Raw genomic sequence first — 72,089 nt, 5'->3', positions numbered from 1 at the left:
AACTACTGAAAGCATCTTAGCTGTTTCCAAATTAAGACATTTATGTATAACTGTATATATTTAAATATGTGACACACTAATTTTCCTCAGTTTTTAATATTTCCATCAATACTATGTTATGTTTTCTTTCTGGATTAACTATAGAATTAACACTTTTAGTATAAGTGGCATTTTTGTCTTAGGACCAAGTTTTGTCCTATCTTAGCAATAATACCCTTTACCATATCAAGACCTTTCTCCACAAACGGAATAACTTCCAAGTAAATGTGGTCTTAAAGAGACGTGTAGAGGTTTTTCTTATATATTTGGCTGCTTCTGTTTAAATTATAAGCTCATTCTTAAGGGTTTATTATTATTATTAAGGGTTTATTATTATTATATATTTTGTTTTTTTTATTTATATAAAGATTATTTATTTTTTCATCCTAATCTAGAAGTTTACTTTTTACACTTTATAAAACTTTACTCTATAAAACTTTACTATTAATTGCCACCCCTTTTCTAAAATGAATTTAGCATCTGATAGTACTTTATTATGACTTTCTTATAACTTTCCACCAAATCCAAATTCCTTTAGATTATAATCACTACATACTTCATAAGAAAAATACATAATTCTTAACCCTGTATCTGATAAGTGAGTTTGTATGCATTCAACTATATTCTTACAATAAATTGATTACAAATTTGGACACACATAATGACTGAGAAAATAGTAACCAGAGAATATCAAATTATACTTTAAATTTGTACCTTGTTTTTTGATGATCACATAGGAAATGATATATGCTTAAGTGAAGCCCTGATGTTTTATTTAAAATGACATATTTCTAATAATATACCTGTCCTGAAAGTGCAATTCTGTTAACATGCAATGCTCTGTTTATGCATGACGGGAGAAGGTGAAGATCACGTGACGACTTGAATACAAAGATGATTTCAGTAAGTGCTGTTTACACTTCTGCTCCTCTAACCTCCACCGTGTCTTTGAGCCTGAAAATAAAACTAGGCAGTATTCACATGTCCAATTAATCTCCATTAAACACACACATTACACGGCTCGTTTGTCAGGATGAGCTTTTCAAATTAATGTATTCACAGCTTTGGACCCGAGGAGATGAGCTAAAGGGTATGAAGTTTTTAGGTGAGATCATTATCTCATATGTGGAAGGCCATATTGCATCCCCTGCTAAACTGAAATGTAACGATTAAAGGATTTTTCTTGGCATGAATCTTCAGGACACATAAATTATTCCGGTTGCTCAGATTCTACATCACATGTTTTAGTACGAATGGGCCCTGAAAAAAACAAATCAATAAACATGTTATAAACCTGGAACACTGTCGCAAAACGAGGATTTGAAAATGACTTTGAACTTCTCATATGGAACACAGCCTTGAGGCTTGAAGGGCATTTCTTTTGTGGGGGGCAGGAAATCATTCTTCTATGCAGCACAGTAGGATACCTAAATTATTTCCAAGAAACTGGCCCAGTTTTTAAAAATTAGTTATATTGTTCTATTTTTGATATACAGAAGAGTATTTGTATACAGATCATGTGCTCTTTTCTATGCGTTCTGTCTATATCAAAGAGGATTGTTAGTTGATTTGTTAAAGGTGGCATGTGATGGCAATAACCACATTTCCCGAACATAAACTAAAACTTTGGAGAAAGGTGTACTGGAAGGAGGGTTGAGACAAATGGAAAAATGAGGAGCTTCAGAATAAACAAAGGAGTGATTCAGAGCCAGAATCTCAATGAGGCTATCTTCTTGCCTTTGTTATCTATAATGTTCATTTCCATATTATTCTGAAATAATGCTATTTTTCTGCTTATAAAATACAGAATCAATTTCCGTTGGAAAGTAATACAATGGGGTCAATATTAAATGTAGCATATTTTCTGCCACTTCAACTGGCCACAGTTTTATTCACTTCTCCAATAGATATTTTGGTGAAATACAAGTATTTTCCAAGCATTGTGTTCAATACTGGTGATACCACAGTGCACAAACAGTTTTTACTTTTAGCATATTCCCATGAGGCACACAAGCACTTATAACTAATTATGCCAGTGAATAAATTATTAGGAAATTAATACTTATGGTAACGTGACTATAGAAATACATTAATGCTTTATAAAGATGATATTAAATTTAGACTTGAATAATGATAGGAAATAATCAGGTAAAAGCAAAGATAATAGTATCTTAGGTGAAAAGAACTGCATGAGCAAAATAGTTGAAGAAAGAATGAGAGAGATACTTTTAATTTGTAAGCGGAGTGTACCGGGAAACCTAATGGCAAATGGAAACAGTAATATGAAATCCTGCTGGAAGTGCAGCTAAGTTATATTTTGCAGAATTTTAAAAAAATCAAATGAACTATTTTAATTTATGTATACATTAAACCTTTCTGGTAGTTTAACTGTAAAATAAGCTGTTTCCCTGAAACACAATGGAAGCATAAAGAGTCCTGATACGTGATTCTAGAAGGCATAGTGTAGAAGTATAGCTCAGCCTAGGTGGGAGATGACTTATAAGGGATAAGCACCAAAGAAGTCGTACCTTGCCTAGGTGGGTATGCGTGTTCAAGTACTTGCTGACCAAAAGCTCCTGGCAGACATATGTCAAGAGCAGAAATAGTGCTAGGCAGTTGGTGGGATGCTCTATAGTCGTGTGTCCTATTGCCATCCCTTAGACAATAGTATTCATATGGCTCAGCAGTTGAGTCAAACAACAAGCAATTTTGTTTCAGGAGTATTATAGGATAGAAACATGAGAATTCCCTGAACTCTGGGGAGAATGTAGAGCACTGATATTCAGCAAAGTTGGCATATACAGTGCAGAGATTGTTTCAAAAATTATAATTTAAGTCGTTTAATTCTTAGCTAGTAGATTTTTTGAGTGAGTAAAAAGAATCTATGAAGTTTTCTACACTGTTTTATTTTCCTAATTTTAAATTTCTAGGATAGTCAATTTTTACTTAAAATAACAACAATCAAGAAAATGTTTTGTGGTGAAACAAGATACAGTGGGAATGATGATTTATAAAATACACTTTAATTAATTCAATATACTGCAAACATTTCAAAATTTTAAAAATGTAAATATGCTTGGGAATAAATTTTTGCCCACATATTACAGTTAAAATAGCTAGGCTGTTCAGATGATACCATGAGATAATTATTAAAAGTCTTTAATTCCTATGAAGAATTTATAATCTATGATGTAGTAGACAGGAGAGTTATAAGAATTTAATATTGAGAATGTAGCCAATAATGACTAAAGTTATTTCGTAATTAATACATCAAAATTGAAGGACAGAGATCACTTCATTATGTTTGTTAATATATTTAATTTTTAATCAAGTATATTAAAGCGGTAGAGAAAAATTTGCAGTCATATAGTAAATGCAGTGAAAGAGTAATTTTTCTTCCCAATGACGTTTAGTCATCTCTATGTCAGTGAATAGGTTTTTTATTATCATTGAGATTTTAAATATGCATATATGGTGATCTAGAAATTAATGGAATCTAATATGAAAGATTTAATTTATAAATATTTATCTTTAAAATAATTATAACATCACATTTTCTATAAAATTGTTAATGTAAAGTTGTTTGTACATTTTAAAGCTATTTCTCTAAGGCAAACTATTGTTCTAAACTCTCTTCTCTCTATATATGTACCTATATAAATACATATAAGGTATAGAGATACTTAGAGATACTTATCTGATGTCATGACCTTATTTCTGAAATTTTACTGCATGCATGAATTCCGTACTCTCAAAGACACAACGTGGCTGCTCTAATCTACATAAGTAATTCCCACCCATCTACATAAGTAATTCGCACCCCCATAATAGCACACTAGCATAGGGGTACGTGCGAACCTTTTAGTCCTATCACAGTTGATAAATCACCTCTTCTTTCCCCTGCTCTGTGTTAGTTTTTGTTGTACTTCTCTTATAAATTTCTAAAATTTTTCAGATCAAAGAGCAGCCACTTTTTAACTTCTCCTATATTTCATTTATACATTCCTAGATATCTTTTCAACTAGTAGAGGTAAAGGAACTCAATTCTTTTTAATGGTAGATAACATACGATTTCTTTCTTTATCAGATTGTCCTGTAGAATATACTGTTTCCTGTCATCATTCAATTCCTCAAGGCTCTGTTTACCATGCTTCTCTTTCCTTCATCTTTTCTTGGCTTACAATGAATGGAGGAGTCAGAATGACAGGACAACATTTGGTAACAAGAGCTCACTGAATGAGAGATTTAGTCATTTTGCAGGTAGGAGCCCTCAGGTGTGAGTCTGTCAGCACATTGTTCTTATCATATGACTGCATTTTCCAGTCTGATCCTGTTGTAAGGGCTGCACAAATTCTCAGATCAATGGAAAGATTGAGATATGAATGATACATTGCATTTGAAATTTTGAGATGAAATTAACCTGAATCATATATCAACAGTGCAGAAATCCTACCACTGTTTTACCATGTAACTATGGTATAAGTTATACAAAGGGGAACACCCAGGACTGCCATAGTATCCCATTTACAGCAAAAGCCTATGTGTTCCTCTTGCCTTTTAAAAGCCTTACACAGTGATTTGCAAGTTCCATAACTGTTTGGGGCAAGCTCCATCCTTATCCAGTGAGGTAATTTTTCTAAAGCTTCACATTCACCTTGGTACTTAATATAGCTCTTTCTACTTTCCATAAATATAGCTGAGTATGTTCACTCAAACATTTTAAACAAAGGATTAAATAGTGAGTTTTACTTGATCCATCCTCATGAGCCACTCAAACACTTAACCTTGATTTGTGAACGAGTCTGCATTGAAGTTTTTAATGTGCTTGTGCTTTTATTCACACTCATTACATATTTATTAGAAATTTTCTTTAAATCCTTGATTAGGTATTCAAAGGCAGAAAGGCAGAGTGGCAGCTAAAGATGATTGATAGAATAAAACTCAGGGATGACTCTGTTTGGGGTCGTAAGTTCATCTTTTATCATAAAAAATACCTTTTCAAATTGCATATAGCAATCAGAGATGAAGAACATCGGTTTGAAAAGCAAATCAAATTCCCATAGGGAATGGTGGGAGAAAGGTGAAAGTGATTCAACAGAATATATGTACAAAGACTTCAGAATCATGGATGGACAATGAAACAGCAAATGATGGTGAACAATGTGGGAGACAAACCATTTTGAAAGTAATTTCCTAGAAAAAAGCTGCAGATATCATTGTTGTTAAATGAAAAAATCACTAATATATTTTCAGATATCCCTAAAATACGGTTAACTTTAATAATAACCAAGTCATGTAAGAGCATTAATTTTATTTTCTTATAAATAAAAATAAGGGAAACATCATGGATCTTTAAATTTTAAGGCAATCTCTTTTAATTTACTTATCTTTGTGTCCTCAAACAATGCTTAGTTTGTATTTGGAACAGCACCATTGCTAATTAATGCAAATACGTATGATAGGATGGTTTGTAACGTGAATTGATGAGAAATCTGCTAACTACCTACTTAAGACACTTTCACCAAAGGATTTTTCCTACCTGTATAGTGCCCATTTTTCTGTAGAATAAAAACATTTTTAATTGTTTTACACTTTTGTTTACTTTAGAGGAAAATATAACATCACTTGTACCTAAAAGCAGGCATAGATATGAGAGAATGCTTGAGTTGAGATTTGATAAGCAGAAATAAAACTAAAGAAATAAAGAAAACTTGACTTCACACTGTTAACAATATAGAAGATCTAAAATCAAGCATTCAGTGTTTTAAGTTTAGATGTAATGACTTTGTCAAAACTAAGACAAAATAACACAGAATATCAGAAAATGCAAATGATAGCAGGAGCTGGTTGTGTTAGCTTGTCCTGATCATAGATCATCTTATAATTCACACCAGCTGAATAATCTTTGTATCTGTGAGCTGGTGTAACATATGCTCACCAGGGTGTCTGGTGTACTTTTTATATTTTTATCTAGGCCCTACAATAATCATGTCAGTAAGAAAGTAAAAAAAAAAAAACAAACCTGAAAAATATTCATCCTGGAATACTGTTTCACATCTGTGGGATTAACAAATGTCAATGTACAAAGTGTTAGCATTATTTAAGCATTTACTCTACATTAAGAAATTAATATCAATTCTCTTGTGTTTTCATCATTCTTATAAATGCAAAAACAAAAACAAAAACAAAGAAACCAGCAAACAAATCTAAGGCTTTATTGGCTCTCCTGGGCAACAGTGGGGTTAGAATTTTTACCCAGAATTCTGACTCCAAAGACTTTGTGCTTAACCATTTCCTTGAGCATGTCTCCCCTGCAGGGTCAGAAAATGCATTCATAATCAGAAACTAATGCAGATCACAGTCCTCTACATCTCAAATTTTAGTCAAATTCTTTTAATTGGACTAAATCCGACTCTTTTAATTTGACTTTTAATCCAAAAGGAACTACTCAGTTCTCAATGACACCAGTATCTTTGACACTAGCAAATCTATCATCTTTCACACCTGAAAAACATACCAATATCTCTCTGAATTTATTTAAATTTTATCTTGATACTCATATTAAAGCATCCTGACTGTTGTTGGTAGCTTAGATAACTTTTAGGGTAACATGTTTCCAGTGATCTAAAACACTTAAGGATTTTAATGTCACAAGCTGAATTGTAACTAGATATCTTTCAAAATCCACAACCAAAGAATGAGTATCGACTCTGTTTATTTTATCTTCATTCACATCACGGTTTACTACTAAAGATACAAGAAAGCATTATAGGAACACATGATAGAGACGGGCCTTTTTGCAGCTCTATGTGAGCAAGTCACGCATCACTCTTGGCCCACTACAAAGACATCATCATGGATAAAATTATAAGATGACAAATACCTTTGATGATTTTAAAGAAGCATTGTTAAGGAAAAACTGTTTCTGGTGATTTCCTAAAATTTAGTATGTAAAGAGACTGAAAATGAGAAGTCATGGATTTATGAGATGCTGGGAACCTTTATAGGTGAATATGAAAAGAGTCAACTCAAGCACTGGTGAAAGGCATAACAGCCATTTGCTTAATTCAGTGAAAACTTTCTAGTCGTAGAGAAAAGAAGTAAATGTTCTGCCAAGATTTATGTCCTAGTTTAATAATGAAATATGCAGAGTCCTGCAAAATGACAGACTACATGTTATGGGTTAAGAACTGGTGGTCAACTTAACGCCAGCTGGATTACATCAGTGTGGCATTGAGCGAAGATGCTCCACCCGAGGAAAGCTGCCAGGATAAATAGGTGGAGAAGAAGGAAGGTGTGAGGGTTGAGGCATTAAGGAGGCATTGTGGGTTCTCCTATGAGTTGCTGTCTGAGCTGTTGGTTCCCCTGGAGAAGCTCTGGTCCTCACATCAAGCATTGCTTCCTGGCTCCAGAGGGGAAGACATGTGCTGCTTGGTCTCCAAGATGAACTCGTCACGCGGCTTCGTGGCACGTACCCGACTGTGCTTGTTGGAGGAGGAGCTCGAGCTCGGGGCCTGTGTGTTGCTGAGGATGGCTGTGGTGCCTTTCAGGATGGCCCTGGTCTTTGTTGTGAGTGTAACTTCTTGGCTCCAGTGTAGAACCCTCATCCCACTAGCACAGCTCCTTCATCCTGCTGGCATAGACTTTCTAGCTTCCACCGCTGACCCTTGGGTCTTCCCTGCATGGATCCATAAAAGAGACTGGCGTGAGTCCTTCTTGTGGGCTCTGGACTTCCAGTTGGACTCAATGGGAGGCATTGTCCTGAGTTCTGGATTTTTATCTGGACTCATGTGGGACATTGCTGTGAGGTTTAGGCTCTTGACTAAATAATCTATGTCTTTGGTGTTGTGGATAAATTTCCTGCATTTTCCTGTGCTAACTCCCAGTGACCCTTATAAAAGTAATATTGTAAACTCCATGTGTTAATCGTAATTGTTCTCTGTGTACAACCCCTGATACAACACTACATGAGTGGGTTTGTAGATTGATTTTCAAAAGAAATTCAATTTTTTACATTAATTTATGTCTATAATTCTTTTGTTGTTCAGATACAATAATAATCAGTGTCATAGCATGACAAAATAAGGTTATGCCATATTTAGGTATTTTCATAAATATACAACCTTAAGGGGGTTCCTTTAAAGAAAGATGCTTGACATATTATTGGAATATATGTTTAAGTATTTTCCCATATGGCTTTATTAAATCATATTCTCTTAGAGTTAAAGCACGTATTTTAACAATAAATTATTAGAATTAACTAAGTTTATATTGTAGCACTAATTACTCTCAGTGATTTTAAGAATGTATGTGCTTTTTTGCTTTCAAGTACCTTTTTTTTGGTACTGGGAATCAAACACAGGGTATCATGCTTGCTAGGCAGGCTCTGTGCCACTGAGATACATTCTCAGGCCCTTTGTTTGTTTGTTTGTTTTGAACTTTTATTGTTTACTTTTCACCTTTATCTACTTTGATGAACATGAGTTTTCTTATTTGTAAAAAAGAAATAATATGGTAAAGATTTTTAGAATTGAACTCTTTCTTTAATGGTATTATCAACAACTAATTTCCCATTTTTATGTAATATGTTTTTACTTAGACTATATAATGGTTATTGAACTCTAACTACAAGTTTTCTTTTCTATACACTTTTTGTATTTATATATTAACATGAATATATTTAGAAATTTCTTTATACTCATTGGTTATTAAATGTCAATCATTTTAATACAAATATCAAAGGAAAGGAATCAAAATTCACTGAAAACTTGAAATAGTTCTACTATCTATCTATAAAAAGTGCTTTATTTTGTTTTCTGTTAAAAAAGATGTTAGGAAAAGCAATCTAGTGTCTGTTTTTGAAATATGCTCATAAGACTTTTTTGCATTTTTGGACCATATGAATTTGTATGAAAATCTAATTATTTTTGGTAGAAATACAGTAAATCAGCATAATTTTATTCATTTATATTTAAGGTTATAGGAACAAATTATGTATGGTTAAGGAACTATTCATAAATTTCCTGAATTAGTGATATCTATAATAACAGACAAAAATATCTGCACTGGAAAATTTTTTAGACTGAGCATTTGACTTTACAGAATAATGTCAATAAAATATCTCTAAGCTCAGTTATAAAATTGGAACTGAGTTAAAAAGAATGACAAAAAGGGTTACATAGCTGTATGTTTATCATGTTATTGAGAAATCCACAAATCTAAAGAGCATGGAAGAAATTGGAACAATCTTAAAAGTAAATAGCAATTAATTACATTAAAATGTGATGCTAAATAATAGTTTGGATGTTTGGGGGAATTAATTACCCCCAAATGCAGTTATTTAAAATAAAAAAATGTTGAGGAGTCAACATTATTGACACCATCATTTAACATACACATTTTAAAAGATAAATAAAAATACTTAAAAAAAAGCCATCTTTGCTTCTGGAAACTTTCTAAAAACAATATTTTTAAAAACAACTCGTGCCAAGACATTTGGTATTTAAAATAGACTCTCATGGTCAGTGGATGCATTGTGTTTATTTCTAAAGTCTGGATTATTTCTTTCCCTTTTGTTTCCTTCTTCCAGATAAACAGGGGTGATTCACTTAATAAATTGGAGAAGAAAAAACACCACATTGTCAGGCCAACACCTGCTACTTCCTCTTGGCAACTGGCCTGCCAAAAGATCTCATGATTCTCACCTCTCTTGGCTATGTGAGAACTGGTGTTTGCACCTTGTGTATAGCGGGGTCCTCTTTAGTGACTGATTCCGTTTTCAACCTAGTCTTCAAAATCATCCTTATCAGCAACCAGAGTGGTAACTGCTTTTCATGTCTTCTTTTTTAATCTTTAAATTTCTTATGAACATGAAAAATTAATAGGAAATGAAATGTTACATTTTTTCTTCACATATTGATATCTGGTGCATGGAAAGAGAGCAGGAGTGAAGATTTGCACAGCAATGGGAGCGTGCAGAGGTGAAACTTCCGGCAGCCAGAATATCTGGCTTTAAACACCAAGAACAAGGTACTAGCAAAGGCCTTTTGATCCTGGCAGTTTGTCATTTTCCGTGTTGTGCAATGTGACTGCTTTACCAGGTGTGTTGTTGGATAGATTTAGGGCTTGGGTCACATAAAATTGTCTCCCAGTGTCACTGAAGCTTGTGGTAAGTGGTAAGTTAGAAGAACGAAGCTTGCATACACACCTTCTTACTAATCCTCGTCTTCATTTGTTTTTTTCTTTTCTTGTTTTCTACTCTTGCTTTCCTCCTCACTTTCTTTCTTTCTTTCTTTCTTTCTTTCTCTTTCTTTTTCTTCATTTCTCTTTCTGTCAACAAAGCACTCAGAAACATTTCTATATCCATGTTCTGTTTTGTTAGATTATACTTCTAGTTAAGAATGTTACCCAATGCTCCTACATTTTAATCTATTTTTAAACAAATTATTCTCTTTGCTGTGATATAAAAGCATCTGACCATGAAAGAGGGCTATGTCTTTTACTATCTCCTGAGACTCATTTTTACCTCATTATTTAACATATTTACCTCATTATTTACCTCATTATTTAACAAGTTTTAGCAAAAGAAGTGATAGTTTAGTCTCCCACTTATTAATTCATGTATTTAGTCTGTCAATTCATTTAAAACTCTTGGATGAATGAAAGTAGTGATAACTTTGAAGTCAAAAGTCCAGTGCATAAGCCAAGCTTGTGACATTAACAAAGAATAAGTTTGGAAGTGCATTGAAATAATTGGAATTGAAACTTCTTGCATGGCCAGGGTGGGGACGTCACACTTAGCTTGTACCTGAATAAAACTAGGACATGTAGAACTTTGATCCTGATAAGGCTCTGCAGTAGATGGTCGCTTTACTCCCAGCTGGACCTCTAGCATTCAATGAAGGCATCACCCTCATCAAAGTGCAGAGTATTTTCAGTGGCTGCTATAAATATGCTGCCCCAAATCCTTTTTTATTTCTTCTGCACTTTATCCAAAGTCATTTTGTTTTAAAGTTCAAATGTCACTTGCTACCATAAGTTATCAACTTGGTTTGGGGATTTGTTAATTATAAAAATTATGAGCATTTCAGAAATCCAACATATAGGTTTTCTTAGAAGCATAGATTTTGATCTATAAGTCAGAGCTAAAAGAATAAGATCTTTTATAATGAAGAAAGTATGCACTTTACTAATACCTTTGTATGATTTGAAACACTTCTGTTAAAAAAAATGGCGAGGCTTGTACATGAAATGCTTTGTGTCTAGGAATGAAATATACTCAGAAAATTAAGAGAAAACCAGGCTGGCTTTGGAAAACATGCTTAGCACCAGAAAAGGAGCCCTAAAAGTGTGAAAAGAAAATAAAGAAGAGCGAAAAGGGGGACTTATTTTATAAGTTTAAAAAAATAATATTGTGAAATAAAATCTTGAATAACAGAAAACTCCCACATAACAACAACAAAAAACCCCTACTGACACCCAACTTTAATTTTGCTTAATAAACTTTTAGTAAGATGGTAATGGTTATTAGTTCAGAAATGTTCTTTTGTGCCAAATGAAATTTGGATGATGAAAAAGTACAAATAGAATAATTTGATTAAAAAAGATTAAAGTATACAAACATTGTGTAACACTTGTAACTAGAAGCATAATCTTGCAAAAGATAAAAGACAAATGTAAAGGCTAAGCACTTTGCAACCTGAAAAAGACAGTGAATGTCAGCAGGACCACACATTAGCAGTGCTGGTTCTTAAGGCCTCTTGGGATCCTAGATTCAAAGCATCAGATGCTATTTTACTTCAGAAATGTGGTAAAAGTTATTATTGTGCTGAGACACAGAAATTAGAAAAAAAAATCTAATAGGAAAATTTGAAGAATTATCACCAACAGAAGAATACAAACATCTTTGTCACTAGTAAGATGACACAATCAAATCAGTAAAAGTGTGCTGGTGTCGGGACTTGTGCATACTAGGCATGTGCTGTGTCTTGTGTCTCTGAGTCACAACCTTGAAAATGTTTGATTAAGCAAGACCTGGTAACAGAAAATGCCAATAATATAAATTTCTAAATATCACTGAAGTAAGTACCAGTAATGTTTAAATTATTAGAGACATTATAAATGAAGTTTTTCCTATGGTTGAGTAAGTCACTTGTTACTTTTCTACTGAGTTTAGTATCTCAGGGAGTAGACTCTGGAAATCTACTGAAGCTGAATTCAGGCCAAATTCTTTCCTTAGATACCATTCAGGAACTCTTGAAACCTTCAGTAACACTGTCTTGGTTTCCGAGAATACAATTTTTGGGTTAACTGATTAAATACCTCATGCATATACAACATATACAGTGTAATGGAATACTATAGTGAATGTTTATTTTTCTCACATTGAAAGGGTAAGTGAATTTTATTCTGTATTTTAATGACATGAAAATTAATGGACTTTTAGGTTTTGACTGTAATTTTCTTGATTGGAGGAAACAGATATTCTTCAATTTTTTTTATAGAAAATGTCTTGCTAAGTTGTTCAAGCCGAACCTGAACTTGGGTTCTCCTCTTCAGCCTCCTGAGTATCTGTGACTTCAAGAAAGCCATTAAATACAGATTTGTATTTAGTTTTTAAGCCTTCTGGTGCTGGAACATTTTTACTATGTCTTTATATTATTTCTTGATTTCCTTGAGGAATCATAATTAGATACACTGAAAACCATGATAGTACTGAATTTGATTCAGCAATAAATTTGCAACTTTTGGTGTAGAATTTACTGTAACATAAATAATATTCTTATTTCAGCAACACACATTTTATACTTCTGAAACCATGCATTTAGAGACCTTACCTTAGTTTGGTGGTTAGCAAGCAAAATCATACAAAAATAACCATTATACATCAAACATCTGAAAATTACAATAAACATAATTGTTTTATTTGGCATTTATAAAACAATATATTTAACTACTGCCAAATTTATGATTTTTTAAGCTTTCATATAATATTAACCAAAATTACCATATGTTAGGCAATAAAATCAGCTTTCAATAAATAACAATGAATTGCAGTTATTTAATAAATATACTTTCACTGGTAGTAGAATTATTTTAAATGATGAAAGAAACTAGAAAATCTGCAATGGTTGAATATTAAACAAAACATTTCAAAATATTCTACAGTTCAGTGATAAAACCAAAATGAGAAATACAATAGATTTTAGCCTTATGAAATTGAAAAATGAACTAGCAGGAGACACACGAATATTAAAGAAATATCTGTTTAAGACAGTGAATACTTCTTACAATCAAAAACTTTATCAACAACTCTTTACCAATAAATTTTCATCCAATCAAAAAGTAAAAAAAAAAAAAAAAAAACTATTTTTCACAAACAGTTGTAGGGACCAGAGAGAAGAAAGAATACCTAATTATGTCTCTTTACAAGGCTGACATAACTTTAATTTCAAAAAAGAACAAGAATATCACAAGAAAAAAAATCATTCACACCCACATATATATGAATACATATACAAAATATTTTACTAAATTTATGTAGATATATAATTATAGAAAAACATTTCTCTATATATCCATATATCCTAAATAAACTTTAATACATAAAAATAAATTTAAAAGCTGTTTTATAGTTTTGTGACTTTAAAAAAGTAGAAATGATTCTCATAAAAAGTTAACTACATAAATTATGCATGTCAGTACCATAAAATCAAATTTACAAAATAAACCTTACATTTCAAAATGACTGTCTCAAAAGCATAACATTGATTCAGAAAAGTATTTTGTCTAATGTTTAAAATGAAATGTTATTTATACTAAAAACAGCATGTTTAATCATTTATACTTATAAGCTACATAAAAATATTGATGAGAATACATCCTTTCCTTGCTTGGCCAGAATCAGAGTAAAACATCATGCAAAGGTAAGTGGAACATGCAGAAAGGGAAGGTAGACAAAGACCATATTCAATGGATAGGAAACATTTCGATAGTTAATACAAGTATAGCAATGATAAGTTTATGCGAGTGCCGTGAATATAGTAAGTAAAATTCAGGTGCTATCAAATAGATGCAAAAAATAAGGGTCAATTTATGTTGTCTGTAGGAAAGTCACTTCTCTTTTAATGTACAGATCATTCAGGATGAATAAAACAATGTAACACACTGAAACTAAACAAAAGAAAACTGGAGTTGCTATATTCCAAGCAAATTTCAAAACAAAGGAATAAAGAAGTGTAGTACTTATGATAAAATGGCCAGTTTTCCAAGAAGATATAAAAATCTTCATTGAATATGCACCTAGATCAAAATACAGGAGACAAATTCTGATAGCACTCAAAGAATAAATACAATAAACATAAAGGGGTGTGTTGGAGTCCACAGAATGGGACCCTATTTGGAGACAGGCTTTTACAGTAAGCCAATCAAGAAGTCACCACTGAGGGCCCTAATCTTTTTTGATGGATGTCATTAACAGAGAAATTTAGGCACAAATATGTACGTGTGGAAAATATAATGTAAACATGAGAAACAAATCAGGAGTATGCATTTACAGTCCAAGGAATGCCTAAGTAGCCAGCAAAGATGCCAGCAAAGAATCAGGATCTAGGAGAAAAGCATGCATCAAATTCTACCTCGCTGTCCTCTAAACAAAGTAATCCTCCTGGTACCCTGAGTTTAGACTTTCCAGATTGGTGGGATTATATTTATTGTTTAGACCACCTAGTTTATTCATAAAAAAATCATTTCCCCAAACTGTGCATATCTGGGATATCCTTCACTGAGGAATGAATTCATTTAGGTTCAGACAAGTGAGTCTAATGTTTTTCTAAACTATTAAATAACTTCAACAAAGGAAACAGAGGAAAACTCCTAAGAGACTTTGGAAATGGGAGGAACCTGTAAGATCAAAGGGAAAATACACTATGCACTCTCCTCTGATGGGTAATGTTGTTCCACAGGGCCGTGTAGGCTTACAGTCCTGACACTTGGTATACTGGAAAAAGAAAAGTGGGAGCTGGGTGATGATGGGAGCAAGCTCTCTCACTGTTAGAGTAAACGGTTACAAACAAGGAATGAGAGGTTAGAATGACCCATCTAATAAAGGACTGGGCTTTAACATGTTAGCACACACTCATGTTTGGCTGCATACAGATAGAGATGTTTACCTATGACCCATAGAAAAGAGAATTTAGGTAAAAATAGAAAACATAAACTGTGACTTCATAATAATGTGTCAATATTTGTTCTTCTATTATAACAAATATACTAAACCAACAAAAGACAATAATGAGGGGGAAAACAGTATGAGTACAAAAAAATGCCTTGCCCTACTTAATGAACAATTTTATGCAAATATTAAACTGTCTAAAATACCAATCTATTTTTAAAAATTATGAGGGTAAGTTGAAAGGTCACAAAAGTCACTTTGAAGGGACTCTCAACTGCCAAAATGAGATTAATTAAAATGGCAACAGTGGTATTAATTTATTATTATAAAATAGAATGACTGTTCATGTGTATAGCCTCATGTAAATGAACATTTAGGTAAGTCCAAAAAGGAGTGACAACTCTTTCTTACAGTAAAATTCCAAATTATAAGGAGCAAGAATAAAAATTACAGGCAAGAATCACTGATGATGTTGAAACTAGTAAATAAAAGATTACGGAGAAACTTGTAGATAATTTCAAAATATCATCCCAAATGTTACAGTATCAAAACCTGACACACAGCAACTTAATCATACAAATCATATAAAGTGCTAAAGTTCCCCCCATATTCATAAATTGAGAATGTGACCTCCGTGTAATCACATTTGAAATAAGAAGATAACTGAAGGAAAAGTGATTTAAAAAAAAAAAGTAGGGTCTTGATTAGTAGGATTAGTAGGAAGAGATGTCGGGGATCCCCCTCTTTGCACATGCATAATGAGAGGGGATACAAGTGCCCAAAAGATGGCAGCCATCTAAATTCCAACTAGTGCCAGACACCGTCCTCACTCATGCCTTGACCTTGGAATTCCCAGGCCTATGGCTGTGATAAAATAAATGTCTGTTGTTTAAACCACTCATCCTGTGGTGTTTTTGCAGCAGCCTGAGCAGATCTATACAGGTAGTCTTCAAAAGTTGTCAAAGAATGTTATTCCCTGATTTGGTGATCACACTGTAAATGTATAACATCTTACATTTAGGGTAGATGGAAGAATATAAAGCTGCTCTATGCATTACATTCCCAGTATTCTCTGAGTTTTAAATTTATATTAAATAGAATGTTTTTTCAAGAGATCTAAAATCAAAATGAAGCAGTAACATTTAAGACTCAGCACTATTTTAGTGAATTTTTAAAGTTATTTTGTACTTTTATAAAAATCTATCCAATAAAACTGGTGGGAAATGTCCATGAAACTCTCTCAGATGCACTAACCAGAAATGATGATGCAAAAAATGAAAATCATGAGAATAATCACAAGTCTGTTCAGAAAAATATCATATCCCACTCTCAAAAAGTAATTATAGTTGTGGCTGTGATGCTGATAGGAAATGGTACAAACTCCCTTTAAAAAAAATAATTCTCCCAGAGTCTTTGTTACTTTCTTATTGCTGGAACACAATATCCAATACTAAAAATTTAAAGGACGACAAGTTTATTTTGGATCACAGTTTCAGTTATGGCAGCTGGATTCAAGGCAAAAACAGCTTGGGAGAGGCCACAGTAGACCAAAACCTGCCTATCCACAGCAGTCAGGAAGCAGAGAGTGGTGGTGGGCAGCCACAGACAGGGATAATCCTCTCCAGGCCTCTTCCTTAGGGGGGCCAGCTCCAGCCAGGGCCCGTCTCACACCAGCCTTTCAGCTAGTCAGCTCCTCAGTGTGTGAAGACAGCGACGAGAACAGGTGTCTTCTAAATCCGGTGATGTTTGAAACACATGAGGCTTTTGAGTGATACTTCAGATCTACAACAAAACATGCAGGAAAAAATCCTTAATGTAATCAGCACCCCCCACAATGACCTCATATTTACAATCATCACTTTCACTATGATCGTAGGAGTGTAAGAATTTGACTGGTACCAGGTTGTTGACTCACAGCTACACAGAAAACTATCAACAGAAAGATGCTGAGAACTGCCACAATAAGGAGAGGAGCAGCTTAAAAGTGTTGACTCATGTAAGTAACTACTATGTTTGCTAACCTAATTCAAACATTGTAAATATACATGGTAACATGAAGTAACAAGTGATAAAAATCATTCTCTCAATGTTTCATCTTTAAAATATTTATTTTTGGAGAAGGATGTTATTTTTATGCTTTAAAATGTACCTTATAAGGTGAAATTTTTCATTACTAACATAAACAATGAATAGTAGTAAAGAATTTTTTAAAATTTTTATTTAACGAGAAAAAAAGCAAAACAGAAAAAAGGGTAGCAACAATGCAGAAATCAAAAAAAAAATAAACATTAAGAAATCACCAGTTGATAAATTACATACTGTCATCTTAGAAATAGTTAAGTTAAAAAAATTAAAACATCCAAAGTGGACATTCAGACAGTGAGACTGAAACAGTTCTGCTCAACAACTCAACAAAAACTTGGTAATATGGTTATCTGTCTTACACACTTAAGCATACATGTAGTTATATCCTTTAGAGCACTTTCTTTTCCTCTCTTTTTTTACAATAGCAATTACACGAGGACTCTGGATATCTCCGCCCAGACTGTTGGAGTCCCCCCAGGCTTCCAGGTGCAGTGACGGGGAGAGGTGGGTTTGAGGCTTCCACATCAGCCTCCCCATTCCGGTTACACTTGGAGAACTGCTGAGCTCCCGACGGGTGGGCCGGCCCACACTATCAGCCTAGCCCAGCCTGCTTTGCAGCCTCGCCTAGCCATCAGTGTACAGAGGAGGAGCTGGGCGGATCTGGGGTGCCTGCATTGGCCTCTCTGTGTATCTGGAGGACTGTGGATATCTCTGCAAGCAGGGAGGGTCCACAGGTTCCTGAGGCAACGCAGCCTGTGGTGAGTACCCTAACCCGGCTGCGACTGAAGAACTGTGGAGCTTCCAAGGGGCAGGTGGGCACACAGTGTCCCTGAGGCCCAGCTTGTCTGGAACTGCGGAGTTCTGAGCAGAAGAGGAGGGCCACTGGTTCTGTAGGCCCAATGGCTTGGGGTAGCACGGTGCCAGAGTCCCAGTAGCTCCAAACATAGAAGGGGATTTTCAACAGATCCTGAGGAAGCTTTCAAATAACACTTGAAATACAGAAATATAGGAAGATGACAAAATGAAAGACCAAATCACAACCTCAAACCTCCAGCCCATCTCAAGAAACCCTAGGAGCGATGTATATAGAAGAAAATATATCCCATCCACCTCATATCGGACACAATAGCTACTAAAATTGACAAGCAACTCCAGGAAGCTTTAAAGAAATTCAAACTCGAAATAATCTCCCAGATAAAAGAAGAAATGATAAAAGAAATGAAAGAGATTCTAAATATATCTAAAAAAAAACACAGATAAAAAATTGGAGGAACTAAACAAAAAGATAGAATCCCTAGATGAGCAATATAAGAAACAAACAGAATACATAATGCAGATGCACAGAGATATACAGGAAATAAAAAACTCCACTGAAAGTTGTAAAAACCGCCTTAATGAAAGTGAAGATAGAATTTCAGACCTTGAAGACAGGATTGCAGCTAGTGAACAGGAAAGGAAAGATCTTTTGAAAATAATAAGGAATCAGGAAACAACAATTCAACAACTGCAAGACGATGCAAAGAAGAATAACATAAGAATGATAGGGATTAATGAAAGAGAGGGAGACAACATGAAGGATGCCAGGAGGATATTTAGAGAAGTAATAGCTGAAAATTTCCCAAGCATGAGATCAGAAACTGACATCAGGATCAGTGAAGCATATAGAACTCCAAATAGTCATAACGAAAATAAAACTACACCCAGACATATAATAATCACCATCCTAGAAATCCAACACAAGAATATATTATTAAAAGCTGTCATAGAGAAAAGACAGATCACTTATAAAGGAAAACCTATCACAATCACAGCAGACTTCTCAGCACAAACGATAAAGTCAAGAAGAGCATGGAGTGAAGTATTCCAGAACCTAAAGCAAAATGATTTCCAACCAAGACTGATATATCCTGCAAAACTATCATTCAAAATAGATGGAGAAATATGATACTTCCATGACAAAGAACAGCTGAAGAACTTCATGAACACCAAACCAACCCTGCAAAAATATTGAAAGACAGTTTAGATACACAAAGGAAAAAACCACTAAGCAAAGCAAATAATTAAACAGAACAGAAAGATAAAGATGCAACAGCAGAGAGATAACATTCCTACAATTAACCAGCATTTAACAGTAATAACCATTAATGTAAATGGTCTCAATGCACCAATCAAAAGAAACAGACTAGCAGAATGGATCAAGAAACAAAATCCAACCATATGCTGTTTACAGGAAACCCATCTAACCCAGAAGGATACTCACAGACTGAAAGTCAAAGGATGGAAAACAATTCTTCATGCAGCAGGAATCCAAAAAAAGGCAGGAGTAGCCATTCTGTTTGCAGACAACGTGAACTTTAAACCAACAATGACCATAAAGGACAAAGAAGGTCACTACATACTCGTAAGGGAAAAATTCCAAGAGGAAGAGATAACTATCTTAAATATATATGCACCAAACTCCAGAGCACACAGTTATATAAAACAATTATTAACAGAAATGAAAACTCAAATTATCAGTAACACAATTGGAACAGGAGACCTTAAATACAACACTGACACCAAGGGACAGATCAACCAGACAGAAAATGAGCAAAGAAATAACAGAACTGAATCACACCTGTGAACAAATGGGTTTGATAGACATATACAGAATGTTCCACCCAACAACATCAGAATACACATTCTTCTCAGCAGTACATGGATCATTTTCTAAAATAGACCATATATTAGCTCACAGAACATATTTAAGCAAATGCAAAAGAACTGAAATCATCCCTTGCATGTTATCGGATCATAGCGCTCTGAAATTAGAAATTAATGATAATGATGATTAAAATTAATGATTAATTAAAGATACTGCAAAAATTCCACAAACACATGGAAACTGAATAACACACTCTTGAGCAATCAGTGGGTCACAGAAGAAATTAAACAATACCTAAAAGAAAATGAAAATGCAGATACAACTTACCGGAATCTGTGGGATGCAATGAAAGCCGTCCTGAGAGGAAAATTTATTGCACTGAGTTCCCACATCAGGAAAACAGAAAGAATACAAATAAATAACTTGATGCTACACCTCAAACAGCTAGAAAAAGAAGAGAAAGTCAAGCCCAAAGCCAAAAGAAGAGAGTAAATTATAAAAATCAGAGCAGAAATCAATGCAATAGAGACTAAGACAACAATCCAAAGAATCAACGAATCAAAGAGTTGGTTCTTTGAAAGAATAAATAAAATCGATAAGCCCCTAGCCAACCTTATCTAAAAAAGGGAAGAAAAAGCTCAAATTCATGCAATAAGAAATGAAAAAGGAGAAATCACTACAGACCCAATAGAAATACAGAGGATCATCAACACTATTTCGAAAACCTCTACTCTCAAAAGTTTGATAACACAGAAGAAATAGACAGATTCTTAGAAGCATATGAAGTACCAAAGCTAGATCAAGAGGATGTAAAACTGTTGAATAACCCGATCTCTGCTAATGAAATTGAAAATGTAATTAAGTTCTTACCCACCAAGAAGAGCCCAGGCCCAGATGGATTCACTGCAGAATTCTACAAGAAATATAAAGAAGACCTAATGCTGACACTCCTCAAACTATTCAATGAAATTGAAAGGGAAGCAATCCTTCCTAAGTCATTCCTGGAAGCAAATATTACTCTAGTACCAAAACCTAAGAAAGACCCAACTATAAAAGAGAACTATAGACCGATCTCCCTAATGAATACAGATGCAAAAATCCTCAATAAAATATTGGCAAATAGGATCCAGCAAATCATCAAGAAGATTATACACCATGACCAAGTGGGATTCATCCCAGGAATGCAAGGATGGTTCAACATACGCAAATCAATAAATGTAATCCACCATATCAATAAAGCCAAAAATAAGAATCACATGATCATTTCTATAGATGCAGAAAAAGCCTTCGATAAGGTCCAACACATATTCATGATAAGAACTTTACAGAAAATTGGAATAAATGGTCTTTACCTCAATATAATAAAGGCCATTTATGATAAACCAACAGCCAGCATCAAACTAAATGGCCAAAAATTGAAAGCCTTTACTTTAAAATCGGGCACAAGACAAGATGTCCTTTATCACCACTCCTATTTAATATAGTACTGGAAGTACTAGCCAGAGCAATTAGGCAAGAAAGAGAAATAAAAGGGGTAAAGATAGGAAAAGAAGAAGTTAAATTATCATTGTTTGCAGATGACATGATACTCTACATAGAAGACCCCCTAAACTCCATTGAAAGACTCTTAGATACAATAAATAAATTCAGTAATGTGGCTGGATACAAAATCAATACTCAGAAATCAATAGCATTCCTATACACGAACAACAAAATTACAGAGAGGGAAATAAGAGAAACTGGACTATTCACATTAGCAAGCAAAAAAATGAAATATTTAGGAATTACTCTTACGAAAGAAGTGAAAGACTTATAGAGTGAAAATTATAATACACTGAAAAAGGAAATTGAAGATGATCTCAGAAAATGGAAAGACATCCCTTGCTCATGGATAGGAAGAACAAACATTGTGAAAATGGCCATTCTCCCAAAACTGTTATGCAGATTCAATGCAATCCCAATAGAAATACCATCAACATACCTTATAGATCTAGAGAAATCACTCCTAAATTTCATCTGGAACCAGAAGAGACCTAGAATCGCAAAGGCAATTCTAAGCAGCAAAGACAAAGCAAGAGGCATCACAATCCCTGACTTGAAGTTATACTACAAAGCAACAGTAGTAAAATCAACATGGTATTGGAATCAAAACAGAGCCGAAGATCAGTGGAATAGATTAGAAGATACAACCACAACTACAAAGGCACTCAACTACCTTATGTTTGATAAAGGAGCCAAGCAGGTTCACTGGAAGAATGACAGTCTCTTTAATAAATGGTGCTAGAAAAACTGGCTCTCCATTTGCCAAAAACTAAAGCTAGACCCATGTCTATCACCATGTACTAAATTAAAATCTAAATGGGTCAAAGATCTGAATATTAAAACAGAAACACTTAATCTATTCGAAGACAAATTAGGTAGAAACCTTGGAGACATAGGAGTAGGTAAAGAATTCATGAACAGGACTCAAACCGCAAGGGAAATACTTCCCAGAATCAATAACTGGGACCACTTCTTATTAAAAAGTTTCTGCATGTCAAAAGAAATCTCCAGCATAGTGAAAAGAAAACCCACAAACTGGGAAAAGAGTTTAGTGAACTCTCTCTCAGACAAGAGCCTCTTGTCTAAAACATATAAAGAATTAAAGAAACTCAGACCTCCAAAATTCAAAGATCCAATCCAAAAATGGGCATCTGAGATGAATATGCAATTCTCAGATGAAGAAATGCAAATGGCAAATAAATACATGAAAAAATGCTTGTCATCATTGGTCATTAGAGAAATGCAAATTAAAACCACACTGAGATACCATCTCACTCCTGAAAGAATGGCCAGGATCAAGAAAACCAACAACAAATGCTGGGGAGGCTGTGGGGAAAAGGGAACTCTCCTGCACTGCTGGTGGGAGTGTAGACTGGTACAGCCTTTGTGGAGATCTGTCTGGAGATTTCTCAAAAAGTTGGGACTGGAAATCCCATTTATTCCAGCTATTCCACTTCTAGGCATATTCCCAGAAGAACTGAAAGCATCATACCACAGTGATATATGTGCACCCATGTTTATAGCAGCACAATTTGTAATCACCAGATCTTGGAAACAACCCAAGTGTCCATCAACTGAGGAATGGATAAAAAAGTTGTGGTATTTCTATACAATGGAGTATTATTCAGCTATAAAGAAGGATCACATTGAGATATTTATCAATAAATGGGCGCAGCTTGAGACCATACTCATAAGTGAAATAAATCAATCTCGCATGTGTGAAAATACCGAATAGTTTCCCTAATGTAAGTAATGATTCAAATATATAAAAATATGTGGTAATCATGATTCCCCATTAGGTGGCCTTAAAGCCTTATAAAGTTTTCACTCATTAATTAGAAAGGCTTTATTCTGGGCTTCTTGATATGGAAATATTTGAAGCTAGAGTATATGAAGTTTTATCCAAATATTTCAAGGAAAAAGACAGACACTATGGTAACTACTATTAAGTCGGGTTATATGGTGGTGAAATACTAGGTTGCTGAAACAGTCATGCTTTGACCTCTATTGTTATATTGTTATGTCCTGTTTTTATTTTCTTGATGGCAGCTATTCTTTCTGGAGTGAGACGGAATCTCAATGTTGTTTTAATTTTCATTTCTCAAATGACCAGTGATGGTGAACATTTCTTCATGAATTTGCCATTTTTATATCTTCATCTGAGAAATGGGTGTTCATCTCAGATGCCCAGCTTTGGAGAGGGTCTTTGAGTTAGGGGGCTTATTGTTTTTCAATTCTTTATATATTATGGATATAAGCCCTTTTCTGAGAGGTTGCTGGCTATAATTCTTTCCCATTCTGTAGGTTATGATAAAATATTCTAATATTCCAGAAGTTTATTATTAGTTTACATAAAATTTAAAAATTGGCAAACAAACTCCACCAGTTTATAGGTATCTTTGTTTTGTTGTATTATCTTTCTCATATGTAAGTCATTTCTTTCTCTTTTAGTAATCTTCATGTTGTCTTTTTTTCTGGTAAGTGAAATAAATTATTCTGACAGTCTTACATGTTACTACTTGAGATGTCTACTGTTATTCAAATGCAGCTCTTTTCCTTAATGCCTTTTTCCAAATAATTCCTTTTGACAACATATACAAATGCAATTTACACTGCAGTTTTTTCATTCTTCTCTGAGTAAATGAATAATAGGTTAGCTGTTTCATTGGCTTACAGGCCTCTAGGGAATTAGTAGGCCACTTGTGGATCCACGTGTAGGTGGTTCATTGAGGTGTGAAGTTTGAATGGTGTATGTTCCCAGTGCATTCCTGTCTGTCACTATTTCTTCACAGCCAACCTGAGCTTCCATATTAACACTTTGGTGATGTTTGGAGCCAGCTGTCCATGAACTTAATCCTCTGAAATCATGAGCCAAATCAACTTGCCCTTCAGGTTGTGGGTGTCAGGTAGTAGGCCCAGCAGTGGGAAAGAAATCTAATAAAGTTGCAAAAACATGAATCAAACATGACAGTGTATAATATTTTAAGCTTTTAGGCATTATTAGATACTTGAAAAGATCTTGGATTTGTCTACATATAAAGGTAGAATTATGTGAAGACATCAAAAAAGAAGGGGAAAAAATAAAGTGTTCATTTTTCTTGTCCAAAGGCTATTTGCCATGCATTTTTATTTTAACCAGCATGTGAATTTTGTTCTGCTCTATTTCCTTCTGTAAGTTCAACTCTTTTGATGTATTGCAGTACTGACACAGATTGCCAAAATCATGTTTGCACATGTATGTGTATTTGTTTCCACAATACCAACACACCAGCACTAATACCAGCATTTGCTAAAAAGTATCCAGAACATGTACATAAAAATAAGTTGATACCAAATATATAATTTGAATTGGAGTATAACTTGAATACAAAGGATACATATATGTTGTCGGTGTCGCTCCCGGCCGGCAGGAACAGCACGCAACAGGGTTTCGTGGTGGACAAGCTTTTCTTTATTTGTCTTCCTCACAGTCTGCCCCGGGATCCTACCCGGCCGAAGCCTCAACCGGTCAGCTCCCCGCGGCTCCTTCCATGCTTCTCCCTCTGGCGGGAGAGGCCCTCACTTTTATAAGGTTGCAGTGGCCAATCAGTTCAAAGCGCGCGATGCGGGCTGATTGGCTAACATCAGTTGTTGCTAGGCAGACTATCTTACAGAGCGGGTTGTTTACCAAGCAGGAAGCAGGAGACAAGTGCCATCTTAGCACACTCGATGGGAGGGGTAATCTAGCTCAGGCTTTGCTCTTTCCTACAGGCCTCACGTCCGCCAAGTAAGGCGACCGGGCTCGGCCGCGGCTCCCAACATATGTGATTATAGTATATAGTATATAGACATGTACATGCAAAATAATGTAAATCAAAAATTAAAAATTATATATAAAACATCATTATAATATTCATTAGAAAAATTTGAAATGTATGTTATTATGCTATACAAACTATTTACCAAATAAATTCCCAAAATAAAAAAATAAAATGAAAAAAATTAGCACTAAGTTGAAAGCATAATTTGTAATCAAAGTGAAATTTTAAAAGCAGTGCATTGAGGTTGCTGTGGTTGAGCTGAAGTATCTTTTAAACAGTATTTTCCCCAGCAGATGAGAAGTTTCTTTATACTTTGATGTCACAATGCTGCTAAATTTGGTGTATTTTGCAGCCCAAACACTTGAGATCAGCACTCTTTCTGTTTCTGCCTTTTAAGTAGCTAGTAATACAGGCATGCACATTCCCCCACAGTCACTCATGTTCCATATACAACAGGGAAATTTTCACTTACAGCTTCCAGTGAATCCAAGACAGGTTTCTTTGTAGCAACAGGCTCTTGTTTACTGAGCATTACCTTGAGCACGGTAAGTGAGTTTGAAGCTAGAAGATATTGTAAAGTAGAATTATTTTGTGTATTAGTTGAGATGGGGAATATTTAGAGATCAGGAAATAGAAAGGCATTAGTCTAATCTCTATAGACAAGATTAACAACCATTAGTAATGAGAATTGGGAAGTATGTGCACTGCTGAATATTTTGTTAGTTTACTCTTTTGTATACTTAAAACAAACAAATGTAACCAATCCAAGAAGTAAGATATATGAATTACTTGGTCATTTTCCAGATTTAGAAGATCAAAAATAAATTGTCATGTTACTGTTATATATTTTATTTTCTAGTTTATGCCTATGAAGTCCTGGCCCATAAATTCATTCATAATTTTTACCAAACGTTTTTTCAATAAACAAATAGAAATGTACAAATTCACTTGCAAAACAATACCAATACATGATGTTTCTTCAAAGATTTGAAGAGAGCTGACTACTAACCAGGACGTCTTAATCCTGAACTCTCAGTCCCCAGAAATGTGGAAAATAAACTTTCTAATAGTCCTCTCATTCAGTTACAGCAGCCTAAAAGCCTTAGACACAGACCAAAATTCATTGAGAAATACCAAGTAAAATACAGAATATGTGTAAAGAAGAATGAGGGAGCTCGATGCAGAACGGAGATGTTTCTGAAAAGTAATGACATCTCCACCTGGATGTCCCTTTGGAAAAGTGGGTGTGGCTTGGGAATGAAGATGATGCTCACGAAGGATTATGAACTGATGTATAGTACAGAGGACCAATCAGATCGGGAATGTGTTTCATAAAGGAATGACATTAATCAGACCATCAGCATCTAAGCAGAGTGATGTAAACATGCTGCAAAGAGCATTCATAGAGAAGACATGCATGTTTAGGGGCTCAAAGAAGACATCCACAAGGAGGACATGGGAGACAGGTGCAACAATTTCAGCACCAGCCTAAAAGGTTCCAGTTCATAATGTCATGCCTGAACAAGGTGAGTACCACATTTGCTTTGGGTGCATTTTCTGGAGAAGGTCCAGACTGGGAAGGATGAGGTGGGCAAGTACTCAAGAGTATGGAGATTGAACAGCATGTTGGTTACATGCCGCTAAAGATACGCACAGAAGGACATTGTGAAGTTTAGCATACTGAACCAGGATTCAAAAGTGTTGCTACATTAATTATGTCAGTAATTCTTTTTTTTATTGAGAAAATTATATTGTTTATTTCTATCTAGTGCAAATTCTTATCTATCTGTCTATCCTCTATTCCTTAAATGTACACATAATGATCATCCATTCTCTTTTGGGGAGTTTTCAGGAATTGTTTACTTTATTATTGTTTTTACAATGTCCATTTTACAAACAACAAAGGGAGACTGAGAGACAAAATCATGAATCTTATTCCTGAAGCATTAACTAAGCACTGGGTGGGGGTAGATACATAGAATGCAGTGCCATACTTTTCAAAGAGAACTAATAATTTCAATATGGAAGCCATGTCATATTTGCAATAGATTTGAAATACATATCGATGAAAAGTAAAATTTTTTTCAAAAGCCATATTTGATAAGCATCGTGAGTGAATCAAACCAAAGATATGATCTACTTGAAATCTAGAGGTTCTCAGTGCTATTCTTGTTAAATCTGTCTGAAAAAGTCATTAGAGGTGTTGGAATGAAGTCCAGGCATCTACACATTTAAAAATCTCCCCAGATGATTCTACTTTGCACCCTGGATTGGTGTCATTGTAGTAGTTGAGGAGGGAGCACTTAGCTATTTCCTAAGCAGGACTATAGAAGACAGTTGATGGAGAATGGACAAGCAGGTGAGATTAATGAAAGGACCCTCAGTATGCAGGTCAGCTCTAGTTAAACTCTCAGGTATTAAACCTGTGCCTATGTATTTCCTCTGAAACTCATAAACTTGTTGAGCAAAAAAGAAAAATATCTTTGAATATGTGACAAGCCAGAGAATAGCAAGGTCAACCAAGTAAATGAATCGCTCTTCTGTTCTTCCTTTTTGTTTATCAATAATCTTTTGTGATATTAAACATGGAGACTGCAATTTCTCTTCTGGTTTCATGGAACTTTCTGGATTAGCATCTCCAGACTATGAAAAGGAACAAAGAACAACTATAGTACCATACAGAACAATGGCAGATGTTTAGGAAAAATGTAATTGGTTTAAAGAACACAAAAGTCCTATTCCTTTAACAATCGCTTGTAACAAGTCAGTTCCTTGGGGCTGGGGATTTAGCTCAGTGGCATAAGCGCCTGCCTTGCAAGCAGGCAGTCATGAGTTCGATCCCTGGTACCGATAAAAACTTCAAAAAGGCAAAAAAAAAAAAAAACAAGTCAGTTCCTTTTAGTAATTCTAACTTGTTTTCAAATGTCTCAAATATCTCTGTAGATTTCCAATCTCAAAGGATAAGTTTCCTTGATTCATTAAATGTTTATTGACATTCTCCCAAGGGAAAAGTGTATTATTATAACAATGAGGAGTAAGACAAAAGGAAGACCTATTCTGATCACATTTAAGCCAAAACTATTTTTTTTTTTTGTCTTTTTCTTTTTTTATTGGTACCGGGGATCGAACTCATGACTGCCTGCTTGCAAGGCAGGTGCTTATGCTGCTGAGCTAAATCCCTAGCCCTTCTTTTTTTCTTTTAAAGAGGATAAAACCAAGAAAAATAAAATAGAATAAAACCAATCCAAGCAAACCAGTGTAAGTGATAGAGGACTCAAAACAGTACAAAGTCAACAATAGTTACCATAATGCTTCTTGTTATCTTCAAAATAGCTGCAGATAACTTCAGACATAGTGAAAATCAAACAGAACAGAACAGAACAGAATAGAACCAATAAAAGCAAACAGTGAATGTAATAAAGGATTTAAAAAGAAACAATAGTAAACCCAAATGCCTACCATAATATATCTTAATGTCTTTGAAATAGCTGCCCATGTCATCGAATACAATAAAATCAAACAAACCAAAACAGAGAAAAACCCAACCCAATAAAACAATGAAAATGACACAGTACTTCAAAACCCAATGATAGGGAATTAACAATGGCCACCACTCTCAGAAGGTTATTCCATAGATGCTACACTGTGTACTACTATCTTCTGAATAGATGATCAGACCACTGGCCCTAGACCTGCAAGGTCAGTGAAACACCAAACACCACAAGCATCCAATTGCATTTCACCTCAATAGCTATCATTGCAGCCTGTGTTTCTCCAGAGCAGCTGATTGCTTATGGGGGTGGGGACTAGCGGGTGGGATTGACTTGTTTCCCAGCCTATGCAGTGGAAGGGGCTGCGGTGTGGCCTTCCCCCTACAGGCAGCTGTCTGTACACATAGTTTGCAGAGAAGGCTTGCTTCTCCATGAGGCCCTGTTCTCCCCTCCTCTCTTCCACAATCTACCAGTGGTGCTGACTCACAGGGAAAGGCCTGGGTCTGGCTTTCTCCCTGCCAGCAGTGGCCCACACATGGTGCTGGCTCACAGTGAGGGCTTACTTCTTGCTGAGGCCTCGTTCTCTCTCCCTGCAGTCTACCTAAGCCATAACTATTTTGTGAATTGACTAATTGATCTTCCAATAATAGCACTGCTTGTTGCAAATCTGCTATTTATGTTGAAAAGTTTTCATCTATAGAATGTTGAGTTTGCCATAATCTCTCAGAATGTTCATGCCAGGTTTGCATGAACTGAATAGTTTGTACTAACTGATGAAGATCCACTGCCACTACTGCCATGGTGGCTGATAATTCCTAAGATAACTGCAGTCAGGACCCCTACAAATGTCTTGTTGCATTTTACTAATTTATCTAGAAATTTTTGCAACATGTAAGCAGCTGGGGTTTGCTGCCATGGTCTAAGTTAACAGGTATCCATAACCCTTTCTTAAGAATGCATATACTGTTCTTAGAATGAATAAATGGTAGAGAAGTACTTAAACATGTATAAAAACTGCAATTAGCTCATGTAAGAGGAATCAGAAGCATTCCATTTTGCTTCACCAGTCACAATAGTATAAGGAAGATGAACACATGCTTGAGTGTAATGAATTGAATGAATAGTAAAAGAGGGCTGAGTGTTATCTTATTTTTAGTGTAAGATCCCTTCCAAGCATGTAGAGGATGTAATGCTGATACTAATTTCCATAGAAATACGAGTGAGGAGGACCATATTCTCTTTTAGGTTGAGGTTCTGATATATCTCCACCATGCCACACAGTAAATTCATTTGCCTGTGTGCTAATTGTTTTGTTTTCTCTCTTCTATTTGAGATCCCTGATGGAATGTTCAGCTCAAGCAGAACCATGAAAGCTCCAGTTTGTGGGAAGCCCTGTAATTGGCTGCCACCTTATATCTGCATGCTGAAACACCTTAACTTCCTCGAGGAGTTAAGCTTGGTAGTTAAGCAGCACCTTGTCTAGCTTGTTTGGCCTATTCAGAGATTATGCTTATAAGCCCGCACGCGGGAAATTTCAAAATTTGATGTAACCTATAACCCTCAGTCTTGCCACTGTTGCTAAGTTACCTGCTGACGTCTCAGAACCCAACTCCCTCCTCCTCAATACCTTGCATGTTTGATACATTTTCCTTGAATAGACAAGACTTTATCAGACTTCTGACTTGTCTCCATTCTTCGTGTCTCTTGTCCCCTCTCATCCCCACTCCCCCTCTAGGGTCTCCGTGGACTTACCCGCAGGCTGAGACACCAATCAATGACATTTCCATAGGAAGTATTAAGTAAAATTTGGCTGGTATTGGACCTACATGCCTCCCAATAAACCCAATCAGATATTTCTGTTGTTATCCATGGATGGCACAGTGGTAATTTTAGAGAAGTAGAATTTACAAAAGTTGATCCTTTGAAAGTGCAAGCTTGAATTAAAAATAGACATACATGGCAATCATTAGTAGAGCCATTCCTGATAGTTGAAAACCAAGCTTGGGATCAGCCTTCAAACAGTGATCTCCATGGTCCATACCAACAGGTGGGCCCATGATACCCACTGAATAATTTTCTATTTTTGTTTCTTTCTCTCCTGTTAGTAATGGTCCCCACATGTCATACAGTTCAAGAAGCCATCTAGATTAATTACCATATATTGGTACAAGAACATCCGCCCATTCCATAATTTTATTTAGTGGAAGCATAAGTCCAATAATGGTGTGTTAAATTTTCTGAAAAGATTGCACCTATCATGGTGGAAAGTATAGCCAACATGGCTAGAAACATGGGATCTAATGTTTTTGCAGTATCTTGGTTCAGTCTCTTCAGTTGTCCCCATGATAGATGTGTTTTTTGAATTTTCTTGGTTGATATCTGGTGGTGGTGTTGCAGTGACCCTGCCCTCATTTCTTCCACTGGAGGATCCAGATGGAATCTGACCATTTTGTGGCTCATTCTGAAGTTTGTTTATTCTGGCAGGTAGCCACACATTTTCCCCAGAGTCTGTAATAATACTATCAAACCCTCAACCCCAAGTTTGAGCAATATTTCTTTCCCATTGTCCAGCATGAATGTCTTTCCAAAATTAGTCTACATTATTGATTCAGGCAGAACCTTAATGGTGATTACTGAAAACCTTTCCCCTTGCTGTATGAGTGTTTACTAATATTCAAAAACTTTAAAGTAAATAGGGCTTTATGTAGTAATTGATGTGAGCTTTTCTCCCCATTTTTGTTTTACTAACATAAGTGTGCCCCCTCAACCATACTCCTTGAGGATTGTATAAAATGCCTGAATAATGATTAACATCCCATAAGGAACAGAATTATTGAAAGGAATGAGTTGTATAAGCAGGTAAATTATCAGCTTTAATTGCTTTAGGTTTACCTATGATGACAAAACATTCTAACAAATTATTTTTAGCAAATATAAATTATTCTCCAGATTGTGCCCAAGCACATATAAACCCAGAATAATTGTCAATAACAAAATATACAAAACCACATTTCACAAAGTCAAGAATATGTCTTACATCCATTTGCCACGGCTTATTACTGTATAATCCTCCAGTATTAGCACCAGGTTGAAATGTGGAATTATTAAGCATTCCACAAGTAGGACAAGATAAAGAGATTTGAGGACATATTTTACATAAACCTGTGATATTTAAATGAGAGTTAAAACATGAACTACAGTGGCTAAGAATTTTGTGCAGAAACAGTAACAAGTTTACCAACTTCATTATTATACTTAACCATGTCACCACAATGGTGTGAATGAGATTGAATGAGTTATGAAAACCGGAAAATCCCTACTACTAGCAAGAGTTTGTAGTTGGCAGACCAATCGATCAAGGTCATTATCATTAGACAAAGTGTCTGTTTGTATATGATTAACTGTGAACCATACATATTGAGAGTCTGCGACAACATTAATGGATTCTGGAACACCTGATAAAAGCTGGGTAACTGCCTGAAGTTCTGCTCTTTGTGAAGAATGAAAGGGAGTTTGCCACAACTTTCCCACATATCCAGCTTTTCCATTGCTACCACCCTCAGTATAATATGTATCTGCTTTAGGAATAGGCTCAGACCACAATTTTAGGTAAAATCCTATTCTGCCATTTAAGAAACTGTAAAAACTTTGAATTAAGGGAGATGACTGTCTACCTTTCCAAAATAATAAGAAAGCTCAGTTTGCCACTGTTCATTTATTTGTAATGCATGATCTATCTACTGTTTTGTCAAAGAAAAAAATAGACTCAGGATCTTTTCCCAATAACTACCATAAAAGAGACTGTCCCTTATACATGATTTAACTTATTTTATCTATGTATGTAGACAGTCACTTCTATTACTTGTGTGGAAGAAAAATCCATTCTAAAACAACTTCTTCTTGCCATGACATAGCCATAGGAGAATAAAAAGATATAAAGATTAAGAGTGTAACTGGTTCAAATAAATCTATATGGGCTAATTGAACTTTATATATTTATTCTATCCAAGAAGAGTCTTGGGAGCAAATTGGCTGGTCTCTTTTAATGAAGCTACAAGTAATTCAGCCTTAAAAGTTTCTGATCTTATATCTTGACAGGCTTTTATGTACTCATCTAAAGAGGTGTCCTGGGATTTCAATGGCTGTAAGTCATTCCTGCATTCAGAGTTAGCACTGTCAAAAGACAACATTTGCAAAAGCAGGTCCCTAATATTCAATTGGGACACTTTTTTGAAGCACTTCTTTTAATCTAGCTATATATTTTACATAAGGTTTATCAGCATTATGGACTACTTTGGCCACCAGTGGAACCATTTGGCCAGTGAGAGCAATCTTCCCATGCCTTTAAACAACACATCATTGTTTGAACAATAGCAACATAATCATATTGCAGCTGTTGATTTATTCTAAATTAGTCCCTGGAAACAGTGAGGTGATCAGAAGAAACAGAGATTGGAGGATTAGTATGCCCATTGCATCAGGATGACAGTTCTGCCTCATAGCTCCAACAAGTTTTAAATTGAAGAAAATCAGAGGAACTGGCAAATGTTTTCTTAATCCCAATCTGAGGGCATCAAATGTTCAGACTGAGCCAATCCTGAAATCAACCCAAAAGTATAAGGAGAATTCACTCTATAAGATACACAACACTGTTTTAGCTCCTTAATACTTTTAAATGCAATGGGTTTGTTCATATCTAATGCAATGCTGGGGATTTTGCATATTCCCTGTTATTTGAGTGATAGTGATACGCATTAAAAGCCTGAAAGGCATCTATATTACCCTCTTGTTTTGCTTGAACAAAAGCCTTCATTACTATGGCCATCAGAAATGGTGTTTTATAGTTATTTGATGTGGATCTGGATGGGGTGAGATTTATTGTATATTGGAACTGACAGTGCTACAGGATAGGCCTGGGACACAAAAGGCAGTGGTGGAAGCAAGTCTGATTCTACTAGCTTATCAATAGGCTGTGGTAAGGGCTGTTTCAATGTAGCAGAAATGTTCCAAAAATGTCCATATCTCCTTCATCTTCTGCATTTTGCCCCCAACCCTGAAGTGGTAAAGTCTCCTCGGGTAAACTACCATAACATTCAGAATTGAAACTATCTTTACTCTTCTCTTTTTTAACAGATGACAAAATCTCCTATTCTAATTCAGATTGTATAGGTTCTAAAACCAAAATTATTAAATTACACAAAGAACAAACATGTAAAGGTGCTTATCCCTTGGTGATAAACACATTTCAAAGCTTTTATAATCAATCTCCATTGCTTTAAATTGAAAACATTATGTCCCTTGTCTTCAAAACAATAGCAACATTTTCTTATTGAGGTGAACAATTTGGTGAAAGACTATGGTTTCGCTTTAAGCCTCGAGTGCTTCAACAAAATTTTTTAGAACCCGAATGTATTCTTATTATTGAGATGGGAATTTAAAATCCTGGAAATTGGGTTTATTTACCCATGGACTCTTCTCTGATCCACTTTGCACTGAAAGCCTTTCCTGATGTCTGGAAAACTGCTTTCATTTCATTTTTAGTTCCCTGTTTGGGTACCAAAATATTCGGTTCTATTAGGAGATAGGTTCTGAAAATGAGGTGTGGTGGATGAAAAGAAAACAAGAGAGAGACATGGTTATGGGATCAGGGGTCCACCTCCTCTAGGACTTGATCATTCTCTGGCTATTTATTACAGCCTTTACAGAAAGCAAAAATAGGAAATGAGAGAAGTAAGGAGCAGATCATATGGAGCAGATCCCAGGGATCACATTTGGATATACTGGGCTTCACATTCACCATTCCTTTGGACATATCTTAGCAAAGCATCTCATGCTGTTCCAGCAGAATTCTACTGGTAGTAAGGTCCTGCTTTCATTTCATTTTAAACTGTGCTTTAGCAAGACTTCCTCCAGAACAGTCAAGTGTCCTAACAGAGCTCAAAGTCCCTGGAGTTACAAGAAGTAAGCTTAATTTAAGACATATCTTTTCCCACATTCTAGCATTAAATGAATTCCAAGATAATTGGTGTTAAATTGATTCCAAGACAACTGATAGATAAAGTATTTTTGAACATTTTTTTTTTTTTTTACCTTGGAAGATCTCCATTTGATGTGTGACCCATCACCTGTTCCTCTTTGGTGTTGGTTCTCCTGTTCTGCTGCACTTCTGCCACGAAATAAGAAGCTTTGTTTCACTGTGCTGTCTGCCATGATGTTTCTGACTCACAGCCGACTAAATCCCCCAAATCGTGAGCTAAATTAAACCATCCCTCTTTTATTTTTGTGACTGTTCAATATTGTGTTCAACAATAGGAAGGTGAATACAGAAATTGTCTTACTACTTCTTGTACCTGATCATATAGATGTACCTGATCATATAATTTAAATGCCTTTGGAATTTAGTTGCAGGAAGAGTTAGGAATGTTTAGGGAAGTGGGCCACAGAAGTTGTAGAACTGAGTTTGATGGGAAATCCTGGTGGGATCTTAGAAGACACAAATGTTAACAGAAATGAAACAATAAAAGTCGGAATCAGGAGGTTGCAGTTGGGGTAAAGGACTTCAGTGACAGTTGAACTGGAGGTCATGTGTGTTAAGTCCTGACACACAATTTGTCTGCATTTTGACCATATTCTGAGAATTTAGAGAAGGCTTGAATTAAGGGAAGGCAACTCGTCTGACAGAGGAAATTTCAAGATAGCACAACATTCAGACTGTGAATGGTTACTGATGGCTTCTCCTAAACAGATTTATAGTGAGTATAAAGGGCAAAAGACAGAGAAGAAAAATTTATAAAAAGAAATTGGTTCAAAGGAAACCATGGGTAAAGTCAGGCTCCACAGAGATATGCTTGTTAAAGAGATAAGCATCTTTAAAAAGAAACCAAGTACTTTGCAGAGATAAGAAAAAAGATGCTTAGACTCCATTCTGGTCAGGCTCAAGGCTGCAAAAGTGTCAAACAATTATTTGAGAAAAGAGTCCTGGGATGTCTGTTTGAGAAGGGTTTTGTAGAGAATTGATCACTTGGGATTCATTTCACTAGGTTCAGACATCAGGTGCTCAGTGTCCATGGCAGCATGGGCCTTGGCACTGCTTCTGCTGACAGTAGACCTTGGTATTTACCATGTGATGTTGGTTTGCAGCATCTCAGAGTTGTGGAATCAAGGAGACTTTCAGCCAGATTGCAGAGAAAGGCTTAGGAATCCAGGCAAGTAGACCATAGCAGACATTCATTGATGAATTGTGAATGAAAGTCAAGGTACCCTGGATACCTCAGTAAATTAAAAATGGCAGGAATGTGGGGTGTTAACCAGTGCAAACTTCAGTTTCTGAGTACTGTTGACCCAGATCAATGGGGAGACCTCATGGGCTGCTATCAGGAAGATCACTGGGATTGGCCTTTCATGTACTTGGAACTCACATTTTACCACCAACAGCCCTGGGTGCTGAACAGACACTATGGGATTCAATGTTCACTTTGCTGTTATTTTTTAAGTCACAATATTTCCCCCCTCTTTCCTCCTTCCAGAATGGAAATATTTATCTTGTGCCATTATAACTGTGGGACTGTGTAACTTGTTTTTGATTTTTATAAAATTCACAGCTAGAAATTTGCAATGTGTCTCAGAAGACACATGGTCTTAGACTTCTGGAAAACAACTAGAATCTTCTGAAAAACTACTATAACTATTGAGAATTTGAAGAATGGATTTGCATTTCTGATTATGTGTAGAATAGTTGTATTATCATATGTGGAACTATGAAATTTCTATTGTCTTTATTTGGAGATTATATTTTCCAGGTATGTTGTTAGGTGTGAAGTTGATAAGCAGGGAATTGGGACCATTAACCCTGATTATGTCAATTCCAATGGATTAAGAAAACTCTTAACAGCTTAGTAGAGTGTGCTCCTGAGTGTGTTTGTGGGTCCTGGAGACTTGGCTTTAAGTATTATATATGATCACTTACTCATTTATCTTTGGTACTAATCCCCTTCACTGCATCGTGGATAGCATCAAATGAGTAGGTTTGCTCTGTCACTTAACTTTGGCCAAGAAATTCCTTCCTTGGAACCAGCTGACTATGGACTGAGTCCTCCCAAACTATGTACAAAACCAACTTTCTTTCATTAGATTGTGAGTTTTGGGTACAAAAAAGCTAATAATACAATCTGAAAGTCTAATGTCATGGTTGTGTCTCTGCAAAAATTACCTTGGACAGAGTTAAATAGTTGAAGAAGACTATACTAGAGACTGTTGCAGGAAGAGAAAGTGAGAACGTACTTCTACTAAAACAGAAATGACTCATTTTGAAAGTTTGGATGTAGGAGAGCTTAGGCAATCTGTGCTTTGTAATCACTCTTACATAAAGGGAAATAATCTTTCTAACATCTTAATTGTAGGAGAAAAGTTCCCATACACTCACACTGGAATCAAGGGAAAGTTCTTCCTTGATGATATTTCAAAATATGCCTCCAAGGTCCTTGAGAAAAAAAGGCAGAGTTGTAAAACTGTCAAAAGCCTTTAAACATATTTACATTTCAAAAGGAAAAGCTCACAATTATGTGTTTTCTATAGTAAAAGCTCTAAGAAACAGAAGTCCCAGGGCAAAAAGAAGATTGTTCAAAATATTTGTTTAGGTTAAGAGAAACATTACATTTCTCCTACTTGGTGAGAAAAAAATAGAGATCTTTTAGAAACTTAAGGCTCCCTTTCATGGGATCTTACAAGAACACTGTCTTAAAATCTGATGAGAGAAACTTTCTGAAGTCAGAAATGTTTTCTCTGTGGTTGAAAGCTAACGAAGGCATTTAAAGAACTTTAAACTGCCAGAATCAATTGTCTCACTCGGAAAACCAATTATTCCTCTTATGGCCAATTAATCTTTGGAGTGAGATTTATGTGTAAAAACATTCAAAATGATTTTCATTTCAATGGAAGAAATTTTTTAAAAAGCATCTCCTGCTTTGAAAAGCTTTACAAGAATTTTATTTTAAAATCATAGCATTTTACCAGTTTGCTATAATACATATTTCAAAACATTTCTTTGTTTTATGTAACAACAAAACATGAAATTTAGTAAATATGGGAAAGATATATTTTATAATTTAAGTCTCAAGATTTATTTATTTATTTATTTATTTATTTTTGGGTTCAAGGATTGAACTCAGGATCTACCTTCCTAGCTCATCAAAAGTGATCTTTTTAAAAATCCATGCAAACATTTCTATATAGTGAAACTCCTCCCACCAAAGTGTTTCTTAGCTCTGCTTGTATAATATAATCATTTCTAGAGCCTTAAAAAACAAATATTAATATTCTCACAGAAGCATATGGTTCTAGATTCCTAAAAGTGAGGTATGTTGTTACAACAAATGTTCTTCAAATACTGTCTAGGGATCAATATATGCTGAAAGACTTTTATCTTGAATTTTTCATAAAGAGATAGACCAGCTAGACAAAAAATCAGAAACAAACAAACAAAAAACCAAAACAGAACTCAACCAAAGCTGTGAACAAATGGGCTTAGTAGATATTTTCAGAGTGTTCCACAAAAGAACAGCAGAATTCATATTCTTCTCAGATGCATATGGGACATCCTCTAAAATAGACCATATACTAACTCATAGAACATTCAAAGAATTTGAAAGTATCCTATGTATATTATATGGCAGAGTGCAATAAAATTGGAAATTAATGGCAAAAGAAACTGCAAATATTCCTTAAGCCCATGGGAGTTAAATAACATCCTCATGAACAGCAAACAGATCACAAATAAATTTAAGAGGAAGTTAAAGAAGATCTACGATGAAGTGAAAATGCAGATACAACATACAGGGACCTGTCAGACGCAATGAAAGCAGTGCTCTAAGGCAAATATGTAGTGGTGAATGCTCACCTCAGGAAAATAGAACAACATAAATAAACAATCTAATGTGCAGCTCAAACTAGAAAAAGAAGAGCAAGTAAGTCCAAAGTCCATACAAGGCAGAAAATTTTAAAGATCAGAGAAAAAATTAATGCAACTGAGACTAACAAAACAATGCACAGAATTTATTAATCAAAGAATTGATTCTTTGAAAGAATACAAAATCGTTAAACCCCTAACCAAATTTATTTTTTAAAAGAAGGAAAAAAATCCTCAAATTCATGAAATAAGGAATGAAAAGAGTAAAATTACTACAGATCCTGTGGAAACTCAGAAGATCATCAATACTTACTTTGAAAATCTTTACTCCCATAGAATGGAAAACACAGAAGAAATGGGCAATTTCCTACAAATGTATGAATTACCAAAATGGAATCAGGAAGATATGAAAATTCTACGTAACACAATATCAGTTAATGAAATTTAAAATGTAATTAAAAATTTACCACCAAAGAAAAGCCCAAGTCCTAAACGATTCACAATTGAGTTATATAAGAAATTTAGACAAAATTTAATGGCAGTCCTCCTCAAACTCTTTAATGAAATTGAAAAGGAAGCAATCCTCCCTAACTCATTCCTGGAGGCAAGCATTACCCTAACACCAAAACCAGTGAAAGACCCAAACATAAAAGAGAACTGTAAGCTAATCTCCCTAATGAATATAGATGCAAAAATTGTCAATTAAACCTTCATCAAATAGGAGTCCTCCAAGGAATACAGGGATAGTTAAACATACACAAATCAATAAACATAAATACACCATAACAATAGAGCCAAAGACAAAAATCACATTATCATCTCAATAGATGCAGAAAAGCTTTTCACAAAGCCCAACACCCATTCATGGTAAAAACCCTACAGAAAATTGAAACAGAATGTTTTTACCTCAACCTGATAAAAGCCATGTATGACAAACCCAAATAACCAACGTCATACTAAATTAACAAAAATGGAAAGATTTAGCTCTAAAATCAAGAACAAGACAAAAAAGTCTGCTATCACCACTTTTATTTAATTTATTCTGGAAATATTAGACAAGAAAGGAATAAGGATCAGAAAGGAAGACGTTAAATAGCCATTATTTACAGATGCATGATACTCTACTTGGAAGACCCCCAAAACTCCACTAAAAACTGCTAGATTTAATAATCAAATTCAGTAGTGTAACTGTATAGAAAATCAATACTCAAATTCAATAGCATTCCTATATACCACCAGCAAACTTACTGATGGAGAAATTAAGGAAACAAAATCCTTCACCATAGCATCCAAAAAATGAAATTGCATTCAAACAAATGATTTAATTAGGAATCAATCTAAAAAATGAGGTAAAGATTTGTATACTGAAATTAGAGTACTCTTTAAAAGGAGATAGAAGAGACTGTCATAAAATGGAAAGACATCACTTGTTAATGAATGGGAAGACCCAAATAGTGAAAATGATCATACTCCCAAAACTGATATGCGTATTTAATACAGTCCCACTCAAAATACCATGAGCATACTTCACAGATCCAGAGAAAATATTCCTAAAATACATTTGGAAACAGAAGTGACCTAGCATAGCAAAGGCAGTTCTGGACAACAAAGGCAAGGCAGGAGGCATCTACCATCTTTGACTGGAAATTATACCACAAAGCTACTGTGATAAAATCATCATGGTATTGCAAAAGAACAGATCTGAGGATCAGTGAAATAGATTATAAGATGCAGACACAACTTCAAAGACAGTCAGCTTATTTTTTACAAAATAAGCAAAACAGTTTCATTGGAAGAAAATCTCTTTAATAAACGGTGTTGGAAAAACTGGCTCTGTACATGCCAGTGATTGAAATTAGACTTATGCTATCACCATGCACTGAACTAAAGTCAATATGGATCAAAAATCTAAAAACTAAAACAGAAATACTAAATCTACTGGAAGACAAAGTAGATAAAAATCTTGAAGAATAGGAGTAGGCAGATACTTTATGAGCAAAACCAAAACTGCATGGGGTGTACTATAAAAAATCAACAACTTGAATCTCATCCTATTAAAATATTTTTAAACATCAGAAGAAATCATCAATGGGTGAAGACAACCTATATAGTGAGAAAAAATTTAGGCAATTGTCCCTCAGATAAAGGACTTCTATATGAAATATATAAAGAATTGAAAAAACAACTCATCCCTCAAATTCAAAGACTCAGTTGAAAAATGAGCACTTGAGATGAATACACCTGACTTCTTCACCTGATTAAGTGAAGAAATATAAGACAAGTAAATATACAAAAAGTGTTTGACATCATTGGTCATTCAAGAATTCAAATTAAAGTAAAGCTGACTGTAGAGATCAGTGTGGAGACTCCTTAAGAAACTAGGATTAGAGGTCCCATCTAATCCATCAGTTCTCTTTCTGTGTATTTTCTAGAAGAATTAAAAGCATTATATCACAATGATATATGTGCACTCATGTGTATAGCAGCAGAATTTCAATAGCTAAATCTTGGGAAAGACCCAAATGTCTACCGACTGAGAATCAGATAAAAATTGTAGTATTTTTGTACAGTGGAGCACTACTCAGCTATGAAGAAGAATAAATTCACAGCTTTTACTGGTAAATGTATTCAACTTGAGACAATACTCCTAAGTGAAATAAATCAAACTTGTATGTGTAAGCACTGTATTGTCTCCCTACTGTAAGAAACTGAAGTAGTAACTAAGTTCTAAAATGTACAGTTGATATTGCAAAATGGGAAGAAACTTTTCAAAAGGAAAGGGCTACTGGGATGGAGAAAAGGAGTAAAGAAGGAAAGGAAAAGAAAAGTATTATAGTTATAGAATTATAACACTAATTGCTACTAGCTTGTTAGAATGGAATTTTTATGCTTATATTGTTCAAATTTTCATGCCTAAGTCTTGTATTCTGAGCAGGTACTTTCAAGATAACAATATGCAATGTATTAAATATGTTTCCTTTCATACTGTCTTGTTTTGAAATTTTGTATATTGGTTTTCTATCTCTTTAAAATAAAAAAAAATACTACATAGCAAGATCCTATCTCAAAAAACAAAAACAAAAGATCCAATTTTCAACTTCAAAAGAGAGGCAGGAACTATTAGGAAGAATGAAGAGGAAGAGCTGTGAATGAACAAAATGCTTAACAACAATGTGCTATCAAACAATATGGAGACTTAAAACTTATCAGTTCTAGGCATGATTCTAATTTTTTATTGGGATTAAGGATGAACAAAAATCATAACACATGAAATTCATTTTTTGTCAAATTTAGCTTGGCAAGTTTTCATGTGAGCTGAAAGTCTTGTGATGAACATATAGCAACTGTTCATGTTAATGGAGTTCAATGACGCATGTGTTACTAGAGAATGAAATCATAGAGCAAAGAGTTATCCACCACCAGCCTTATTTATTAATTTGTTTTGAGATGTGGCTGGTCTTGCTGTATTCCCTACATTGATATGGAAATTTCAGTTTTCCTTCCTCAGATTTCCCAGTAGCTGAGATTAAAGTGTGCTCCACTGCACCTCGATCGGTGTGATATTTCTAATGTGGGCAAAGGATAGCTGCATTTGTCAAGAGAAAGTTGGTCAAATTCCCAGAAAGTGAATATTTTTAAAGTATCAATACAATCCAAAATGTACTTTAATGTAATAACAAACTTTTTTGTTTCATAACCATGAGACAACTGCACTGTGGTTATTAAGCCTCATTTTCTGAGAATCAAGGCCTCCAAGATAGTATCAAATACTTTTCATGTTTCTCCTCCACTCTTCCATAAATTACTAACTCAAACTAAAGCATTAATTTTCTGTAGGATTATTCTAAACTTATGGGGTGGTTTTTATTATGGATATTAAAATTATGTTAACTGTGAGAAGTCACAACAAATAATATGATGCATTACTGTGATTCAGCTTAGTGCATGAGTTTTTAATTTTGAAAATATTGAAATGGGTTGTGGACAAATAAAAACCATCTACTGAAGAAAAGAACCCATCTTAAAACACTGTCTGCTTATGTGATTACAATTGCTTTTTCAGAAACTAATCGACAATAATTTGCTTGCTAATCTAATTATACTATAAACAAATGGTCTGAGAAATTTTGAAGAATCCTGGCTAGAGCCTTGAGTCTTTTGGATATTATTTATGGTACTAAGCACAATATGCTAAGTCATTATGTTGTACACTGATGGTGAGAAAAGAATGAAAAGATCATTAGTAGTGTTTTAAAAACAAAAAAGATTTGCGTGTTATTATAAAAAAAGAAAGCAGAGAAACACAAGAAGATATGGAAGGAAGCTGATGAACTAGTAATGAAATCAGGAACTGTGTTTCACTGCACACGACCTCCTGATTCTGACTGATTACACCAAAGTGTTTCTGTCTCCTCCTCGGACCTCACCCGCCCACTAGTCTCCTCTCCCAGAATAAATGAGTCCTTACCTGGAGGAAATAATAGAGCTCTCCCTCGAAGCCAGCTGCCTTGACATCAAGCCTCATTTTTCTCGGATCCACACTCAAAATGATCATACTCTAAACCATATATCAGTACCTGTCGAGGAAGCAGAAGTGGATGAAGGGAAACTGGCCAGCTTACTTTGAACTAAGCTGTTTCGTAAAATCTTGAACTCTTGCTCATTAAATCTTGAAAGGTGACTTTTTGGGAATATATGTAGATAAAACTGTCTCCAGCCCTTTCTAGCTTCAATCTACCTGTAGATAGCTTCTGTTTTCCATTGATTATCTGTTTAACTGTATATAAATACACATGGGAGTTGTACAATTTATCTACAGTTGTAGGTTGGTAGTTTGTCATAAGCCTGACAAACTTTCTCATTTAAATATTTTCTAAGACTTTATTAAAGGCTTCAGCTTCCTATGGCATTTCACATATGCTTTTATCAACACTTACTTACACCACTGGATTTTAAGTGGTCTGCATATAAACTACATAACCGTAAATATCATGCCATTACTTATTCTGGTTTATGCTTCTGTAGTCCTTGATATAAGGCTTTTCTGTAAGCATCTGTCAATAAATTCTACAGGGGCAAACTTACTTCAGATTCACTCTCGGCTTCCCAAGCTCAGGTACACAGAATTTTCAGAAAATATTGAAATGATAGAGAATTAATAATGCATTCTAACTCCTTATTTCTTAACCAACAATCTTCACATTATTTGTTGAGTTTTGATGCTTTCTTTGCTTTCCAGCCTCCTCCTCATTTCTGATACACTTGCTTAGGTGACTTGCCTGCATATCTTACTTGAACTTTGTATCTCCTATCATTAGTTTCCCTTTTAGTATGCCAGAGTTCCTCTTAAAAAGCTCAAATTTCCATGTCTAATATTTTCTAGTCTGCCTTACCACACTACTGGCCAAGACCTAGAATAACAACCTTTATTTATTGTTGCAAAAATCCCCGAGCTCTGAAGGGATATCTGCCCTGAATCTTGTTAGTAGGGCCCAAGTTCAAATGAGACCATATATGAGAACATTTTTCAACTTGAGAGCTTTGAGTTAGTTAGTCTCCACTTTTATTTTACTCTGTATTTCCCCCAAATTGTTTTATCTCACTTGGTTCATTTAGAACATCTGTTTTTTCTGTAACTACTGTGCAGGCTAATGACTATGCTGTATCTTTTTTGTAATTTCTGTTCTATCACTGTCATCTTAACAGCTTGTTTAGTGTATTATTTATAAGATGCCCAACATTTACATAAAATAAAAACTAACAAGACATTGTAATAAAATAAAGCAATAAAATAAGTTGCAAATTTTTGAAAGATGATTAAATATATAACTTAACTACTCTCAAATACATGAATTATTTATAAATATGCATACATAGCTGTATTTAGTATAATAAGTCAAGCTTAAGATATGAAATTAGGTCTCTGTGTACCTTTCAAAATGTCCAAGTCTTTCAAATTGACTAGACTTTCAGAGTTTGTATTATAGCATTAAATTTTTTCATTAGTATGTGTTCAATGCATAATGTTTACATTGCTTGTGTGGAGTTGGTATATGTGCATAACAAATCTTAATTTTTTTTGATCTCTTCTCCATTCTCTCCTTTCAACTTTCCTCCATTTCTTGATTTCCTTCCATTTTGAGAAAGAACTATCTAGCTCTGGGGAATTGGGCCTGCCTGCCTGTGCCCTGAACTCTGGAGTGAGCAGCCTGGGGTGAGTGTCCCCACACCACCCCGAGCCTCTGGGAGGGAGTTTAAGATCTTAGCTTATGCTAGGAAGGGAACTTTTTGACTTCCTGCTACACTGAACCAGCTCAGCAGGGCTTGGACCAGCCTGCACCAACTTCCTGGTTTCCTGTCATGCTAGGCCAGCTTTGGGGAATTGGGGCTGCCTGCTTGCACCCTGAACTCTGGATTGGGTGGCCTGGGATGAGTGTCCCCACACCAACCCGAGTTCCTGGGAGGGAGTTTAAGATCTTAACTCCTGCCAGGAAGGGAATTTTTGGCTTCCTGCCACACTGAAGTAGCCTAGCAGGGCTTGGACCAACTTGCACCAAGTTTCTGGTTTCTGGCCATGCTCCACCAGCTCCAAGGAATTGGGTCTTCCTGCCTGTGCCCAGAACTCTAGAGACTGGAAGGCCTGAGGTGAATGTCTCTGCAACATCCTGAGACCCTTGGAGAGAGCTTAAGATCATGCTCCTACTGGCCAGGGAACTTTGCAGTTTCCTGCCACACTGGTCCAGCACAGCAGGGCTTGTCCCTGCCTGCCCTACCCACAGGGACCCTCTCTATCTAGGTGGCCAGATTCCCAGAAGCTGAGAGCATAGAAGAGGATTTCCAATAGGCCTAGGGGAAGCCTTGGAAAAAACACTTGAAACACAAAAATATAGGAAAATGACAAAATGAAAGACCAAAATAAAATCTCAAGCCTCCAGCCCATTCCAAGATACCTTAGAGGCTATGTACATGGAAGAAAATACATGTCATACACTTGAAAGACCTGAAATAATAGGAACTGAAATAAAGAAGCAACTATGGGAAACTTTAAAGCAATTCAACCTAGAAATAATCACCAGGGAAAATTTTAAAAAAAGGTAAAAGAAAGGAAAGAGATGCTAAACATATCTAAAGAAGAGACAGTTTAAAAATTGGAGGAACTAAACAAAAAGATAGAATCCCATGATGAACAATATAAGAAACAAACAGAATACATGAAGCAGATGCAAAGAGATATACAGGAAATCAAAAATTCCATTGAAAGTTGAAAAAAAAATGGCTCAATGAAAATAAGTTAGAATTTCAGATCTTGATGAAAAGATTGCAGCTAGTGAACAGGAAAGGAAAGATCTTTTAAAAATAACAAAGAATCAGGATATAACAGTTCAACAGCTGCAAGATGATGCAAAGAAAAACAACATAAGATTGATAGGTATAAATGAAAAAGAAGGGTACAGCATAAAGGAGGTCAACAGGATATTAAGGGAAGAAATAGCTGAAAATTTCCCAAACATAAGATTGGAAACTGACATAAGGATCAGTGAAGCATATAGAACTCCAAATAGCCATAACCAAAATAAAACTACCCCAGACATATAGTAATCACAACCCCAAAAACCCAACATAAGAATAGAATATAAAAAGCTGTCAGAGAAAAAAAAAAAAAGACAGATGACCTATAAAGGAAAACCTATCAGAATCACAGCAGACTTCTCAGCACAAACAATAAAGTCAAGAAGAGCATGGAGTGAAATATGTCACATCCTAAAGGAAAATGATTTCCAACCTAGACTGATGTACCCTACAAAACTGTCCTTCAAAATCGATGGAGAAATAAGATACATTCATGATAAAGAACAACTGAAGAACTTATGATCACCAAACCAACCCTGCAAAGAATACTGAAAGACAGTTTAGGTACAGTTAGGAAAAAACCACTAAGCAAAGTAGACAATTAAACAGAAAGGAAAGATAAAGATGCAACAGCAGAAAGATAACATGTCAACAATAAACCAATACATAACAGTTATAACCATTAATGTAAATTGTCTCAATGCACCAATTAAAAGAAACAGACTGGCAGAATGGATCCAACCATATTATGTTTACAAGAAACCCATCTGACCCAAAAGGAAACACACACTGAAGTCAAAGGATGGAAAACAATACTTCATGCAACAGGAACAAAAAAAAAAAAAAAAAAAAAAAAAAAAAAAAAAAAAAAAAGATGTAGCTATTATGTGAGCAGAAAATGTGAACTTCAATTCAAGAATGATCAGAAAAGATAAAGAAGTTCATTACATACTGGTTAGGTAAAAACTTCAAGAGGAAGAAATAGCCATCTTAAATATATATGCACCAAATTCTAGAGCACCCAGTTATATAAAGCAACTATTAATAGAAATGAAAAACCAAATTAGCAGTAACATAATTATAACAGGAGACCTTAACACACCATTGACACCAAGGGACAGATCATCCAGACAGAAAATCAGCAAAGAAATAACAGAACTGAATCACACCTCTGAACAAATGGACTTGATAGACATATACAGAGTGTTTCATCCAATAACATCAGAATACACATTCTTCTCACCAGTACATGGGGCATTCTCTAAAATAGACCATATACTAGCCCACAGAACATATCTAAATAGATGCAAAGGAATTGAAATTATTCCATGCAAGGTATCAGATTATACCGCCATGAAACTAGAAATTAATGATAAAAGACACTGCAAAAATCCCACAAACACATAGAAACTGAATAACACACTCTTGAATAATCAGTGAGTCACAGCAGAAATTAAAAAAGAAATTAAACAATACCTACAAACAAATGAAAATACAAATACAACTTACCGGAATCTGTGGGATGCAATGAAAACTGTCCTCAGAGGAAAATTTATTGCACTGAGTTCCCACATCAGGAAAAGAGAATGAATACAAAATAAACAACCTGATGTTACACCTCAAACATCTAGAAAAAGAAGAGCAAGTCAAGCTCAAAGCCAAAAGAACGAAGTTATAAAAATCATAGCTGAAATTAAAGCAATAGAGACTAAGAAAACAATACAAAGAATCAATGAATCAAAGAATTGGTTCTTAGAAAGAACAATTCAAATTGATGAGCCCCTAGTCAACCTTATTTTTAAAAGGGAAGAAAAAGCTCAAATTCATGCAATAAGGAATGAAAAAGGTGAAATCAATATAGGCTCTGTAGAACTACAGAAGATCATCAACACTTATTTCAAAAACCTATACTATCATAAGTTTGATAATACAGAAGAGATTGACAGATGCCTAGAAACATACGAAGTACCAAAGCTAGGTCAAGAAGATGTAAAACTGCTGAATAACCCAGTTTCTATTAATGAAATTGAAAATGTAATTAAGTTTTTATCTACAAAGAAGAGCCCAGGCCCAGACAGATTCACTACAGAATTCTACAAAGAAATTCTACAGAATTCTACTAAAGAAATACAAAGAAGACTTAATGCCAACACTCCTCAAACTCTTCAGTGAAATTGAAAGGGAAGCAATCCTTCCTAAGTCATTTCTGGAAGCAAATATTACTTTAGTACCAAAACCGGAGAAAGACCCAACTAAAAAAGAGAACTACAGACCAATCTCCCTAATGAACACAGATGCAAAAATCCTCAATATAAAATATTGGCAAATAGGATGCAGCAAATCATCAAGATTATACACTGTGACCAAGTGGGATTCATCTCAGGTATGCAGGGATGTCTCAACATATGTAAATCAATAAATGTAATCCACAATATCAATAAAGCCAAAAGTAAATCACATAATCACTTCTATAGATGCAGAAAAAGCTTTTGATAAGGTCCAATATTCATTCATGATAATAACCTTACAGAAAATTGGAATAGACTGTCTTTACTTCAATATGATAAAGGCCATTTGTGACAAACCAACAGCCAGTATCATGCTAACTGGCCAAAAACTGAAGGCCTTTACCTTGAAATCAGGTACAAGACAAGATATCCCTTACCACTGCTCCTATTTAATATAGCACTGAAAATACTAGCCAGAGCAATTAGACAGGAGAGAGAAATAAAAGGGGTAAACATAGGAAAAGTAGTTAAATTATATCATTTGCCGATGACATGATACTCTACATAGAAGACCCTCAAAAGTTCATTGAAATACTCCTAGATACAGTAAGTAAATTCATCAATGTAGCTGGATACAAAATCAGTACTCAAAAATCAATAGCAGTCCCATACACTAATAACAAAATCACTGAGAGAGAAATAAGGGAAGCCACACCCTTCACAATAATATCCAAGAAAATGAAATATTTAGGAATTATCCTCATGAATGAAGTGAAAGATCTATATAGGGAAAATTATGCTACACTGAAAAAAGAAATTGGAGAGGATCTCACAAAGTGGAAAGACATCCCTTGCTCACCGATAGGAAGAATAAATATTGTGAAAATGGTCATTCTACCAAAATTGTTTTACAGACTGAATGCAATTGCAATCAAAATACCATCAACATACCTCATAGATCCAGAGAGATCACTCTTAAAATTCATCTGGAATCAGAAGAGACCTACAATATCAAAGACAATTCTAGGCAGCAAAGGCAAGGTAGGAGGCATCACAATGCCTGACTTGAAGTTAAATACTACAAAGCAACCGTAGTAAAATCAACATAGTACTGGAATAAAAACACAGCCAAAGATCAGTGAAATAGCTTAAAAGATATAACCACGACTACAAATACACTTAGCTACCTTATCTTTGATAAAGGGGCCAAACATGTTCACTGGAAGAATGACAGTCTCTTTAATAAATGGTGCTGGAAAAGCTGGCATTTCTCATGCTGAAAACTAAGACTAGACCCAGGCCTATCACTATGTACTAAATTAAAAGCAAAATGGATCAAAGATCTGAATATTAAAACAGAAACACTAAATCAATTGGAAGAAAAGATGGGTAAACCCTTGGGGACATAGGAGGAGGTGAAGAGTTCATGAACAGGACTCAAAGTGTACTAGAAGTACTTCCCAGAATCAACAACTGCAATCACGTCTTATTAAAAATTTCTGCATGTGAAAAGACATCTCTAGCACAGTGAAAAGAAAATCTACAAACTTGGAAAGAATCTTAGTGAACTGTCCCTCAGACAAAGGTCGTCTGCCTAAAATATATAAAGAATTTTAAAAAATCAGTCCCCCAAAATTTAAGGATCCAATTCAGAAATGGCCACCTGAGATGAATACAAAATTCTCAGATGAAGAAATACAAATGGCAAAGAAATACATGAAAAAAAGCTCATCATCATTACTCATTAGAGAAATGCAAATTAAAGCCACACTGAGATTCCATCTCACTCCTGAAAGAATAGCCAGGATCAAGAAAACTACCAACAACAAATGCTGCAGAGGCTGTGGGGAAAAAGAAACTTCCTGTACTGTTGGTGGGAGTGTAGACTGGTGCAACCATTTTTCAGGTCAGCCTGGAGATTTTCCAAAAAGCTTGGATTGGAAGTCCTATTTGTTCCAGCTTTTCCACTTCTAGGCATAATCCCAAAAGAACTGAAAACATCATGCCACCATGATATTTTGTACCCATATTTATAGCAGCACAATTTGTAATCGACAGGTCTTGGAAACAACCTAAGTGTCCATCAACTGAAAAAATTTTAGTATTTTTATAAAATGGAGTACTACTCAGCTATAAGGAATGATCACATTGAGATATTTATAAGTAAGTGGACTCAGCTTGAGATCATATTCATAAGCAAAATAAATCAAACTCACATGTATAAATACCGAATAGTTTCCCTAATGTAAGAAATTGGAAGAATACATAAAAATATGTGATAATCATAATTCTCCATTATATTGCTTTGAAGCCTTATAATGTTTTCATTCCTTAATTGGAATGCTTTTATTTTTGGGTTGTTTGAGTTTATTGTCTGTGTTGGTATGAACAGCTATTTTAAAGAAAACAAGACATTATAATAGTTAGTGATGATTTAATATCATCTTGTTTTGAATTCCCACCAAGCTTTTGTTCTCCTGTCTCCATTGGTTTTATCATGTTGTATCTTATTGGATTTTATTTTATGTGATTGTGTAAACAAAATATTTTATGGACAAAGAGAAAATATAGTAATCTTTGTTTATTTTCTGTTAGTTGATTGTAGATAACCTGCAATACTTTCATTCTCTTGAACGTTTTTTCACTGTATTTTTATGTTTGATACTATAGTATATAGAGGTATACTCAATTGTTTCAAGGAAAGAGACACTAAAGTAGCTACTGTTGCATCAGATTGTCTTGTGGTGTAACACTATTTTGTTTAAACTGTTCTGTTATGATGTGTTTTGTTATGTCCTCTTTTATCTTAATCATTTTCTAAAAATAAATTTTAAAAAAGAGCAAGAACTATCTGTCAACTGCCTATTTTCTATGTTTTATTGGGCTTTTTATTTATAATTTGTATTATATTTTTAAACAAAATTTCAACCAGAATGAAATTATCTATAGATTTTCAGTTTTCTTAGTAGAGAATAGATTTTATAAATTATATAAAGCAATTAAAGCATATTGTTTTATGTTTGAAAAAGTCATTATAGTTTAATAATAATCACTGAGTATGTGTCTCAGTGTTTTCAAATATACTGTAAAAGAATGATATAATATCCATTTTCAAGTATAAATCTTGGAAATGTTAAAGTGACTTGCCAGAAAAGTAAAATTGAGCTCTTATGGTGCTGACATTTTAAAGTTTTTCAAAACAAATAGCTAATCCTTTAGTTTCTAATTTAAAATATTTGACTGGCTGAGCTTTTGGAAATGGCTAAATTTAAAATTCTTTTGTTTTCATTTGTAGGTGAAAGTCTGATATTAATTTACATTGAAACCAATTTGGTTCTTGGTTTAACTTTTCAAATTACTCCTTAAAATAGTTTTCTGAAATATATACTTACAATGGTGACTTCATAGGGATAAAAACAGTTTACAAAAAGTTGAATATTAAGAACTGGAAAAGATGAAAAGTACGTTTAGACCTACTGTGCTGAAAATACTTGCCCCAGAATATTCCCTTCATCATAAACTGTGATTTAGAAATGCAATTTAGTCAACATGCAAAACATTTCTCTACATGATGCTACAAGTCAAAGAGATATAAAGAAACTTGATAGTATAAACAAATTTTTATGGAAAATGAGATAATATAGTAGCCATTGTTCATTTTCTGTTGTTTGGATCTGAATGCTCTGTAATACTTTCATTCTCTTGAATGGTTTTATTCTATTTTCTTATCTTTAATATTATTCCATGTGAAAGTATGCTCAACTATTTCAAAGAAAGAAACATTACAGTAGCTACTGTTAATATGAGTTGTCTTGTTGTGAAGTTCTTTGTTGCTTATGTTGTTTGTTTTGATCTGTTTTGTTCTGTCCTCTTTTGTCTTAATCTCTTTAAGATAAAATTTAAAAAAATTTTGAAGAATCTTTAATACCTTTATCCAGTGTTCTTTACTTGCCTACAAGGTCAAATTTTTAATCATACACTGTTACCAACAATGCTGGCCAGCAGATGTCAGCATCACATGCATCCACTGACATTTTTATTAGCCCAAGAGGTGCTTCATATATAAAGGCACAGCAAATAAGAATGGGCAAATCTCAGGAGTCAAACCTGTTTCAATTGCAAAGTATACATATAATGCTTTTATATAATTTTATACTTATGAATTTTGATCATGGCCAAATTGTTATCTTTATGATTTGCCTGTGTATGTCCACATTTATAATTTCAACTCAATATGTAAAACATTTATGTATAAAAAAAGGAAGAGGAGGAAGAGGAAGAAGAAGAGGTGCTGGATACTGGATTGTTCAGCAGATTGTGAACATATTTATATATCTCTAATTAAAAATAAAATATGTCAAATAAAATACTTGATATCTTCCAACTTATGGTATAGTTTGCATTTAATATATTTCTTAATCTACAAATACTTTTAATTGAATCACAGTTTCATTTATTCATGCATATGTTAATAATTTGACTAAATGAAATAATATATATGAAGCGCAGTGATCTGATTTGTTGTTTCTAGTAGTCTGAAGATTTTCTATGAAAGTTTAAACATAAAAAGTCTTCATAAGGAAAAACAAGCTCAGGAAAATCTGTTTCTCCAGTGTATCCAGATCACACACTATTTTATACCTGAGAATAAATTTAGAGTTTTTTATGATTTATAGTCATTTTGTAGATCAGAAAATAAAGATTCCCAAATCTTAGAGATGCTTATATGAATATTTTAACCCCAAGATCTTGATAGTTTCAGTAAAGACTGAAGTCTATTTCTCCTAAATTCTTCATATGAATCCATATTTGGGAGACTGAAATCAACTGTACTGTGATAAATGAGTCTGTACATTATATTCAAAATTATTGCAAATATCAGTGATTTTTTAAAATCAAGAACTTAAGTTATATCTTGTTAAAATATGTCTAATTGTAAGCCATGGTGTCCATCATTTTATATCTGTATTAAAAACTTTTTACAACTCTACAATAAATAAAGTTGTATAGAAATAAGGATACAACCAGCTCAGCAGTGTGAGCACCTACTTGACAAACGCGAGGTTGTGAGTTTGATCCTCAGCAACAATAATAATAATTAATAATGGAGCTTGCTTGTACCTATGTGCTTTTCCTGCACACCCTGCGACATCCCGGACTACCACGTCACCCTCCCTGTCTCCTGGACCAGGTACTGCTGTTGATGTTTGGCTCCTACTTCCCTCCCAGAGCCTTGAAATTCAGTGGATTAACCATGCTGCATTGATGGAAGACTCAGTAACCCCTAACCCTAACAGAAGACCTCAGCAGGCCCCAGTCAGTGTGGTCAGTTTGCCCATAAAATAGGAGTTTTCAGTGGGAAAATGAGAACAGTAGTGAAGCTCTCCCCAGCTGTAAGACCTTGGAGAGCATGGCAAGGTTGTAGGTGATTCCTTATGCCACACAGAGAATATCATGCAGGTTGAGGAGTGTGCTAATAAGGGACCCCCCAAATTGAAGAAAATTAAAAGGGCTTATGAGACACCCAGTGACATAGTAGGCTCCCAGCTGAGATAAATACTATAGCCAGAGAGATTTGGTGGCCTGGAACAACTTGAAGATATAGTAACACTGGGAACTAAGGGTTGACGTACATCAGTGCTCCTAGGGTAGTCAGCCCAGGAAAAATATAGGACCCACCCAACAAGACCCACAGGAGAAATTCAGGTGACTGGCCCTCTCTTTATTATGGTTACTCAATAATCAGAAAAACATCAACCACACAGTAGGACCCTAGGACAGCTGTGTCTGTTGGGATTGAAAAACCAAATAGTATCCTGAAAAGTGAAAACGACAAAACGAAAAAGTAAAATGCAATCTCAAACATCTGGTGCATCAGGGGCAAGACAGAGAATAGTGAAATAGAGGACTTTAAAAGTCATCCATCAGAAATCTCTCAGAAGATAGTAAATGAAATGAAGAAACAAATCCATGAGACTTCAGAGAAACCCAGTTTAGAAATAATTTCTCATGTAAAGATAACAACCTAAGTAAATGAGTTGCTCAGCATAGCTAGAGAATAAATAGATTAAAAAAATTCAGGAGCGTGGAAAATTGATTGAACCCTTGAATTAACAATACAGAAACCAAGCAGAATCCACGAAACAAATTCAAAGATACATACAAGAAACAAAAAATTCTATTAAAGTATGCAACAACCGTTTAAATGAAGCTGAGGATAGAATTTCAGACCTTGAAGACAGATTGCTGATAGCAATCATGAAAGGATACAACTTTCAAAAACAACAAAGCAGCATGAAATGGCAACCCAGAAGCTTCAAGATGATGCCAAAAGAGACAATGAAAGACTAATGGGCATCAATGAAGATGCAGGAGCCAATGTGAATGAGATTGGTAAACTATTTACAGAAGCAATAGAAGAAAATTTCCCATACATGGGGAAAAATCTTATATGCAGATAAGTGAGGCATATAGAATGCCAAACAGTCACAACCCACACAAATCTACACCCAGACATATAATAAGTAAGATCCCAGACATACAGCATAAAAACAGAGTAGTAAAAGCTGTTAGTGAAAACACACAACTCGCCTATCAAGACAAGCCCATTAGAATCACAGCAGACTTTTCAGCACAAACCTTCAAGTTAAGATGTGCATGGAGTGAAGTGTTTGAAGCCCTAAAGAAAACAACTTTCATCCCAGACTGATATATGCAGCAACACTGTCTTTCAAACTTAATGGAGTAACAAGAAACTTCCATGATGAAGGACAACTGAAGAAATTCATGTCCACCAAACCAACCCTATAGAGAGAACTGAAAAACATGCTAAATAGATATAAAAATGACCACAATCTCCAGAACAACAACAGAAAGAAACCATCAGGCTGGACAAGAAATTAAACAAGGGAGGAAAGTGGGAAAACAATAATAGAAACACAATATGGTAAAGTCAAGCCAGTACATACCCGTGCTATCTATGAATGCAAATGGGCTCAACTCACCTATCAGTAGAAACAGGTTGACAGAATAGATCAAGAAACAGGATCTCACAATATGCTGTATACAAGAAACACATCTGACTCAAAAAGAAACTCATTGATTAAAAGTCAAAGTGGGGGGGGGGCAATATTCCATGCAACGGGAACCCAGAAAAAAGCATGGGTAACTATTCTGTTTGCAGACAAAGTGAACTTCAAACCTAAGAGGATTAAAAGAGATAAAGAAGGCCAGTACATACTGTTAGTGGAAGACTTCAAGAGGAAGAACTAACGATTATAAATATATATGCAGCAAATGCAGCAGCACCCAACTATATAAGACAAATACTAAAGGACATGAAAAACCAAATACAGAATTACAACAGGGGACCTTAATGCTCCACTGACACAGAGACAGATCAACTAGACAGAACGTCAGCAAACAAAATAACAGAAGTGAATCCTGTGAACAAATGGGCTTGGAGGTTGTATACAGAGTGTTTCACCCAACAATGTCAGAATATACATTCCTCTCAGCTGCACATGGGACATTCTCCAAAATAACCCATAAAACATTCTTAAGTAAATGCAAACGGATGGGAATTATCCCATGCACAGATATTTGACCATAGAACAGTGAAATTGGAAATCAATGGCAAAAGAAATGGTAAAACCTGCCTAAATACATGGAAATTAAATTTAAAAAAACTTCTGAACAATCAGTGGGTTACAAGTGAAATTAAAGTGGAAATAAAAAAATATCTATCATTCAATGAAAATTCCGATACAACATACTGAAACCTATGGGACACAATGAAAACAGTCGTAAGAAGGAAATATATAGCAATAAATAGTCACATCAAGAAAATGGAAAGAGCACCAATAAACAACCTAATGCTACATCTCAAGCTCCTAGAAAAGGAAGAGCAAGTCAAACTCAAAGCTCATGGAAGAGAGGAAGTTGTAAAGATCAGAGCAGAAATTCATGCAACTGAAACTAAAAAAAAAAAAATACAAAGAATTAACTAATCAATGACCTGGGTTTTTGAGAGAATAAGCAAAATTGATACACCTCTAGCTAACCTTATCAAGAAAAAGAAAGAAAAAACCGAAATTCATGCAATAAAGGCTGAAAAGAGGGAAATTACTAGAGATACCATAGAAATTCAAAAGATCAGGAATGCATTATCTGCATCACCTCTTTGAAAATCTCTATTCACATAAGGTAGAAAACACAGAGGAAATGGACAGATTTCTAGAAATGCATGAGCTGCCAAAGCTCAATCAAGAAGAGGTAATAATTTTTAATAACCCAGTATCAGCTACCAAAATTGAAAATGTGATTAAAAACTTACCATCAAAAAAAAGCCCAGGTCCTGATGGGTTCATAGCTGAATTCTATAAGAAATTTAGAGAAGATTTGATGTCAACAATCCTTAAAATCTTCATTGAAATTGAAAGAGAAGCAATCCTCCCTAACTTATTCTTGGAGACAAGTATCACTCTGATACGAACACCAGAAAAAGATCCAACCAAAAAGGAGAACTATAGGCCAACTAATGAACATTGATGCAAAGATTCTCAATAAAATATTGGCAAAAAGAATGCAGCAAATCAAGAGGATTATCATCATGATCAATTGTGATTTGTTCCAGGAATGCAGGAATGGTTTAATATACACAAATCAATAAATATAATACACCACATCAACACAGCCAAAAATAAAAATCACATGATCATTTCAATACACACAGAAAAAGCTTTTGAAAAGGTTCTTGATAAAAACCCTAGAGAAACTTGAAATTGATGGTATGAACCTCAATCTTATAAAGGCCATTTGTGACAAAGCAACAGCCAACATACTAAATGGACAAAAAGTGAAAGCCTTCACTCTAAAATCAGAAACAAGACAAGGATGTTCTCCATCACCACTCCCGTTCAGTATAATTCTAGCCAAAGCAATCAGACAAGAGGGAGAAATAAAAGGAATAAAAATAGGAAAAGAAGTTAAACTATCATTATTTGTGAATGACATGGTATTCTACATAGAAGACCCCAAAAACTCCATTAAAAGACTACTAGAGGTAATACATTCAGCAGCATAGCAGGATACAAAGTCAACACTCAAAAATAAATAGCATTGCTGTACACAAACAAAAAATGCATCAAGAGAGAAATTATGTAAATATTGCCTTTTACAATAGCACCTAAAAAAATGAAATACTTAAGAATCAACCTAACCAAGAATGTAAAAGATCTATATACTGAAAATTATGCTACACTAAAAAAGGAGATTGAAGAGGATATTAGAAAATTGAAGAATATTCCTTGCTCCTGGCTAGGAAGAACCAATATTGTGAAAACGGCCATATTCCCAAAACTGTTATGCAAATTTAACACAATCCCAATCAAAATACCATTAACATACCTTATAGATCTAGAGAAAATATTCCTAAAATTCATTAGGAATCAGAAGAAATCTAGAATAGCAAAGGTGATTATGGGCAACAAAGGCAAGACAGAGGCATCCCAATTCCTGACTCGAAACTATAATACAAAGCCACAGTGATAAAATCAGCATGGTGGCAAAGGAATAGACCTGAGGGTCAATGGAACAGATTAGAAGATGCAAACACAACTAAAAAGACACTCAGACACCTGGTGCTAAACATTTTCACTGGAAAAAGGATAGCCTCTTTACTAGATGGTGTGGGAAAAATTGATTTTCCATCTGCCAAAGACTAAAACTAGACCCATGCCTATCACCATGTCCTAAACTAAAGTCAAAATGGATCAAGGGCCTAAATATTAAAAGAGAAGCACTTAATCTACTGAAAGATAAGGTAGGTAGAAATCTTGGTAGGTAGAAATAGAGGTCAGCCGAGAATTCATGAACAAAATGCAAGCCAGATGGGAAATGCTTCAAAGAATAAACAACTGGGATCTCATATTTCTAATAAGTTTTTGCACTTCAAAAGAAATCACCAACAAAGTGAAAAGAAAATCCTCAGAATGGAAAATAATTTTAGCCAGAAGTCCCTCAAAGTACTTATATTCAGAACATATAAAGGATTGAAAAACATCAAGCCCCTCAAATTCAAAGACCCTCTCAAAAAATGTGCATTGGAGAAGAGTACACATTTCTTAGATGAAGATATATATATATATGACAAATAAATACATGAAGAAGTGTTCACTATCACTGGTCATTTGAAAAATGCAAATTAAAACAGCATTGAGGTTTCATCTCACTCCCAAAAGAATGGCTGCCATCAAGAAATTAACTAATAACTGATTATGTTGACAAGGCTGCCAAGAAGAAGGAACACTTCTCCACTGTTGGTGGGAGTGTAGAGTGGTTCGTCACTATGGAAATCAGTATGGAGATTCCTCAACAAACTAGGATCGGAAGTTCCATTCAACCCAGCTATTCCCCTCCTGGATATTTTCCCAGAAAACCTGAAAAGGTCATGTCCCACTGATATTATGTGTACCCATGTTTATAGCAACACAATTTGTAATAGCTAAATCTTGAAAACAGCCAAAATATCCCTCAACTGCAGAGTGGATGAAAAAGATCTGGTATTTTTACACAATGAAATTATTATTCACCTATAAAAATGTTGATCTAGAAGCCTTCATAGTTAAATGGAGGCAACTTGAGACTATCCTCACAAGTAAAATAAAGAAGACTCAGATTAGTAAATATCACATTGTCTCTGTAGTGTAAATAATTATAAAAACTGAAAAAGTAGTAAGATACAAAATGTATAATAGTTACTGTAAAAAAGAGAGGATTGAAAAGTGTCCTAGAAGATATAACTGCATGTATATATGTGTCAGATAGATGACCATATTACTAAGTTTTTGTTTGATCATTGAACAGAATGGTTTGTACTGTCAATGTTTGAGTGTGTATGCATTTTTTGTGCTTTGATTTTGTAACTTGAACAATTTCTAAGATGACAATATGTAATGCATCAACTAGTGATTTGTTAGCGTTAATTTTTTTGAATTCTCTGTTCTACTTTTTTCTATTTTTTTAATAAAAAGGAGGAATCAGGATTGTCATTTTCTTAGGCCATCTGATCACTGAATCATTAAATCAATAAATATATCTGTTTCTAATGCTGTGGAAGAAGACACAGATTTTAAATCTGTAAAAATTTAGTTGGAAGTCATAAATATTTAAGTAATTTACTTACTATATGAAGACTCTATGTAATTTGTGCTCAAGTTTTTTTTACCTTGAGAGAAGATCCTAACAGTAGATAGGTTCAATTTAATTATCCACCTGACTGGACTGAAAGGCTCATGCTTCTAGAGAGGTGATTGAATCATGAAAATGCTGCAGTCACCAGCGGATGAGTCCACTTACTGTCACAGTTGTAAGTTCTGTCAGTAAGTGGGGCCACGTGGAGGAGGCCACTGTGGCTGTGTCTTCTGCTACCGTGTGCTCTTTCCCGAGACTGTGCTTCCCTGCTGCCTTGGGCTAAGCAGCTTTTCCCCACTTTGCCTTTCTGCCATGACATTATTTCTGGCTAGAAATCAACCATTCACGGGCCAGAACCTCTGAAACCGTGAAAGCTGACCAAACTAATTCACAAAGATCTAAGACATTTAGTTAAGACAAAAAAAATAATAATAATAACAAGCAGTTAACGAAGAGGGAAAGTGAAAAGGGGAGATAAATAAATCATGACACAATGTAGAAAACTCATTGGAATTCTTCAGACTGAAATGTACATCATGAAGTAAGTAAAGATGAAAATGTTAGCATACTTTACTTTTTGTTGTATTACTGACATCATCCAAAGACTAGTGTTTTTTCTTGAGGAAGAGTGGTGGAGACTGTCTAATACAGTTTAAAGGATTTTGATACATACAGGCTTGTCCAAAGAACTTGTCCACTGTCCTTCAGCAAAACAATACCTAACGTCTGAAGCCTCAAAAATTTCCTGTTATTTCCTCATGGTGAAAGACAGCATAATTCAGTAAAGTAAATATCAAAATTTCAACCTCTTAGTACATATGTGAAAAACTTACATATTAGTAAAAATTAGAAAAAATTGATCAGTAACTTAGGTAAAAACTACACATCAGATAATACCATTTCCATCTGTCCAGAGAGGAAAAATTGATATAAAGATCATAGATTGGGAAAATATTCACATTAAACAATTTGATTAAAATTTTTCCTTATCCAAAACTGGGTTAGGGGAAAGGAGAAATGGAAAAATGAAAAGATAATATGCTAATAAGCATACACATATAATTGTATGTATATGTGTGTGAGAGAGATAACTATACTACTAATTCTCTGAAAGTTCATAAAAAAGGACAGTTTATGCTATCATTGTTTGATCATTTTTAAGCCTTGACCTTGTAACCTGAACAACTGCTTCCAAGATAACAATGTGCAATATATTAGCTAGTGTCAATTTCCTACTGTTTTTTGAAATTTTGTATTATTTCTATCTTTTTTGTTTGCTTTTTTAAAATACAGATTTTTTTAAAACTTCAGCTAATTCCATTTGCTCCAATAATACAGAAAATGCTTAAATGTGAAAACTGCCACAGAATGAAGTAAAATTCCATGCAATATTTCCTTTCCTAAGTATCTTACTAAACTCAGAAAGAAACTGGATCCCCTGAAATTAAATATCTAATCATTTCAAAGAGAATTATAGAAAGTGAACAGACTAGTGAGTGGTTCTCTACATGTGGGTGTAATTGGAAAGCTTTTCAAAACCACTTAGTACAAGTCATCTTTTCAAAGGTAATGCTTTACAGTTATCACTAAGACCAAGAAGTGCATTAAAGAAAGAAAATCTTCAGGAACCAAGAAAGTACGTGAAATTCTGAAGGCTGTTTTCTAATAGCAAAAATAAATTAGATCAAATTTTATAAAAAAGCTACATTTAAATTATTTTGCTATTTATTAATGGATGTTTTATGAAATAAGAAAATTGATATGACACAGCATGAATTTTTATGAAATATGAGTGACATTCATTCAGTTTAATGAAGTTTTAAGAACCTGATTTTACTTATATACACAGCAATAAAAGTTTCTTAAGTTTTCATCAGAAGAAAAAATTATGACAATGTGGTTTAAAAGGATAGATTATTTTCAAAAGAAGAAATGAGATACAAATGGTCTTCGGATGACCCAGATGAAGAGCTATTTCAAAGTTGCAAAGTGCTGAAATAAAGAAAATACTATTTTCTTTCTTAAAATTATCTATATCTATATGTTCACATTCATCATATAGAATTTGTATCTATACATGATATATCCTGGTTTCTCTCTTTTTTCATTAATCCTCCTATTCCTTCATTTATAACTAAATTTTCCCTTTTATCTTCCTTTTTTCATTATTTCTCTTCTTCTGTTTCCCTCTCACCTCTCCTTAGTTCTCTTTTTTTTTGGGGGGGGGAGGAAATACCCTATTTCACAATATTTATATACTTTGGTCCTTATTTACCTTTTAATTGTTTCACACCAAGTAAACAATGTGATATTTACACATGGATATCTGATTTATTTCACTTAAGGGTATGGTCTTGAGGTACATTCATTTACCTATAAATGACTCGAGCTTATCCTTCTATATGACTGAGCAGTACTCCACTGTATAAAAAAATCACATTTTAAAAATTTTATTTAAAGAAAAAAAAACAGTAAAAGGGTATAAGTAATGCAGAATTTAAAAAAAACAGTAAGAAATCACTAGTTAATAGATTACATATTGTCATTTTAGAAATAGTTGTTCAAGTTACAGGATTAAAGCATACAAAGTGTACATTCAAACAGTGAGACTGAAAACAGTTGTGTTCAATGATACAACAAAAACGTAGTAATATGGTTATCTAACTTACACACCTAAACATACTTGCAGTTGTGTCCTTTAGAGCACTTTCTTTTCCTGTCTTTTTTACAATGACATTTACACATTTTGGGTTTAATACCCCACAGTTCTTATTACTTTTTTTGGAAGAGAATAAAACCAAATTAACAAAACAAAGTAGAGTCAGTCAAAACAAAGGATGGACATAGTACATGATGTAAAAACAGAATAAAAAGTAGTCAACAATTGTTACCACAATGCCTCTTGATACCTTAAAAAGAATTGCCTATATCATCAGGTATAATAGAATTGAACAAAACAGTATAGAACAAAACCAATAAAACCTAAACATTGGAGACATTAAAGGACTTTAAAAGAAGATAATAGTCAAATCAGAATGGGTATCATAATGAATCTTATTGCCTTCAAATAAGTTGCCTATATTCTCAAACTTGATACTGTCAAACAGAACAGAATAGAGTAAAATCAGTCAAAACAACAAGGTGAGAGCAATACAGGCCTTCAAATCAAGTTAACAGGAAATAAAAAAAAAGTTACTATAATAAATCCTGCTAAATTTAAAAAAAAATGTTCCCTTAATAAAAAAATACAAAAATAAATACATCTTTAAAAAAGGGGGAGAGTGAGATTAAAGAGGACATAACAACATAACAATACAGGTCAGAATAGAACAATTTAGGCAACATAGTGTTTCACCATAAGATCACCCAACTTAACAGTAGTTACCATAGTGTCTCTTTCCTTGAAATATTTGAGTATAACTTTGTATACTATAGTATCAAACAAATCAAGACAGTGAGAAACCATTCAAGAGGATCAAAGAATTACAGGGTTTTTAGAATTTGCTAACAGAAAACAAACAATGCTTTCTATATTATCTCTTTGCCTATAAATTATTTTGTTTATACTATCACATATAATAAATTCCAGTAATATACAACATGATAAAACTAATGGAGACAGAAGAACAACAGTTTGATGGGACTTCAAAACAAGGTGATATTAAATCAGCACTAGCTATTATGATGTCTTTTTTTCTTCAAAATAGCTGTTCATATCATCACAGATGTAAAATCAAACAGCCCAGAAGAAAGCCATTACAATTAATGAGTGAAAACTTTATAAGGCTTCAAAGCTATATAATAGGGAATCATGATTACCACATACTTTTATGTATTTATATCATTTCTTACACTAGGGAAACAATTCAGTATTCATACATGTGAGTTTGATTTATTTCACTATTGAGTATGGTCTCAAGCTGCACCCATTTATTTATAAATATTTCAATATGATCCTTCTTTATAGCTGAATAGTACTCCATTTTACAAAAATACCACAACTTTTTTATCCTTTCCTCAGTTGACCGAAACTTAGTTTGTTTCCAAGATCTGGCTATTACAAATTGTGCTTCTATAAACATGGGGGCACATATATCACTATGGTATGATGCTTTCAGTTCTTCTGGGAATATGCCTAGAAGTGGAAAGCTGGAAAAAATAGGACTTACAATATCATCTTTTTGATAAATCTCCACACTGACCTCCACAATGGTTATTCCAGTCTACACTGCCACCAACAGTGCAGGAGAGTTCCTTTTTCCCCACAGCCTCTCCAGAATTTGTTGTTGGTGGTTTTCTTGATCCTGGCCCTTCTTTCAGGAGTGAGATGGATTCTCAGTGTGGTTTTAATTTGCACTTCTCTAATGACCAATGATGATGAACATTTTTTCATGTATTTATTTGCCATTTGTATTTCTTCATCTGAGAAGTGTGTATTCATCTCAGGTGCCCATTTTTGGTTTGGATCTTTGAATTTTGGGGGGTCTGATTTTTTTAAACTCTTTATATGTTTTAGACAGAAGACCTTTTCCTGAGGGACAGTTCACTAAGAATTTTTCCAAGTTTGTGGGTTTTCTTTTCACTATGGTGGAGATTCCTTTTGACGTGCAGAAACTTTTTAATAAGAGTTGATCCCAGTTACTGATTTTGGGAAGTATTTCTCATGTGGTTTGAGTCCTGTTCATGAATTTTCCACCTACCCCTATGTCTTCAAGGTTTTACCCAATTTATCTATTAAAAGATTTAGTGTTTCTGTTTTAATATACAGATCTTTGATCCATTTAGATTTCAATTTAGTACATGGTGATAGGCATGGGTCTAGTTTTAGTTTTCAGTATATGGAGAGCATTTTTCCCAACATTTAATATTTATTTTTAATAAATATTAAAGAGAGTGTTGTTCTTCCAGTGAACATGTTTGGCCCCTTTATCAAAGATAAGGTGGTTGAGTGTGTTTGTAGTTGTGGTTGTATCTTACAATCTATTCCATTGATCTTTGGCTCTGTTTTTATTCCAGTACCATGTTGATTTTACTGCAGTTGCTTTATAATATAACTTCATGTCAGGGATTGTAATGCCTCTTGCCTTGCCTTTGCTGCTTAGAACTGTCTTTGCTATTCTAGGTCTCTTCTCTATCCAGATGAATTTTAAGAGTGATTTCACAACATCTGTGAGGTATGGTGATGGTATTTTTATTGGGAGTGCATTGAATCTTTACAACAGTTTTGGGATAATAGCCATTTTTGCAATATCTATTCTTCCTATCCATGAGCAAGGGATGTCTTTCCATTTTATGAGATTCTCTTCAATTTTTTTTCAGTGTATTATAATTTTCCCTATATAGGTCTTTCACTTCTTTAGTGAGAGTAATTCCTAAATATTTCATTTCTTGGTCACTAGTGTGAAGGTTGTGACTTCTCTTATTTCTCTCTCAGTGATTTTGTTGTCAGTGGATAGGAATGCTATTGATTTTTGAGTATTGATTTTGAATCCAGCTATGTTACTTAATTTATTTATTATATCTAAGAGTCATTCAACGGACTTTTTGGGGTCATGTAGAATGACATGTCATCTGCAAACAATGATAATTTAACTTCTACTTTTCCTATCTTTAACCCTTTTATTTCTCTCTCTTGTCTAATTGCTCTGGCTAGTATTTCCAGTACTATATTAAATAGGAGTAGTGATACAGTACATTCTTGTAATGTGCCTGATTTTAAAGTAAAAGCCTTCAATTTTTGGCATTTAGTATGATACTGGCTTTTGGTTTGTCGTAGATGCCCTTTATCATATTGAAGTAAAGACCACCTATTCCAATTTTCTGTAAAGTTCTTTTCATAAATGAATGTTGAACCTTATCAAAAGATTTTCTACATCTATAGAAATGATCATGTGATTCTTTGTTTTGGCTTTATTGATATGCTGCATTGCATTTATTAATTTATGAATGTTGAACCATCCGTGCATGCCTGGGATGAATCCCACTTGGTCATGTTGTATAATCTTCTTGATGATTTGATGCATCCTATTTATCAACATTTTATTGAGGATTTTAGCATCTGTGTTCGTTAGGGAGATTGGCCTGTAGTTCTCTTTTTTAGTTGTGTCTTTCTCAGGTTTTGGTACTAGAGTAATATTTGCTCCCTGAAATGAATTAGGAAAAATTGCTTCCCTTTCAATTTCATTGAAGAGTTTGAGGAGTGTCAGCATAAGTCTTCTTTGTATTTTGAAGAATTCTGCAGTGAATCTGTGTGGGCCTGGGCTCTTCTTTGTAGGTAAGGACTTAATTAGATGGTCAATTTCATTAATAGAAATTGGGTTATTCAACAGTTTTACATCTTCTTGACCTAGCTTTGGTACTTCATATGTTTCTAGGAATCTTTCTTCTTCTGGGTTACCAAACCTTTGAGAGTAGAGGTTTTTAAAGTAGGTGTTGATGATCTTCTGCATTTCTATAGAGTCTTCAGTGATTTCACCTTTTTTATTTCTTATTGTATGAATTTGAGTTTTCTTCCCTTTTTAAAATAAAGTTGGCTAGAGACTTATCAACTTTATTCATTCTTTCAAAGAGCCAATTCTTGGATTCATTGATTCCTTGGATTGTTTTCTTAGTCTCCACTGCATTGATTTCTGCTCTGATGTTTATAATATCCTCTCTTCTTTTTGCTTTGGGATTGACTTACTCTTATTTTTCTAGATGTTTGAGGTGTAACATCAGGTTATTTATTTGTTATTGTTCTGTTTTCCTGATGTGGAACTCAGTGCAATAAAATTTTCTCTGAAGACAGCTTTCATTGCATCCCACAGATTCCAGTAAGTTGTATTTGTATTTTCATTTGCTTGTAGGTATTGCTTAATTTCTTCTTTAATTTCCTCTGTGACCCTCTGATTACTCAAGAGTGTGTTATACAGTTTCCATGTGTTTGTGAGATTTTTGCTGTATCTTTTATCATTAATTTCTAATTTCAGAGCACTGTGATCCAAAAATATGCAAGGGATAATTTCAACTCTTTTGCATTTATTTAAATATGTTCTGTGAGCTAATATATGGTCTATTTTAGAGAAAGACCCATGTACTCCTGAGAAGAATGTGTATTGTGATGCTGGATTGAACACTCTGTATATGTCTATCAAGTCCATTTGTTCACGGATGTGATTCAGTTCTTTTATTTCTTTGTTGATTTTCTGTCTGGTTGATCTGTCCCTTGGTATCAGTGCTATGTTAAGGTCTCCTGTTATAATTGTGTTACTGCTAATTTGGTTTTTATTTTCTGTTAATGCTTGTTTTATATAACTGGGTGCTCTGGAATTTGGTATATATACATATATATGATAGTTATCTCTTCCTCTTGAAGTTTTCCCCAACCAGTATGTAGTGACCTTTTTTATCTCTTCTGATCATTATTGGTTTAAAGTTCACATTGTCTGCAAACAGATTGGATACTCCCGCTTTTTGGGGGGGGTTCCTGTTTCATGAAGTATTTTTCTCCATCCTTTGACTTTCAGTCTGTAAGTATCTTTTTGGGTTAGATGGGTTTCTTGTAGACAGCATATGGTTGGATATTGTTTCTTGATCCATTCTGCCATTCTGTTTCTTTTAATTGGTGCATTGTGTCCATTTTTATTAATGGTTATAACTGTTATATGTTGGTTTGTTTTTGACATGTTATCTTCTGCTGTTGCATCCTTACTTTTCTGTTCTGCTGAATTATCTGCTTTGCTTAGTGGTTTTTTCCTAAGTGTATCTAAACTGACTTTCAATATTCTTTTTACGGTTGGCTTGATGATCATGAAGTTATTCAGCTGTTTTTTGTCATGGGAGTATCTTTTTCACCATTGATTTTGAAGGACAGTTTTGCAAGGTACATCAATGTAGGTTGGAAATCATTTTCCTTTAAGATCTGGAATACTTCACTCCATGCTCTTCTTGACTTTATTGTTTGTGCTGAGAAGTCTGCTGTGATTCTGATAGGTTTTCCTTTATCAGTGATCTGTCTTTTCTCTCTGACAGCTTTTAATATTCTATTCTTATGTTGGATTTCTGGGATGGTGATTATTATATGTCTGGGTGTCATTTTATTTCAGTTATGAATATTTGGAGTTCTATATGCTTCACTGATCCTGATGTCGGTTTCCGATCTTATGTATGGGAAAGTTTCAGCTATTACTTCTCTAAATATCCTCTTGACATCCTTTATATTGTTCCCTTCTTTTTCTTAAATCCCTATCAATCTTGTGTTTTTCTTTGTGTCATCTTTCAGTTTTTGAATTGTTATTTCCTGATTCTTTGTGAATTTTAAGGTATTTCCTCTCCTGTTCACTAGCTGCAATCTTGGCTTCAAGGTCTGAAATTCTATCTTCATTTTCATTGAGGCCATTTTTATAGCTTTCCCTGGAATTTTTTTATTTCCTGTATATCTGTGTACATTTGCTTTATGTGTTCCGTTTATTTCTTATATTGCTCTTTCAGAGATTCTATCTTTTCTTTTAGTTCCTCCAATTTTTTAACTGTGCCTTGTTTAGATATGTTCAACATCTCCTTCATTTCTTTTATCATTTCCTCTTTACCTGGGAGATTATTTCTAGTTTGAATTCCTTTAAAGCTTCCCAGAGTTGCTTCTTTATTTTAGTTGTTATTATGTCTGATATTTCAGATGTATGGCATATATTTTCTTCTATGTAGATCGCTCTAAGGTTTCTTTGGATGGGCTGGAGGTTTGAGATTGTAATTTGGTCTTTCATTCTGTCATTTTCCTATATTTCTGTGTTTCAAGTGTTATTCCAAGGCTTCCCCAGGCTCTGTTGGAAATCCTCTTCTATGCCCTCAGCTCCTGGGACTCTTGCTACCCAGCTCCCCAGATTGAGAGAGGGTCACTGGATGTGGGGCTAACTGGCCCAAGCCCAGCTCCCATAACTGATGGCACTGTCTGGCCCAGAACTCCAGAGTCTTCCAAGCACAGCTGGGAGAGGGGAGGCCTCTGCAGGCCCACTCAGGACCCACCACGCTGGTCCAGCACACCTGGAAGCTGCAAAGTTCCCCATCCAGTGCCCAGAAAAAGTCCCAAACTAGCTGGACTCCTGGGGAATGCAGGGGGCATTACACCAGGCTACGCACCCTCTGGAACTGATGGCACCCACTTGCTTGTTTAGAACTTCAGAGTCCACCAAGCACAGCATGAGAGGGAAGGCTTCCTCAGGCTTGCCTAGGCCCAGTAGCACTGGTCCAGTGCAATGGAATCACATCTTTTTTTATTCATTCCTCAGTTGATACATATTTGGATTATTTCCAAGATTTAGTTATTACAAACTGCTGTCCTAGACCTGGCTGTGCATCTAGTTCTGTGGTATGATATTTTTATTTTTTCTAGGAAGATAACTAGTAGGGGAATTGCTGGTTCAAATAAGATCTGTAATCATAGTTTTTGGAGGACTCTCCACACTGATTTCCACAGTGATTGCACCGGTCTACACTCCCAGTAATAGTGGAGAAGGGTTCCTCTTTCCCTATAGTCCTGCCAGGATTTCTAATTTGATTTCTCAATAAGTGCCATTCTTTCTGGAGTGAGATGGAATATCAACATCGCTTTAATTTACATCTTTTGAATGACCTGTGATGTTGAACTATTTTTCATATTTTTATTTGATGTTTGTGTTTCTTCCTCTGAGAAGTGCATGTTCCTCTCAGCTGTCCACTACAAAGAACAAACCACTGGAATCTCATAATACTTAAAAGCTTTTGTGTAGCAAAAGAAATCACATGTACAGTGAAAACACAACTACAGGGTGGAGAAAATTTTAGCCAGTTGTCCCTCAGATGAAAGACTAGCATCTGGAACATATAAAGAACTGTGTAAAATTAGACTCAAAATCCACGCTTTCATAGTGTGCTCTGGGTCACAACGCTGCCATGTGCATTAATGAGGCTGAATTTAAAGAAACAGAAGGTATGGTTGAAAGAAGCCATAGAGTAGAAAAAGAAAAGTTTACTACAAATTGAAGAACACCACTCTTCTATGAGGAAAGGTGCTTAACTCGGGATGCAATGTCTCTCAGGTTTCCTCAGTCAATCAATAAATTGATTCAAGCAACCAGTATTTGTTTTCTTATTTTAACTTGATCAATTTATTATTTAGCCCCATTATCACATAGAAACAATTGGTTAAACAATAACAAAGCAGTTTTCAACTTTTATTCATGAAAATATAATGCATTTTAAAAATATACTATTTCATGAAAGGAAGGAAAACTAGGAAGCTATTTGACCTGTGGGAATGACAAAGTCATTATTAGACTCAACCACTTTCAGAGAAGTGGTTAGAAAGAAAAAGGAAAGGATCAAAGAAATAAGACATTTTTTTTCCATTTTACATGAATATTTTTCCATTTTACTTACTTTTACAATTAGTTTTTCCAGTGATTCTACACTTTCCACTTTACAGATTCTATCAACTACATATTATAGAGAGAAAATGAACTCTGTGTGTGTGTGTGTGTGTGTATGTGTGTGTGTGTGTGTGTGTGTGTGTGTATGTGTGTGTGTGTGTAGATACACCTATGGTTTTATGAGGTGTGTGCCTCGGGAAATGTTTTAGTTGCACAAATATTTCTCTTGTGACATACTGTCAATTTTTTTGCCAAGACAGGTTTCACTATGTAGTTCAGGATGGCCTTGAACGCACTAGCTAGCTCAGACTGATCTCAAACACATAGCAGTCCTCCTGCTTCAGCCTCCTGATTGCTGGGATTATAGGTATAACCATCATGCCCAGTCTACAGTCGGACTTTATAACCTGAAAAAGCACATGTCATCCCAAACCTTAATTCTAATTTAAAGTTAAGTTAAAATAACTTAGTAATGTACTACTGTAATATTTTGTTTCTATTTATCCTTACAGAAAAACTCTAGAAAAAATATATTTGTTTCCTGCATTTTATTATTTATTCATTATTTTTTGCTGATCTGTTTTTTTTAAATTTACAATCGATTATTTCTTTTGGTTTAGAATGTATATGTTTATGTTTTTCAATGGTTTAACTTACACTTGTACTGTGCCTAACAATAGATAATATTAAATATACCTAGGCAATTGAGCTCCATATTTTAGCCCTATTAATTGTTCTTACAAATTACCCTTCTGTTTATTGCTAATATTATTTGTGAAAATGTTTTATTCTATTATTCAACAATTGTCTCATAATTGTCTTATCTTTCCTCTCTGTGTTCCAGAAATTTTTCATAGTAATGTCCCTATTCATTAAGTATAATTTTTAGCATTTCCCATATTCACGATAATGTTGTTAAATTCTATCTTCAAAGTTATTTAATGTCTACTTTCTTTGATAGATTTTAATATTTACAAGGGAATGCCCATATTTGCTTATCTATAATTTATGACACTGTTTCAAATTTAAGTAAAATTTCTTCAAATGAACATATGTCAAAAATTGTCCTAGTTAGATGTGGTGGCACATGCCTGTAACCCCAGCACTTGGGAGGCTGATGCAGGAGGATTGTCACAAATTCCAGGCCAGAGTATGCTATATAGTGAGTTAGAGAGCCAGAACTACATTACTGTCTCAAAAAAGCTTTGCTCTGCATCTATTTATCATTTTATTACAAAGTTTTATTTCACATTATAGTGATTCTGATCACTTGATCTGAGAGGTTCTCAAAGCTACTTTAGATCAAGAAAGGACAGAGTTGGAGATTAAAAAAGAGGAAAGCTGGGAGAACAGGAGAATACGTGAGGAGGAAGGACAGATCTGTAATTACATCTAGTCCTAATAATCATTTTTGTTTTGGTTTTACTCTGGGAATTATTCAGTTCTTACAGTTGTGCCTTGTTAACAGATTATACTTAACTCAAACATCTGGAAGAAATAACAAAATGAAAAAATATAAATTATAGCATTTGTAACAATTCTTGTAATTATTTGGAAATAGCACAGTGACCTTAATGTTGGATGCCAAGAAAAGACTCAACCATAAGCAACCATGCTTATCAAAATTGTTTTGTTTTGCTTTTTTCAGGAATTTGAAGTAATATCTACATTATATAGATTTTATTCAGAGAAATACTTATTGGACAGTTGTATATTAGTATAATATAGTATCATCATTGATGGATGTATTACCTTATTTGCTGCTTTTCTTCATCTTTGCTTATTTCCTAACTTAATCAGAAAAAAGTCTTTGAGTTATCCTCTCTTTTTACAATCCTAAACCATTTGTTGGTTTCTATAGCTTGCTACTGCTCTATTTCTGGCCTTGGTTACGTCTGCAGTGTGATTATCTTTGTGTCTTGATTCATTTTCTGATGCCAAAACAGAATACTCATAACTTGGTAAAAATGAGAGGTTTGGCTTGGATGCCGAGAAGCATGGTGCTAGAACCTGGAGGAGACCTTGGAGCTGCATGATAAGATGGTAAAAGGCAGGACAGGAAAGGTGAGAATCAGAGAAAAAGCAAAGTCTGAAATTACCTATTGGGAGCTTAATTCTGTGATTAAATAATGAACTCCCAAAATAGCAGAACTAATCCACCCACCCCTTAAATGTCCTTCTCTTTATATTACAGTTATGCCAGTTAAGTTCCATCGAGAATTTTGGAGGAGACTCACATCATAGCAACTTCTAAGTAAT

The sequence above is a fragment of the Cavia porcellus genome, unplaced genomic scaffold (genome assembly GCF_034190915.1).
Source record: "Cavia porcellus strain 051 isolate PalLab524CR breed Dunkin Hartley unplaced genomic scaffold, mCavPor4.1 scaffold_22, whole genome shotgun sequence".
In the NCBI taxonomy this organism is placed as follows: domain Eukaryota; kingdom Metazoa; phylum Chordata; class Mammalia; order Rodentia; family Caviidae; genus Cavia; species Cavia porcellus.
The sequence above is the reverse complement of the archived record's forward strand: the minus strand, read 5'-3'. Positions refer to the sequence as shown.